Genomic DNA, 72089 nt, shown 5'->3' with positions numbered 1-72089 from the left:
GGTCTTATTGATCTAGTTTATGTCAGTACAGAGGATCAGGTAGCTGACATATTTACGAAGGCATTGGGCGCAGAGAAACTGCGCAAGTTCAGAGACCTGCTTGGTGTGCAGGAATTGGGATTGAGCTCAAGGGGGAGTGTTGAGATATCGAGCTCCACTCGCGATATGCCAGGGTGACCGTTGTGCATTTATGTCACCGACTTGTTAGCTGCAGATGCGGTTGGTACACCGCCCATGAATAATAGCTAGATGACAGCTATCCTTATCTACTCTAGTTCGTGGCTCAGTTAGTATGCCACCTTAGTTAGTTGAGTTTGGTTTGAGACCCATATATAGGGTTCTTCTATTTCTATGTACTAGAGTTCTTTTTGGCTTACACAACTAAGAAGAGAAAAACTGTTTTAAGCCTCCACCTTTGTGTGTATTCCCCCATTGTGCAAGTGAGAAAGCTACAAGTGAGACTCCTTCCTTCTCTCCCACAATCTTGACACAATTGGCATAAGGCTGTGAGTCAATGCAGGTACATGGTGTACATAATGTAAAACAAAAGACTGCCAGAAGGAAACTGTAGCCTAACATCTCCAATGCCCACAATGTCAAGAGAACTGTCATCACCAAGACGCACAGAACCAAACATGGTACGATAGATATGAAACCAATCTCGATAGGGTGTCACATGAAAGGACGCACCCGAATCCAAGAGCCAATACTGCGCATACATAGAATGTATCTCAGAAGCCGTAAGGCATCGCATGAAGAATGTGCAAGCATGTAATCATCATCCGAATCAGTGGCATGCATGACATTAATCTCTTTTATCTTCACACTGGACTTTGCAGATACAATACTGTGCTCATAAGACTTGTCTTGCACTTTTACTTTTCCCTTTTCCTTGCACTTATCATCACGCATTTTATGGCACTGCGGCCTAATATGTCCTGCTTTCCCACAATGATGACAGGTAAGATCAAACTTCCATCCACGGGACTTACTGCGACCACGTGACTTGGACCTGGACTTCTGAGAGTCCTTGCCCTTATGATCATTATCATGCCTGCCATTTCTGCCACCTCTAACGGTCAATGCATGTGAAGAGCGAGAAGCATCATTGTTTCTCCTGTTGATTTCCTCAGTCGATAAAGCACTCTCAACATCTTTGATTTTCAGCCCATCAAGCTTGTTTATGCATATGGCAGTACGGAAGACATCCCATGATTTAGGCAAGGTGCCAAGCAGAAACAACAGGTGCAAGTTGTCTTTGAACTCAATACCCTATGACAATAGACTTTTCATGATAGCATGAAACTAACTGAAATGAGATGAAAGGGAGGTCCCCTCCTTCATGTGAAGGTCCATTAACTGCTTTAGCCAATACATCTGTGACACAAGACTTTGCTGCGCATAGAGCTCATGAATCTTCTCCCATAAATCCCATGCACTCTGATTCACATCTTCAACAACATTATGATGGACCTCTTCTAAGAGTGACAAAATAATGGTAGACTTGCATAGCTCATCAACTTCCATCCAAACATCATCATCCATATCCTCAGGTTTGACACCCTTGAAACGCAAGGGTTTAATCTGCAACTTTTGCGCCAAAACCTGTCATATTTGGGACTTCCAATAACCATAGTTGGTACTATCCAACTTGGAAATGTTAAAGAGAGGTATGTCTTTCAAATGACCAACCATATTGTCCCAAATCAAAGCAAAAAAGTAAAATTGCAAGTTGCTGTAATTAGCAGAAAACGCACTAAAACCACTACTGAAACAAGCTGAAAGGGTGGATTTCACCAAGAGAAGCACCTACCACCAAATATGACCAAGACAACATCAAAAAGTAAGCATTAGCCTCATAGAAGTGCTCAAAATCTACAAATTTTAGCTTGCTATAATAAATGAGTAGTTTGTAAAACTATCCCAAAATGAAGCAATCATTGATACATATGTCACTGCAACTGCCAGCTAACAAGATACATCCAACAGTGAGTTTCTAGGGGCAAGAAGATACCAAGAACTGTCAAACCAATAACCTGTCATGCAAGAGATATCTCATAGGTCCAAAAGTCATGCATGTAATGGGTCTCAGGGTAAGAGAAGAGACCAAGCACAAGCACAACTGATAGAGCAAGAAGCTCAATACATAACCATCCAAGATGCATACAAAACTGACAAACCTGTGATAGAGATAGGTGCTTGCCTCAATAGTTGTATCAAATCAGCCCAATACAGACAAACTACAGACATAAAGCTCTCAGGAGAGTAAATGGATGTAACTGTCCCACAAGCTCAAGCTCATCTGTAAATAAGACTATGTGTACATCCGAATATACCAAGAGGCTCCCACAGAAAGTGAATTTAGATGCAAAGAGAGCAAGAAATGCTCTAATACATCAAATACATAGCATCAGATATGCCAAATCCCAGTAGGGTACATCCAGAGCATAAATCCCAAGCTATCTCAGACTTGTAAAGCATAAGCCTGAAAGCATTCAAAGAGCATGTAATTGACAACCAAATGTAATGCTCCCAGTAGATCCAAAATTCTCAAATACATCTGAAGATGAAGCTCCAAGTAACTGTCAAGCATGGGCAAACCAAGTGGCATCCATATCTGGCCAAAGCATAAATGCAAGAGGCCTAAATGTCAAGCAATGACAATAGGCATAGACCGGTCCAAAGCATGCCAACTGAAGCCAAATGCCAGTGAAGAACAACCAAGTTGGAGCTTAATAAAAGCTCTAAAGCATTCCAGAACCAAAGACAATCTCGATATCGTACCCCGAAGGTCAATACTTCATTGCATATCCTAAAGACATAGCCCAAAACCAATAGGCATAACCAAACATGAGATAATAGGCTTCAACCCATTGTGGTGCAACAATGATTTACTGTTCAAAATTGAGTATTTTTAGCAAGAAAATCAATCCAAAATGATGGCATAGCATGTGCCTTGCATCCCCCAAACAATCGGGCATCAATAGGTACCAAACCAGTTAAGTAGAAGTGCCCAAACAAGCATAGCATTAGATGCCAATGTTACTTCTGCATAACATGACTGTGGGACTGCTATAAACACTCCTGTGAATGTACAGATCAGACCCAAAACTGATGCCAATGATCAAGGGGGCTTCAACTGAAGTTAGAGACCATTGCCAAGTGCATTACCAAGCCCGAAGAAGCATAACATAGCCATCAATGAGGAGTAGGTGAGTTGCTATAGTGTGCTGTCCAGAATAGCCAAAAAAATGGCGCAAATTTGCTGATCCCTTCTTCTACTCCTGTGCATCCATGTGGCCTCAATGGTAGTGGTTGCAGGCTCTGGGGGGGTGCCCAGGGAGGCCCACAACAAGCCTCAAGTGCCCAAGTGCAAGAGGGAGCAAGATCCAAGCTCCAAGGGTTTGATCTATGGCTACCCTATTTGACTCACCTTGAGAACTCAAGAAAAACACTAAAAGAACACTTCAATACCTCTGTAGCAATGCCCTAAGGGTGCGTCAATAGGCCGGAAAGGTGTTCGAGAAGGTGGGGAGTGACGGGAGCTCGAGAAGGTCGGCTATGGCTGCAAGAAAGGAGACCCAATGCTGTATGTATTTGAATGGAAGCTAAGAATGCCACGAACCAAGCTCGGGAAGCCTCGCTTTGATACCAATTGAAAGGTGAGAAGGATCGAAGCTTGCTTGGAAATGAGCTATGGTGGAGAGCAAGAGCAGGAAGAGAGAGAGACACAAATGGGAACTCCAACAACCACAATGTGTAGCCGGGCCTTCCTGTATTCAAACTGTCACTAAAAGAATAAAGAATAAGTGACTGTGGCAGGTGCCCGCCACCTGCAATGTGCAGTGGTGGGTACTATCAGTGTAGTAATATACGAGCGGCTAGGCGGAGGCGCCTTTACCCCCAACACCATGTAAAATTTGAGGATGACCACCCGTGGGAAGTAGGGCATGTATATAAACTTGAAAAGTGAATGAGAAACTCATTCTTGTGTGTAGCAAAAAGCTTCTTCTTTTTCTTTTCTTCTTCTTCTTCTCTTCTTCTTGCCTTCTTGCTTGTGCTTGAGAGAGGGAGTGAGTGAGTGTGTGAGAGTGAGGGACTGAGGAGAAGAAGCTCCCCATCTCCTCTCTTCATCTTCTTCTCTTCTCTACTCTTCTCTTGTCTCGCGCGGCTATGGAGGATGGAGCTTATTAGAGAGGGATTGAGGTTGCTTGAGCTTGCCTCAAGGATCATGGAGCTATTGGCGTGCACGTGAGAGAAGGGTACTCGATCAGGCATCAAGGTAAGCTCACTACACCCCATAGGTAGGGAGGGCACGTCGGCTATGTGAGAGGTAGCCATGGTCGCTTGGCTTGAAACGCTTGACCAATAAGTGGTCCGTAGGTCTCAAGGTTGAGCTTGTAGCTCCCTTGACAAGCTTGGATTCAAACAAGAAAAAACTAGTCTCAATTGTTTTACTTTTTAAGTCAATATCTCCTACCAAATCAGCCTTGAACTACATGTAAATTCTGATAGTAATAAGAAGTGAGGTTGTTGAATGTATAGATGTCTCCCTTGCTAGCATAAGACAAGGAAAGTTCATAAGGACATGGAATATCATTATGTACCCTGTCAATCTATACTAGGCACGGCCATCATGCTTAGACAACCTAACATTCTATGGGTACCATAAAAACTACAATATCACCAAACATACGTCTACATCTTATCTCACAGACAATCTATGAGACGCTTATGGAAACATCATCTAGCATCACAAAAAACTAGTATGATTCATTGATTTCCATTTGCACCACCAAATTGAAGGTTTTTTCTTCAACACTTTACTATAGTGAGTAATATTTAAATATGAGAAAAGCGAAAAAAATACAACACAATCATACTAGTAGAGTGCCAACTCCATAATCTCATTGTGAATGAGAAATAGCTTCTTCAAAACTCGCAATATATTTTATCCAAAACAAAAAGACCATTCCTAACAATACTAACATCCCTTGCAGAAGATCAAAATCCATCAAACCAACAAGAATCCAAGTCCTAGCAGTGCGAGAACACCGACCTTAGCTACTATGAATGCTGCTACCAGCTCAAGCACAACTCCAAGTAACATATATTAGCCAATCCAAGTGCTAGTAGCACCAGAGCACCAACCTTAGCTACTACAAATGTTGCTACCAACTCAAGCATGACTCCAAACAACACCTACCAGCCAATCCAAAAGCGACAATATAGAGAAACAAGATCAAGCACTTCATTTGCAACATCGGATACAAATAAAATGGAAAGGCCTACGTAGCCCACACAACATACATTGGAAAAAGATTCCAACAACACAAAAAGAAAACTTGTCAAAAAAATGAAAAAAGACATTCAAATCTACCAACCATTTGAAGAAAATTTTGAGGTAACATTGAGATGATAGCCCATAGTATAGAGAAGGCTAGGAACTTGGAGCAGGACATGATTTTGAAAAAGAATGCAACTACTACAAGCTACAACAACCTATATGAACCCTTAACGAGATGTAAAAAATATCACTTTTTGAAGAGAAGAAACTTGATTTAGCATAGTAATATATTATACAGATTTATTCCATGCTTCTCAACATTGAATAAATAAGTATAATTATCCCACTTTTTACACGATCCACGTTTTTTTTAAAACTTATTTTCAAGTAGCTTACTACTATATTATTTTAGCTATAGGTTCGGAAAGCCCAAAACCTCCAAAGGGCTTCCCGAACCTACCCCATTTTCCAAACCTCCCTTTTTCAATCAAAACCCCCTCCCCTCCTCTCTTTCTCACGTGCAATATCTCATTTTCTCTTCCCCTTCCCTTTTTTCATTAAAGCCTTCTCCCCCCCCCCCCCAACCTCCCTTTTTAAAATTAAAACCCCTTCCCCTTTCTCACGTATAATCTCTTTCTTTCTTTTCCCCATCCATTTTGAAAATATTGCAAGGCCTAGGTTTTCTCTCTCTCTCTCATATGTAGGGCCTAGGTTCTCTCTCTCTCTCTCTCTCTCTCTCTCTCTCTCTCTCTCTCTCTCTCTCTCTCTCTCTCTCTCCTATAATTAAATCAAAAGTTTCTCTCTCTCTCTCTCTCTCTCAGAGTTAGATTAAACTTTTTAATTTAAACTTTTCTTTAATTGAATATTTTAAAAGCTTTATTTAATTTAAAGTTTTTCTAACATAGTTTTTCACACACTTTGAGAAGGAGATAGAATAAGAGAGAGAGAGAGAGAGAGAGAGAGAGAGATAGAAGAAGAAGAAGGATAAAAGGAATAAGACGGAGAGAGAAGGGCGAGAAAGAAGAACGACAATAGTTTTTTTTTAATTGAACATTTTTCTTCTCCCCCTCCCCCCTCTCTCTCATGCGTAGGGCTCAGGTATTCTCTCTCTCTCTCTCTGTTAGATTAAACTTTTTAATATAGATATTTTGTTTAATTAAAATAAGAAGAGAGAGAGAGAGAGCACAAAAAAAGAAGAGGAGAGGGAGGGAGGGAGAGAGAGGGGAAACAGAGAAAGAGAATTATAGAGAGAAGAAATATAAAATTTAAGAGAGAGAGAGAGAGAGAGGAAAAGAAAAAATAAAAAGAGAGAAGAGAGGGGGAGAGAGACAGAGAGAAGAAAATGAGAGAGAAAATAAGAAGAAGAAGAAGAGAAAGAATTTGAACACAGTAAGAGAATTATAGAGAGAGGAAAGATAAAATTTAAAAGAAAGAAAGACAATTATAGAGAGAGAAAATATAAAATTTAAGAGAGAGAGAGAGAGAGAGAAGAAAGAAAAAAGAAAAAGAGAGGAAAGAGACAGAGAAGGAAATGAGATAGAGAAAATAAGAAGAATTATAGAGAAAGAATTTGAACACAGTGAGAGAATTATAGAGAAAGGAAAGATAAAATTTATTCTTTTTAATTAAAATAAGGAGAGAGAGAGAAATATACAAAGAGCAAAAAAGAAAGAAGAGGAGAGGGAGGGAGAGAGAGGGGGAGTAGAGAGAAAGAAAATTTCTCTTCCCCTTCCCTTTTTTCACTAAAGCCTTCCCCCCCCCCCCCCCACCTCCCTTTTTTAAATTAAAACCCCTTCCCCTCCCTCTCACTTATAATCTCTCTCTTTCTTTTCCCCATCCCCTTTGAAAATATTGCAGGGCGTAGGTTTTCTCTCTCTCTCTCTCTCTCATGTGTAGGGCCTATGTTCTCTCTCTCTCTTTCTCTCTCTCTCTCTCTCTATATATATATATATATATATATATGTTAGATTAAACTTTTTAATTTAAACTTTTCTTTAATTAAATATTTTAAAATTCTCTCTCTTTCTCTTTTATTCTATCTCCTTCTCAAAGTGTGTGAAAAACTATGTTCGAAAAACTTTAAATTAAAAAAAACTTTTAAAATGTTTAATTAAAGAAAAGTTTAAATTAAAAAGTTTAATCTAACTGAGAGAGAAAGAGAGAGAAGAAGAAGAAGAAGGATAAAAATAAGAAGATGGAGAGAGAAGGGGAAGAAAGAGAAAAGAGAATAGTTTTTTTAATTAAACATTTTTCTTCTCCCCCTCCCCCCTCTCTCTCTCTCATGTGTAGAGCCTAGGTTAGATTAAACTTTTTAATGTAAACATTTTGTTTAATTAAAATAAGGAGAGAGAGAGAGAGCAAAAAAAGAGGAGAGGGAGGGAGAGAGAGAGAGGGGGAACAGAAAGAAAGATAATTATAGAAAGAGAAAATATAAAATTTACAAGAGAGAGAGAGAGAAAAAAAAAGAAAAAGAGAGGAGAGAGAGAGAGATACAGAGAGAAGAAAATGAGAGAGAGAAAATAAGAAGAAGAAGAGAAAGAATTTGAACACGGTAAGAGAATTCACTACAAGATATAGGCCTTATACTGACGTTAAAAGCGACAAAAATGTAAATAAAGAAATTTGCCCCCATCGTCGCAAAAAGCGTCGTTATTGGCGATGCCATAGAACAGTCGGTATTAGCGTTATTACCAACGTCGCTATTTGCATCGGTATCAATATCGCTACGCTTTGCGATGCTAATAATGACGCCAATAATGACACATGCAATATATTTGCGACGCTAATAGTGATGGTAACAGGGAAAAAAAATTTTGTGGCTGTGGGTCATACAAAATAGTTTTTGCACTATGTATAATGCTCCTGTAAATAAAGACAAAGTGTACTTAAATCATAAAACTGATACATAAAATAAATACATGATCGCATAATGAAAGCGACTGGTACAATCATGGCAAGATATCATTACTACATAGAAAATGTCTACACAGATCACGTGACTAAAAAAGAAGGGTGTGTGAGCTCTAGGGATCCAAGGGCAAGCTATAGATCATCACCATCCGAAAGCTCATCCCGCTGCAAAGGAGCATCGAACGGACTCTGCAAAAAAAGAAACAACTATACATCAGTCTACCATACAATAATGCATTCTAATTAAACATGGTAACTATGGACAAGAAAGATGAGTGCCTTACAGGGCCGTCGAGTCTAAACAATTAGTCGATCAATGCAGTGAGACCGTGTCTCTCTGCATATCGAGTCTCAAGTCCAGTCGGATCGCGATTTGTAATGGAGTGCTGCAAAGGAAACAAAATACTAATTGTTAGAAACACGATTGTCAGTACAAATGATACTGCAAAAAAATAAGCAAGCAAAATAAAAGAAAAACTTACAAAGTCCTCCAGATATGTCCTGTGGCCGCCACTCCCAAGATGATGGACCACTCCGGCCTCTAGTCGTGCCCTCGCTGCCTCACGCTACTGTCTCCAACGTCTTGGAGAATCTATAGCCTCCTCCCTCAGTCAGCGCCAGTCGTCCGCATCTAGCCACTCGAGCTTTGTGGCTCCACTCTTGAGTGCCTTGCGTGCATTCGATCGTTTGTGTGATATATATGCATGCATGCACTCCATCATCTAGCCCATAAAAAACCTATCTGCTTACTGCTGGTACTGGAAACTCCTCTTACAAGGATGCCACTATGTAATCCTTGCTTTCCGCCGGTATGTTTTTCCAATGATCCAAGACGTTGTGCCAAAAAACTTGTTGGCACAACTCTATCATGTGAGCCATCACCCTCCTTCCCTCATCATTTATGATAATGGCTCATGACCTATCATTTACAAGGTAGACATACCCCTCTGGGATATGCCTAAGATGGGTCCTCTCCCACGTGCAACCACGCTCCTGGGCATATCCAGGAGACCCCTCTACATCTGGTATATCGACTAGGGTAGTATCTATCGGAGTAGCACCCATAGGGGTGCCACCTACGGACAACTGAGAAAAAGCTGAAGTGACTGGAGTAGACGTCCCCACAGGTGTAACAAATCCCAGAGGTGACACAACTCCAGTAGAACGACGAGACGGAGACATCGCGTCCGTGCCTCGACAGCAACCACCTGAGCCACGCTCTCTAGAACCGCCACGAGAGCGAGGAGTAGCACTTGTATCCCGAGCCGACCACGGGCTCACTGCATCCGTATCTCTGCAGCATCCCCCTGACCCTAAAGTACTCCCTCCATCTGGCCCAAGTCTAGAGCGTCGACCTCGTCTGCTCGAAGCTGAAGCATTTGATCGCACTGAAGTAGATCTAATAGAGTGGCTTGACGATGTCCGAGGCAGCTCCTGGTCCGCCATGTCTCTGAATCTTGCCATCTGATTTGGAGACATGCACGTGAATATATCCTGCAACTCCTCATCGCTCATCCCTCGACTCATCCTGATGATCTAAGTATCCACAAAGGTCACCTGCACAGACAAAAAATGATGTTAGCATAATTAATTTAAATCATACAAAGCACGGTAATATAAATCTTTTAAAAATGATCTTACTTAAAATGCATATCTTATGTACCCTTATAAGCGATTAGTCAACGAATTGAGTAAGTGGATGCTCCAAGTATGAAGTATCCTATGGTCCCATGTCAATCTCCTAATACAACTCGGCATAAACTGGAAGGTCGATAGACATGTCACCTCAAAAGGATGAGTCCACCTTGTTCTCAAAGAATTCTTGGACTCCTATATTTCCATTATTGTTATCCGATGTTGGCTCCTCTACATGCTCCAAGCTTTCGGTGGCCTCCACCCCTTGCAATATCGACCCCTCTATTTGCATATTGTCCTCATCTATACTCGGAACATCGCTTTGATCATATACTCTCGCACTTCGGGAAGCTGAAGGTATAACATACCACCATTGAGATTGTCGCGGGTTTGGATAGAAGATTACTTGTTCACAAACATGTACAATAGAGATTTGACTATTGTGACATGTACCATATCACAATACAATTAACAAACACAAAGGTGTCACGCAAATCCGTCCATTTTTTATTGGAATCTATTTCAATAAATCCAGATGGACCTCGTCGAACTGTTACTCCAGCTCCTTCAAGTATCACTTTGAACCACTGCACATCGAATAGTATCATGGAGAAGCTATGGTAATCCACCGTAACAATACTTTGCAAGTTCCTAAAATACTCCATCTCATCTATAACCGTGTTTGGATCCGTTGCTCATCGTCGGCTCTCTTGCTCAAACCTTGCCATGATACCACAGTCTCTTGTGGAGCGAATTTTGTCAATATGCTCCATGCGAAAATGCCGTCTGCGCGACCATGCTGCATTATATATTTTGTATTGTACATTGAAACACTCGATTAGTTATCGCATATAAAATATAGATACAATAAACCCTAAACACGTCATCACCTTTGGACTACATCCCCTCGAGAATTCCCACTCCTTGGTTGAGACCTCCACTCCTTCGCGAGACGCTGCGGTCAAAGCTCCATGCAACCATCATGTTGACATAAACCGTGGTATCTCCTCCATGCCCTCGGGATATCGAATTGGTCGATGACGCGTACTATGTCGAAATTCAGATTGCCCTTCCTCTCGATCTTGCCTAGCTTGCTGGTACCTGGTGAGCCACATCTCCATAAAGGCATAGTGCAACATACAAAAGTGATTCACTTTCTCCTCTATTGCAGCATCCATTCTTTTTTCTACCCCATTTTCAACCACCATATCAATCTATCATCGTCCTTCAGCGATGACCATAGCATACTACTGTCTGGATCCACCATTGATAGCCATTGTGAAATATGCACTAGTGCCTCAGACACCAATAAATCTTCAGCCATGCTACCTTCTGGCCGAGCTCATTGTCGAACAAAGCCTTTCAGGGTTTTCATGAAGCGCTCCAAGAAGAACATCCATTGCGTATGGATAGGTCCAGCAATCTCCACTTCATCTACAAGATGCACAAGAAGGTGGATTTGTATCGTGAGCATGCTGGTAGGCAGGTATTTCTCAAAGAGATAGACCGTCTCCACTACTCCCTGCCTCGCAGATTCAATAGAGGACGTCTTAATCTTCTTTTGTGAGATCCATTGCACTAAAGTTGACAACCTATAAATAGCCACGCGTATTTCTAGAGTAAGGCATCCTACGATCGTGATCAGTAGTACAAACTGTCATAAATGAGAAAGCATTATGAACAATGATTACACTTCAAATAGCAAAATACATAGGCCACTTATTACAATCCATTCGTGGTACAAACCTGACATATCTTATGCAAATCATGGGATTTTAGCATTGATAATTGGTCGTATTTAGAAAATGCAGACCTAAGAGAACGCATCATATCCGTTGGAGTGCGGATAGACTTGACTATTTGCTTCACAATGCACTCTTATTTAGTGGACAAAACCCAAGGAGCGCGAGGTAGCTGCACATGACTATCAGTACTCGACTGCGGCCATGGCCAAAGTGCCTCCATCTTGCCTACCTCCTTCAAATCCATTCGTGCTCCTATAGTGTCTCTCTTTCCTGTGATGTGGTCCCATAGCAAGCTACCCACGTTCTTGAAAATATGCATGGGATTCGACAAGTGGTTGATCTGTAAGTGGGTCCAATATGGCAACTCGTAGAAAACTGAGAACCGTTGCATTCCGTTTGGATGTGACTCCACGTGGACCATTTTTAGCTCGTACCAGCTTTGGACATTCATACGTGTTGGAGGTTTTCCAAGAAAACCTTCCCTGAGTTCATGACCCTCTGGCAAGAAAGCGGTGTGTCCTTGATATACCATCCTCTTCATGGTTCGTGACCTTCGGGAGTCTAACTATGGCCTGCACAAAGGACATGCATGATAACCTAAGGTAACCAGACCTGTCCCAACACCTCTATCCAGTGAATACAAACTTGAACGAGCTATGATAGATATTACCAACGAGAATGGAAGCCTATTTACCTGAGCACTCTCCGAATCCCGGAAAGTCATATATCGTCCACATGAGAATGGCTCGAATATTGGCAGATCGTCGATCATCGAGCTTGCTCATATCTTGCACGGTGACCCCCTCCTCCCACAAAATCTTAAGCTCATTGACTAATGGACAAAGATACAAGTCCATATTTTTGACTTTGTAGCGGCCGGGGACGAGTAAGCTAAGGATGAGATGTCCTTTCTTCGTAGAAAGCCATGGAGGGATATTTTGGTTAACAAGGACTATAGGCCACACATTGTAATAAGTTGAGCGCATACCAAATGGGTTCACACCATCCATTGCAAGACTGAGTCGAAGATTCCTTGGCTCTCGAGCAAAGCTTGGGAAGATAGAGTAAATGTGGCTCCATGTGCGTAAATCCGCTGATATTCATTGAACTCCATTTGTGGACCTATTCTGCGCATGCCACGTTGTCAAGCTTCCCATGCCGGGCGTATGAAACATGTGGTTTATGCGGGGAATAAGCGAAAAGTGTCTAAGAACTTTTTGAGGGATGGTTTGTCCTTGCAAGTCCTGTCGATACCTGTGAGAACCATACTTTGGACATGTCTCCATAGTCTCGTATTCTCCTCGAAACAGTATGCAATCATTGATACGTGCATGGATGCTGTTGTAGTCCATACCAAGCTTTCGTAAAACATGTCGTGCATCATCACGAGACTCAGACATGGTATTTGCAAGTGGTAATATATGATACTTCAGTAACCTGAAAAAAATCATAAAACAAGTTGAAAAAGCACAAATGTTTTTAATGATAGTGCGAAAATAAATCAACGAAGCGTACGTACAAGGTACCTGATCAACTCGGTCACACTCGCATTGCTCCACCTGTATTTTGCTTGCACACTTAGGAGTGCAAGCAGTGTCTTCAAGCGAGTGTAACATCCCCGCGTGTCCCCCTCCCCCCCCGGGTGCCTTTCCCCATAAGAACCCCCCTCCCCCCCGAAAGGTTTTTTAATTTAAGGCAATTTTTTTTTACTCTCCCTCTCTCTCTCCCTGCCGTGTGCATGGCACAGAGAGAGAGAGAGAGAGAGAGAGAGAGAGAGAGTAGTTAGAAATAAGGGGGGGCATGCAGCCCCCCAGGTGGGGGGGTGGGGCCATTAGACGGCCGTCTCTCCCCCCCCATACCACCTCCTCCCTCTATAAAGCCCCCCCGGGCTACAATTGCAATGGCCCCCTCCATCAACGTCAATTCGGAGAAGCTTCCCCCCCTCCGTCTGGACACAATGCCCCTCTGATTGCAACGCCCCCCCTCGTGATAACAGCGCCCTTCCCCTGGCATCCTGGTCGGCACCCCCCCCCCCCCCCCCCCCCCCCCGTGTGATCATCGTGGAGGAAGAAAAATGAGAAGAAGAGGGAAGAGAGAGAGTATGAGAGAGAGAAGAAGGAGGAGGAGAAAAAGAGGGAGAGGGAGAGAGAGGAGAAGAAGAAGAAGGAGAAGAGGGAGAGAGAAAAGAAGAAGAAGGAGAAGAAGAGGGAGAGAGAGGAGAAAAAGAAGGAGAAGAAGAGGAAAGAGAGAGTGAGTGAGAGAGAGAAGAAGGAGGAGAAGAAGAAGAGGAAGAGGGAGAGAGAGGAGAAGAAGAAGGAGAAGAAGAGGGAGAGAGGGAAGGAGAAGAAGAGGGAGAGAGAGGGGAAGAAGAAGAAGAAGAAGAAGAAGAATAATAATAATAATAAGGAGAAGAAGAGGGAGAGAGAGGACAAGAAGAAGAAGAAGGTGAGAAAGAAGAGAACTTGAAGAGAAATCAGAAGGCCAAACACGAAGACTCGTTCGTGACCATCAAGAAATCATGGACACTCAGGGTTACACGAATGCATGAGACCAGAAGTCCGTGGATAGCTCGTGACACCTAGCAAGACGACATTGACCACCCCCTCGAAAATGGTGTCTTCTAACCCTCCCACTATTCTTATTGCTTATTGTTCATGGGTTTTTCTTCCATACTTAAAGTGCATGATTATGAAAAGTCAAGTGCATGAGTTGCATGAAATATTGACTAGCCTAGTACATGAAATATTATTGCACGAAATATTGCAAATACGGGATGATTGCATGGGAGTCAAGTGGACAAATAGAATGGATTTTACATGGATTGAAGCACATGAAATGATAAGGTTTTCATAATTTTTTATATAAAATGATAGACCTTCGCGTAGAGCAAAGCTTAAATTAACCAATAAAATCATGATTTGCATCTGCATAAAAATTAAACACATGAAATGTTAGTTTCCATTCATAGGATGCAATTGCACCGATGGATAGAAACCTAGACTTTCATATATGCAAGTCACATGAGAGTTGGTGCATTAGGAATAAGTATTTGTTGTCAGGTACAAAGAGAGTTAAAGGTCGTTTAGAATGTATCAATATATTAAACGCACCATGTGCATGATGGGTAAGTTTGATTGGAAAATTCTGCATAGTACCGCACTAAGAGAGATGGATGGGACGCATGCATCTAGACTGTATCCTGAAGGCCTAGGTGAAAAGTCTTGCGTTGCCAAGTGTGTTAACTTTACTTGGTTAGAGAGAGATGAGTAAAGAACTGGAAGAATAAAAGGCTCTTGGATGGGTTGCGAATAAGGCTTGTCCGTTGCCTGGGTTGACCAGTCAATACTTTGAGTTAGGACTAAGTTACCACAAGGAAACGCCCAAGGGGAAGAGAGCTTCAAAAGAAGTTAAGAGATCAAGTATAATTGCCTGCGAATTGTTTTATCGATCTTGCTGTAGACTATTGCAAATGGATACGCTCCTAGCTTAATAGAAGCTGATGACCTAACCCTAAATGGATTGTTGACCCAAGTTATGTTTGGTTGTTTGAAAATGTTGAAAATTCCTTGAGCAAGTGTTTTGATACATCCAAGTTAAATTCTGGTTGTGCATGCAATGGGATTGCGATGCCTTGAAGCAAGAGGTTGTACATTCAACTATTTGTTAATGTGGTTTTGGATGTTAATCCAAGTGGAGTGTGATTGATGATTTCATGGCTGGGTCTGTGATGACTGATTGCCATGGGAACAAAAAGGATATTTTCCTAGTTAAAGGATGTTAGGCTGGTTGTTTCAGCTTGATTGTTCCCAAAAGGATACTTAAGGATTGGTTGTGGTTTTGGCCAAGTGATTATATTTTCACGGCGGGAACAAAAGGGATGTTTTCCCTAGTAAATGTTATTAGGCTGGTTGCTTCAGCTGTGGATGATTTCCTAAAGGGATAATTAAGGAAGGATGGCGCTAGCTACCCTCGCGAACCACCAAACCCTAACCAAGGGGGTTATGAATTTGCGCCGAGAATGTGGACCGAACCCGTCGCAAGAGGTCTCTCCGTAGAAATTACTTGGCGTAGGAGGACGCTTGGGTACCAGGGGGGCTTTGGCCGTAAATCCTAATGCCTCCGAACCCTACATAAGTGTTCTACGTGACTCGAGATGGGATCTCGAGGCCTTGATACTAGTTACAAGGCAGAATCTTAGTAGGATAAACCTTCGGGTTTTTATTACCAGGAGAGGGAAGGATTTTTCTGCAAAGGCAGAAAGGGATACTCAATTCTCCTGTATGGGCAGGAGACAAACATTAATCTAAAGATAAGTTAAGGAAGTGTTTGATCTTGTTTTATCTTGTCTTCGTGTCTATGCCCTAAATTACGTAAAGGAACTTGTGATTAACGGGTTAATTAAGGAAGCTGCTTTTATGTGTCAAACATAATGTGGTAGGTAATTAGATAACTAAAACAACCCCCGAGGGAAGCGTGGTGGATGTGACCGTCGGGTCCATCCTTGTAAATTAAAAACCTAATTCATACATTTTTAGGGGACCGGAATGGGACTATGCCCTATGGGCAGAGAGGTCGAGTGATGCATCCCTCTCGTTTCCCATTCTCTTTGAACCACGTGCGGTATGAGTCTGCTTTGGCCCAGTTGTGTTTGCACAAAGTGAAGCAGTTGTAGACCGATGCTAGAAGGCTGTTAGGAAAACCCGATTACAAGGAACCCGAACTTCAGGTCGATCCTAGTGGGAACGGTTGGATAAGTTTCGTTGCGGTGTAGACTCGAGAGACCCTAGTTGGCAAAGCCCGTGTCATTCCTTGGGAGTGCCGGGCGGCATCTTCTAGATACATCTCTCAATGGACTGCTAAGACATGTCCCGTGATTCGAGGAGCGGATACGTTACAGCAAGACACTTGGCACCCATCATATAATGGTATGGATGCTTCCTCTCTAAGCGGATCAGAAGTCTCGACATCCATGGGAATCAATGCATCGGTCATTGCCTCCATCTCAGGCTCCAAGATTGTAGGTAAGTCTCGAAGGCTGTCTGTCTCCTCTGGTATTGACGATATAAATTGGGTAGTACATTCCAAGTGGTGGATTGGCTCAGGCACTCCATTCATCACACGTCCACGAACTCTTCTAATTGGCCGCAAAGGCTGCACTCCTCCTTGGGACGAGACGTCACCTCCCTGGATAGAAAATTTGCCAGCTATACCCAATCTTTTTGTATATGGTATTCAATTAGCTTGCGAGTACAATGCATGATTGATATCAACTTTTCTTACCGTTTATTGAAAATCCAAGATCGCTTGATCAATGATCTCAGATTGAAATTCGCTGAAGAGTTGTACATGTTCTATAGACAATCGACGTTTTTTTCTAATTGCCAACTTACATTGAGAACAAGGACATGGGACACGCTGATTAAGATACGCCTCGCAATCTTGAACATCAAGACCTTCATCATTTTCCATTTTATCTACGTTGCGAGACAAACAATTTGTTTTTGTTATCATTCTTTTTGTCTTTCTTAAATTGTTTGAGAATGGATTTCTTCTCTTGTAACTCAGCAAAAATTAACGTATGTAAAATCTCCATCCACCCACCCACAAGTTAACGTATGTTAGAGTGTTTTCTGTCTCGGGGTATTGTACCGGACCTCACCACCACTCTCTCTTTGTTTTTTATCCATTCATTATCTTCTCTCATTCCATCTCTCTCTCTCTTTCTCTTTCTTTATTATGCTGTATGTTTACTCCATCTCTCTCGTTCCTTCTTTTTTCTCTTCCTCCCCTTCTCTCATTTTCTTTAACAAAGCATATATCTCTCTCTACTACAACAATAACAACAACAACAACAACTACTACTACTACTACAACAAACAAGAAAAGAAAAGAAAAAACTACTATTACTACCACTACTACAACAACAACAACAAATAAGAAAACTAGACAACAAAAAACAAGAAAACAAAAAAAACCATTACTACAACAACAACAACAACAAAAAACAAGAAAACCATCACTACTACTACAACCACGACTACGGCTGCAACCACGACCACGACCATGACTACGACTACAACTACAACTACGACTACGACCACAACCATGACCACGACTACGACCACGACCACGACCATGACTACGAATACGAATACGACTACCACTACCACTATAATAAACAAGAAAAGAAGAAAATACTACTATTACAAAAAAAACAAGAAAACTAAACAACAATAAACAAGAAAAGAAAAACTACTACTACTACTATAAACAAGAAAACAACAACCTCTCCCTCCTTCTCTCTCTTCCTTTTCCTCTCTTTCTCTCTTTCCCTATTATGTTTAATGTTTTCTCCCTCTCTCTCTCTCGTTCTTTCTTTCCTTTTCTCTCTTTCTCTCCATCCCTCACCTTCCTTTTCTCTCTCGTTCTTTCTTTCTTTTTCTCTCTTCCTCTCCCTCCCTCACCTTCTCCCTCTCTTTCTCTCTTTCCCTATTATGTTTAATGTTTTTTCTCTTATCTCCTCTCCCTCTCTCATTTTCTTTTCTCTCTTCCTCTCCCTCTCTCCTTCCCTCACCCTTTCCCTCTCTTTCTCTCTTTCCCTATTATGTTTAATGATTTTTCTCTCTCCTCTCCCTCTCTCATTTCCTTTTCTCTCTTCCTCTCCCTCCCTCACCCTCACCCTCTCTTTCTCTTTTTCCCTATTATGTTTAATGTTTTTTCTCTCTTCCTCTCCCTCTCTCTTTCCCTATTATGTTTAATGTTTCCCTCTCTTTCCTCTCGCTCCCTCTCTCATTTCCTCTCCCTCTCTTTCTCTCTTTCTCTAAACCGGTTTAATGTTTTTTTTCTCTTCTCTCCCTCTCTCATTTCCTTTTCTCTCTTCCTCACCCTCCCTCACCCTCACCCTCTCTTTCTCTCTTTCCCTATTAGGTTTAATGATTTTTCTCTCTCCTCTCCCTCTCTCTTTCCCTATTATGTTTAATGTTTCCCTCTCTTTCCTCTCCCTCTCTCATTTCCTCTCCTTCCCTCACCCTCTCCCTATCTTTCTCTCTTTCCCTATTATGTTTAGTTTTTTCTCTCTCCTCTCCCTCTCTCATTTTCTTTTCTCTCTTTCTCTCCCTCCCTCTCCCTCTCTCATTCCCTCTCCCTCCCTCACCCTCACCCTCCTCTCTCTTTCCCTATTATGTTTAATGTTTTTTCTCTCTCCTCTCCCTCTCTCATTTCCTTTTCCCTCTCTCTCTCTCTCTTTCTCTCTTTCCCTATTATGTTTAATGTTTTTTCTCTCTTCCTCTCCCTCCCTTTTTCCCTATTATGTTTAATGTTTCCCTCTCTTTCCTCTCCCTCCCTCTTCCTCTTCCTCTCCCTCTCTCATTTCCTTTTCCTCCCTCACCCTCACCCTCTCTTTCTCTCTTTCCTTATTATGTTTAATGTTTTTTCTCTCTTCCTCTCATTCTCTCTTTCCCTATTATGTTTAATGTTTCCCTCTCTTCCTCTCCGTCTCTCATTTCCTCTCCCTCCCTTTCCATCTCTTTCCTCTCCCTCCCTCTCTCATTTCCTCTCCCTCTCTTTCTCTTTTTCTCTTTCCCTATTATGTTTAATGTTTCCCTCTCTTTCCTCTCCCTCCCTCTCCCTCTCTCAATACACATGAATTTTAACAAAAACAAGTAAAAGAGAAAGAGAAAACACAAAAACAAAGCAAGAATAAATAATACAAGGCTCGAAGAAGGGTTCGGTGGCTCCTCTTCGCGATGGCGGCTCCTCTTCGCCCTTCGTACACTTCCTCCTCTTCTTCGTGAATGGCGGCGGCGGCGGTGACAAGCTTTTCTTCTCCATCTTTCTCTCTTTCTCTTCCTCTCCCTCTCAAATGCAAGATGTTCGTTCTCTCTTTCGTGTATGTGCGCAAAATAATGCGCTCGAGTTTCGGCCCGCGTTTTTTCGTCTGAGTACTATCGCTATTTGCGTTCCGCTATTTTGCGTCGGAAAGCACCGTCGCTATACCTCCATATCCTTATAGTGATTATAAAGAGATGAAATATAAAATTTAAAAGAAAGAAAGAGAATTATAGAGATAGAAAATATAAAATTTAAGAGAGAGAGAGAGAGAGAGAGAGAGAGAGAGAGAGAGAGAGAGAGGAAAGAAAAAACGAAAAGAGAGAAGAGAGGGGGAGAGAGACATAGAAGAAATAAGAAGAATTATAGAGAAAAGAAAGATAAAATTTAAAAGAAAGAGAAAAGAAAAAAAGAGAAACTTTCTTTTTGATTGAAATAAGGAGAGAGAGAAAAATATACAAAGAGCAAAAAAGAAAGAAGAGAAGAAAGAGGGAGAGAGAGAGGGAACAGAGAGAAAGAAAATTATAGAGAGAGAAAATATAAAATTTAAGAGAGAGAGAGAAAAGAAAAAAGAAAAAGAGAGGAGAGAGGGGGGACAGAGACAGAGAGAAGAAAATGAGAGAGAAAAGAAAAGGAAGAGAGAGAATTTGAACATAGAGAGAATTATAGAGAGAGAATATAAAATTTAAAAGAAAGAGAAAAGAAAAAAATTTAAAGAGTAAAAAAAAGAAAAAAAGAGAAGAGAGAAGGAAAGGAGAGGAGAGGGAAGTGAGAGAGAGATAGAAGAATAATAAGAAGAAGAAAGAGGAAAAGAGGAAGATAGATGGGGAAAAAAGAGAAAAGAGAAAATTCTTTTTAAAATTTAAATATTTTTTGAGAGAGGAAGGGAGAGAGAAGGAGAGAGGGGGGAAGAGAGAGAGAGAAGATAAAATTTAAAAAAGAAAGAAGAGAAGAAAAAGATAAAATTTAAAAGGGAGAGAGGGAGAGAAGAAAAAAAGGAAAATTAGGAGAAAGGGGAGAAGAAGAAAAGGGGGAGAGAGAGGAGAAGAAGAGAGAGAATATAAACATAAAGAGATAATTGTATATAGGGAAAAGATAAAATTTACATACTTTAAGAGAGACTGGAGGGGGGGAAAGAAAGTGAAAGAAGAAAAAGAGAGAGAACATGTAGAGAGAATTATAGAGAGAGAAAAGATAAAATTTAGAAAGAGAGAGAATAAAAAATAAAGGAGAGAGAGAGAGAGAAAAGAAAAAATTTAAAAAGAGAATGAAAAGAGAGAGAGAGGAAGAAGAAAAAAAGGAAAAAAGAGGAGAGGGAGAGAGAAAGAAAAGAGAGGAGAGAGGGGGGATAATAAAAGGAGAGAGAGAGAAAAACGGGGAGAGATAAAAGAGAGAGAGAGAGAACTGGGAGAAAAGAAAAAATAAACTAAAATAAAAGGCAAAGAAAGAGAGAGAGAGAGAGAGAAAAAAAAATAGACATAGGGAATTTGGGAGAGAGAGAAAGAGAGTATTCAATAACCTTCGAAAAAATTGCTAGCTTTTCAATATCTATAAATAAAATACATTACCTTAGTTTGATGTTATTCTTTATAGAACATTCACAATTCAAAAATGATTTATTTATGTTCACCTTTAGTTTCTTAGCAACGAAATATTAAGCATTCTTCTCCAAACCATTCAAAATTGATCACGTGATTTCAAGGGGAAAAGAATACCACGACACTACCACTAAGGTCCAACGTGAGGAAAACGAAGGAGATATAATAAACTTGTGATTACGTGCAAGGCCTTGCCCCTCCTCTCTCCCCTCTCCCCTCCCCCCCTCTCTCTCTCTCTCTCTCTCTCTCTCTCTCTCTCTCTCTCGCAACAGCCCAAAAAAAAATGGCGTTTGGTGGAAATCTGGCCTCTTCCTCCTCCGCCTCCTCGATTGTACTGTCCAACGAGTCTTCTGATCACTTCGTACATCGTGTCTCTTCCAGACCACCTTCTCTCTTTCAGTCAATCTTCTCAAAGCGCAGCCGCTCCAACAGCAATAAATGGAGTGTCCTGTGCAGCTCCGAGCATGTAATTATGTCTGTCATTGCCTTTTTTTAACGTTCATTCCGCATAATTGTAGCATCAGTGTCTCTGTTTTTTTGATTCTGGAACGGAGACAGTAAGATAACTGGCTGTTGTTGAATTTGAGAACACCCACAGTGCATGATCGGCACCTAAACCTGATATATAACGCTCAATCTGTACGTTTAAGCTCGCCTCGTACATATGTTTATCGAATACCTTCACATCTTCACTTTAGATGGATGGCATTTGTGATCCCTTGCTCACATGTGCAATAGTTATTTCCATACCAGTCGCTCGATGAATTGTGTAACTACTTTAGCTGCTATATCTAAATGAAAAAGGCTACATTTTGATGCCATGTACTTTGCACAGATGCTATTTATAATGCTTTGCTCATATGTACAATATCAATTTCAATGCCAACCTTTAGATGAAATTGTATAATTACATTTAACTGCTACATTTGTATGGAAAAGCTGCATTTTGATGCTATTTTTGGTTCTTCACAATTGGTAAGACATTGAAAAACCTAGTTTTCTTCCGACGGATGTGTCACAGAAAGAAGTCAGAGAGGAGACGCTGATGTCATCTTCTAAGTCATCATTGCCTCTGAGCAATTCCCTTACTACTCCTCCAGAGTGGAAGGAGTGGCAGGAACAGAAAAGGGAGGAAGAACTGCGTGCCAAACAGGGAATCACCATCCGCAGGCGGCCTCCTACTGGCCCACCACAGCATTATGTTGGATCCTTTGAGTTCAGGTTACAGAATGAAGGAAACACTCCTAGGAACATTTTGGAAGAAATCATATGGAACAAGGAGTCTGAAGTGAGCCAGGTACTCCCTCTTAAGTTCGCAACTGGTTTGTCTTTAAGTATACTTAGGTGTTTTGTGCTTCCCCTACCCATCCCCCCTTCTCCCTAAAAGACAGAAAAGAAGACGTTAAGCCCATAACATCTTGAGATGGCTTCTGTATATGCTACAATAATCTACATGTTGTGCATGTAAGAGTTGCAGACTCCTTCATATGAAATCATGCTGTCATGTCTCAAAGTTAACACTCAAATGTGTTGTTCCTATTGTGAGTTTAAGGATTTGATTTCCAGAAGGCAGCTACTATGCTTTTGTAATACCATTATTATTTCTTTGTTCATGTTGTGCTGCTGATCAATGGATTGACAGATGAAAGAAAAGATGCCTCTCAAATCTGTACTTCAAGCTCTTCCAGCAGTGCCTTGTGCTAGAGATTTCATCGGAGCTTTGACAAGAAGAGCCAAGGAGACAGGCCTTCCAGCTCTTATTGCAGAAGTGAAGAAAGCTTCACCAAGTCGAGGGGTTATTCAGCCTGATTTTGATCCGGTATCATATGTGAAGTGATAGTTGTATTGGGATTCTGCTTGCCTTCTGCTCATCTTAACATGGTGCATAGTGTTGCATAAAGGGGCCTATAGATGTTTGAGATTTTGCAATGTGCTTTTGTGTTACAGGTAAGCATTGCACGATCCTATGAGCAAGGTGGGGCTGCTTGTCTTAGTATATTGACAGACTCAAAATATTTTCAGGTAATCAATTGGCAGTTCTCAGTTTCTGTTTGCTCACAGTTATGAAGAGTTTACTATTAGAATACTTGATGGATAATTTGCATATTGAATGTGCTTGTTCACCAGGGAGATTTTGCTTACCTGAAAGCTGTTAGAAACGCTGGAGTGCAGGTATTCTTACAAGTCAGATTGGGTTTATTACCAGTCAAAATTTTAAATCTATCATGTAAGTTGTATTAACACAAGCTCACATGATTTTTTTTGTTGCAGTGTCCTCTGTTATGCAAAGAGTTCATTATTGATGCTTGGCAACTCTACTATGCAAGGTTACATGGAGCAGATGCTGTTCTTCTCATAGCTGCAGTTCTACCAGATCAAGATATTCGATACATGACAAAAATATGTGGAAAGTTGGGAATGACAACTCTCGTTGAGGTATGTAGCATGCCGAACCATGCTAATGAATTGGTAAATGCTGATTTTATTTGTGTTTCTGTTTTGGCTGTGCCATGCTCAACTTTCCCCATTGTCTCCTATATCACCTGCTCCCTCTCTTCTTTTTCCCCTTATACATGTTTTTGCCATCTTCATTAGATAGATTTCCAATATTACAGGCCTTTAACATCTGTTGTGACTTTTAGTCTTATAGTGATATGCTTGTCTTTAGTATTGTGTTACATTTTGGAGTCAACTGCTGTCTGTTAGTTGAGTGGGAATGTATGATTTTTTCAGTATGTTATCCTTTATCATTCTATTGCATCCATGAATGTTAAGGAGCCAGGACCATAAGCTACATCCATTTGCACCCATTTTTACAAATCTCTGGGTTAGGTTTTTTTGGTTGTGAAGCTTTGACTAGGTTTTTGAAGATCATAGGCTAATTTGGTGAGGCATATTTTTCAAGTTTTTGTTTGATGTTTTGGCAGGTCCACAATATGCGGGAGTTGAGTCGCGTCTTGCGTATTGAAGGAGTAGAGTTGATTGGAATCAACAATCGGGATCTTGGTAAGCTTATTGCTGTTACATTTTTTAAAGTTGAAGTTGGCACAATTGGATGCTTTGATCCTATTTGAGAGACCAGCTCTGATACCATGACAAGATGAGAAGCACGCACCTTTAAAAGAATATGAGAGGTTAAAACACATCAATGACCTTGATGGAACAGTCACTGAATCTTGAACACTCAATGATTTTACTGTACATACACTCTACTAGTATTGTCGTTGTCGTCGTCGTCATCATCATCATCATCATCATCAGCATCATAGTACTTTATATGTTTGGTGGTGAAACCACAAAGAGGGCTGTAAATCAACAGACAATTATGACTTTCCAATGGCCCAAACTGTTTTGGTCTATTTTAGTACACCTTTTCATGTCATTGGAAATCCTTAATACATTTATCATAATCTTTATAAGTCTATCGTAACCTTCATTGTATGTATTGTTACTAAAGCTATTTGTAACTGGTATCTGTTGTAACTAAAGCTATTTGTAACTGCATAGCATTCCAACTAAAGCTATTTGTTATTTACTTATAATGTAATTATGGCTGTCAAGTAGTCCTAGAGTATTATTATTCATTGTCAAGCCTTACTACACACACATTTTGTTGAGATATCTTTAATAAACTATCCTAATGTACACAATAGGTCATGTTCAGTGTGAACACAGCCCATATCAAAAAATTGGAGAAAGAAAGGGTACTGATCTTGGAGTCTAACCTCCAAAGGTGAGTGGGCAGATCAAGTTGACAAAGAAGGAACTCCTTGAATAACAAATGGATGCTCATACTCTATAGGATGAAAGAAATGTACAATGAAGATGGAAATGAAGTACCGGTACAATGAATCTCTACTATAAGTGTAGAATGAGATACAATAGTATGTAGGAGCAGTGGTGTATGTGCCAATAGTTGTAGAAGCATGAATAGGGTGAAGGCTCAAAGTAGAGGGCAGTAGTAGGATCACATAGGTGTTAGGAACCATAGTGACATGGGATGGCTAGCTTCTTGTCTGAGTCCTATTCCATCTGCATATTCCCTTAGTATTGTCCCATGTTAGAGGCTATAGCCCCCTTTGATGGTGATAGGTGATGGCATTTCTTGCCCCATTTGTGTCCCTGCCCCATGCCACTATGTTAGGGATGCTTGAAGAGGTGGTTCGGGCTATGTGCTGCTGAGCGAGTCAAATAATGCTGCGAATAGTAGGGTTGGAGTGTATTGTTAAGCTATGAAAAACAGGTCAAAAGTTGGTTATTGGCCAATTTATGTGGCTCTCATACAGTGCCAAAAAGGCAAAACTCAAAGAATTTCTCATTGAGCAATCATACCGCCCAACTTAGAAAAAGTTATCATTTTGTGTTCATACCACTCAAATTTGTTTGAAGAGAGCCACTTTTATCTCATGAACTATTCCCAAACTTTGTACTTCTATTGCCATCTTTGGGAAGAGCCATCATGGTCATTATTTCAGCCTGTCTTACTATCTTGGCTGGTGCTGAAACCAATCTTCCTTCTTACCACTTGGAGAGGTGGTAATGACTTGATTAATCAACAATTACAACAAGTATTTAATTACATAAAATTGAAATGCACAATTTACCACTTAATCTTGGACATGGACAGTTGGTTGGCCCCAAAACTAATGCCCCTTGCAGTGTTTCCTTAACTTGTATTGCAATCTAGATGGAATACATTGAGATTCCTTGAATCTCCTTCACTCTCCAATTGCCTCTTGTTGTTAAGCATGACCAACAAGCCTTCAAATTAATTTGTCTATTGGTTTGCTTGGGGATTGGCCTTTAACTATACTCCTTAGGCAACAAATTCAGCCCAAAAACTTGAATCTCTTGAAATTGCCTGAATTTCAATGATAGGAATTTAAGTTTCTAGGCCTTCATTTTTGAGTATGCTTCTTGAGGTAGCAACAAACCCTAATTTGCATTGTAAATTAGGGTTGACAATAGAGATTACTCAATATATCCACTCCAATGGTTGGTTTCGCTGGAAATTGCTGACCAAGGATGAAAATAGGCTGGAGGATAAGAGAGAATGCCGAGGAGAGAAAATTTTGATTTCTTATCGTGAGAAATTGAAGAAAATAAACTGCTGCTCCGTTTAGACAGCCATGAAGCTGTTACGGATTCCTAGGACCTCATAAAATTGCTTTTGCCTAGAGTGCAAAGCTATCGCATGTATCCATAGGGCCTTGGGCTGCAGCAATCTCGTCTAGAAGCTTCCCTTGATGGCTACAAATGCCCCCTAACTCCTACATTGATTCTCCACCTTTAAAATGGTTTCTCTGTGTGTGTGTGTGTGTGTGTCTCAGTGCCTCCAAAAACGTTTTTCCCACTTGCATGGGAAGTTTTGCCAAGTGGTAGCCTTTTAAAACAATTTTCAGCATTATCTAGCTTTATTAAATTAATTTCCAGAATAGTAATTCCAAAAATTATTTTGATGACTATTTATGGCTTAGAAAAAATTATTTGATTGGCCGACAACCAAATTGGCTAGGCTAATTTAGCTCCCAAGTGATCATCAACACTCATTAGCTTGGACCTAGCACTAATTAATTAATCAATGACAATTCTTTAGTGTCACCACTATTGACACTCAGGGCTAATTAAATGGTCTAGGCTTGAATTTGACACCATGTACCACCTAGTATTTGTCAAGTATAACTTGTTATAACTTTTGCCTTTGGCTCCGACTGATATCTCACGGTTGAAGGTCCCACATGCACATTTGATTAACTTTTAATCAAATGCTAAGCTAAGCATTAGAATTTTGCATTCTCCTGATAGACCGCGAAAATTAATTCAATCACATACTTCCTATAATAGAAATATAGTCCTAAGAAATTGTGGATCTTGTTCACATTCTTCAAATACATTGTGCCCCAAAAAGTGAAACTCATGCAAGAAAAACTCACTCTTCTTGTCATTTATAACTAGCTTGTGCTTACGTAACTTATTGACACAATGTCCAATTGCTGCCTATGCTTTGTCTCATTCTTTGAATAGATAACCATGTCATCAAAGAAAGTGCCCACAAATCCACTACGTGGCCTAAAGATGTGATCCATCATTTGATTAAATGTGGCGAGAGCATTTATAAGTCCAAATGGCATGACAAGAAGCTCATACAGCCCAAAAGATGTCTTGAAAGCTGTCTTAGGAACTTATGGTCTAATACGAATCTAATGATATCCACTTTTTAAATCAATATGGTTGATTATGGCAGCCCCCTGCAATCTATCCATAATATCATCAGTTCAAGGGATCGAAAATTGGTTTTTTATTGTCATTTTATTTAAAGCGTTGATTGTCAATGCACATACACCATGATACATTTTTTTTTTGAACCAAAAGCATTGGAGAACAAAAGGGAGATGAGCTAGGTGTTGGAACTCAGCTGGAGTGAGCAGCAGTTCAAGAAGTGAGAGTGACAGAGAGAGAGATTGTAAGTACGATTCAACTTGGGTGTACCAACAATGTGTTGGTACACAGAATAAAATGTATTTATACTTAGGGCATGTAAGGGTGCATTCACATGTACAACTAATTAATGTATATATACTATACATGGAGGTGAAAAAGGGCCTTTATCCCAACAGTCCCCCACTTAAAGGTTCGAAATGAAACTTTAACCAACTCCCACTAGTCATATGCAATGCTAATGCTGAGCTTTGCTGAGACTTTTAGTGAGAACATCTGCAGGGTTATCCTGTGTTTTGATCTTGGTCAATGTGATTAGACCATCTTTCAGAATCTGTCGGATAAAGTGATATTGCACATCTATATGCTTTGTGCGTGAATGATACATGGCATTCTTAGCCAGATACATAGCACTCTGGCTATCACATCCCAACACTGTAGTATGCTGAGATTCTCTGCAAGTCTGCTTAACAATATAGCTGCCTTAGAAGCTTCAATAGCTTATATATATTCATCTTCAGTAGTACTGAGTGCTACGATGTTCTCCAACCTAGAACACCAAGAAACGACTCCACTAGCGACTGTAAAGACATACTTGCTAGTGGACCTACGAGTGTCTAAGTCACTTGCCATGTCAGCATCATAGTAACCCTGCAAACTAAGTGCACCTTGCCCATAGCAAATATACTTTCTTTGTGTACCCTTTAGGTATCGAAGAATATACTTGACAACCTCCCAATGTGTTTTGCCAGGATTTGACATAAACCTGCTAACAACTCCCACTGCATGAGCAATTCTGGACGAGTAGCAACCATAGCATACATAAGAGAGCCACAAGCTGATGCATAAGGGACTCCCTTCATAGCATTTTCTTCCACGTCATCTTTTGGGCTATTGGCTTTACTAAGCTTAAGGTATGGAGGTAAGGGCACCCCAAAAGACTTAGCTTCAGCCATGTTAAATCTGTCCAGTATCTTTTCAATGTTACTTTTCTTGAGATAAAAACAACAATTTCTGCGTTCTATCCTTGCGAATCCTCATGCCCAATATATGCTCTGCATTCCCCAAATCTTTCATGGAGAAAGCTGATTTCAGCTGATTTTTGAGAGTGTCCAAGCTAGTTTTTCTTTTGCCAGCTAGCAACATATCATCCACATACAAAACAAGTATGTTGGGGCTGCCATCTGTATCCATTTTCATGTACAAACAATGATCTGCATGGCTGCGTATAAATTCATGAGAGAGCATAAAAGTGTCAAACTTTTTGTACCATTGCCATGGTGCTTGCTTCAGCCCATACAAGTTACGTTTTAGTTTACACACCATCTGCTCTTTTCCAGGGACTACAAAGCCCTCACGTTGTTTCATGTAGATTTCCTCATCAATGTCACTATCCAAAAAAGCTGTTTTTACATCCATTTGGTACAGCTCTAAGTCCAATACAGCAGTGAGAGCAAAAAGCACACATAGAGTGGTCATCTTCACAATAGGTGAGAAGACCTCTTGGAAGTCAATCCTTCCTTTTGTGCATACCTTTGGCAACCAATCTTGTTAGAGATCATCCCCTGACCGAGACTGCACAGTCCAGTCAGACTGTACAGTCGGACTGCCACGTGGCAGTCCGACTGCCTGCAGTCCAGTCGGTTGCATTTAATGCAGCCGACTTGCCGTGTTTTTCGCCCAGATTCTGGCTATAAATAGCCGAGTTCTTCAGCAGTCTCACACACTTCTCTGCTCGCAGATTACAGACTGGTGGCACGCGTAGATTCCGTCTCTGTTCGCAGATTTCAGACAGGAGACAGTGCAGACTGCAGCGGACTTCGAGGTGAACAGCAGGTTGCATCATCGAGGTGGAGACACGCAGTCGAGCGCACTGCGCCCGTGTACATATCTGCATATCTTTGTATACAGCACACTTTATACAGCAGATCTTCATCTTCCACTGTCTTTCTCTCTCTTCTCTCTCTGTGTTCTCTCTCTCTCTCAGTCCTACGCTTCCGCACCGTTGCACTCTGACATGGTATCAGAGCAGTGTTAAAGGGCTGACTGAGCGCAGAACCAACCTGAAGAGGAGTTTCTATCGCGACACAAAGTTGCGTTTTCAGCGTTTGAGGGCAGGCAGGAGGGCTGTGCCTCGGAACAAGGCTGAAGCGAGCGTGGGCGCGCAGGAAAGGAGTCTAGGTGGTGGATTTGCTGCTGTATACTGCTGTTTGATGAGGAGGAAGTTTGAGTTTTCAGCTTTCAAGTGCAGGTTTTGCTTTTTCATCGCCTCCGGCGGGTGAAGAAGATTAAGGACGCGGAAGAGCCCTAGCAGGCTGAGTTTTCACAGTCAGAGGGGGCTGCTTTTGCGTTTGTGAAGGCATTACAGGTAAAGATGTCTACAGAGATGGACTTGGAGTTCCATACGATTATGGACCGGAAGGTGCCTGTCTTACCGGCTCTTCCCGCAGATCAGAAGCTCGATGGCGACAACTACCGCATCTGGTGCGTCATGATGTTGGCCATCCTTGAGTCCTATGATTTGGCGGAGCTTGTACAGGAGATCGACCGGCCCTCGGTAAGAGATGAGTCCAAACTCTCTTCCGAGGCTCGTGCGGGGTTGGCCAAGGCTCAATCTCACTGGGACAAACTGAATATATCCCATAGACACACAATTGCTTCCATTATCTGTCACCACTTGCACCACATTTTGGACTCCTACGTCCATGATGACCTGTCTTATGTGCTTCCAAATGAAAGCTCCTGTGATGATAAGACCTAAGGCAGAGGCATCGATGGCCTTAATGAACATAGTTCCTTTACATGAAGACACCAAAACATTGTAAAGATTCATTCGGCGCATATCTGATCATCCATCGCATAATATTCTGCATCCATATTTCACCCATGTCACCTTCAAGGGATCCAATTGAGCCTCTATGGATGCTTTCTCCTTTCGAAGCTCCCGTCTGCATAATGCATCTGTGGATGGGCCTTCCCACTCACACCCTATGCGGCTTACTGCCCTGATTGTCTTCTTCCATTGATGTGTAGTGGCCACATTGAAAGGGATAGCACACCGAATAAATAAGCGAGTGAGTTCCCTAGTTGCCTCCACAATTGCCTGCCTCTGAAGTCTTGCATGGACACTTGTACCATGCAAGGAGCCTTTTTTTTCACCACTACTAGAAGATGGCAACGAGGTTCTTTTTGCACTTGGACCTGATACGGATATGGATGCACTTCTTTTTGATGGGCCACTAGCATCTCCAATTTGGCTAGCGCCACTAGGCCCACTAGCCTCTCTTTGCCCCATTTGTGCTTCATTAGCCCGATGTGGTGTTGGATAAGAGGATTCATCATCTTCTAGCTCAATACCCATACGCTCATGCGTGTTACGCTCCCCGATTTCTCCAATCCACAATAGTTGCACCACCACTTCTTTGATCCGCCGGAGCCCTCGTATCCCTTGATTGGAATGATGTGCCTCCAATATGGATTTGGTGCCATGATATGATGATTAGCCTTTAGGCAATGGATTATGGGAAGAAGAAGAAGAAAAGAGGAGGAGGAGGAGGAGGAGGTGGTGGTGGTGGATTATGGGAAGAAGAAGAAGAAGAAGAAGAAGAAGAAGAAGAAGAAGAAGAGGAGGAGGAAGAGGAAGACTCAGGAGGAGGCGGGAGCTGGAGGTTCGAGGAGGAGGAGGCGGGAGCTAGAGTGTGCCGTGGGAGTCGAGAGCTAGAGTGAACGCGATGCTGTCTGTGTGCTAGATAACCAGCATCTAAACGGGTCCTAGGATCACGAAATGGCGGTCTTTCGTTTCTGTTTTAGTCCGAAATGGCCGGTCTGTTTCGGAGCTGCCAAAATGGCATTTCGGGATACTATGCCTTCTTCATCTGTCAGAGGCGTTGAAAAGGTAAAATCTGCACTTGAAGGCCAAAAACACAGCCTTCTTCCTTCTCTAACAGCAAAAACAGCAGTAGCTTCAGCAAATCTTCTCTTTTCTTGCATGCTCATGCTCACCTCAGCCTTGTTCTGATGCGCAGCCCACCTGCTCGCACTTGAATGCTGAAAACACAGCCTTGTGTTGCACTAAAAACTCCTCTTCAGATAGGTCTAGACCCTAGGTCAGTCCTTCAATGCTCTGATACCATGTCAGAGTGAAGCAATGCGGAAGCGAACGACCGAGACAAAGAGTGAACCAGAGAGAGAAGAGAGAGAGTGAAAGAGACAGTGAAACACAGAAAATCTGCAATGAAGAATGCTGTATAAGGATGCAGAATTATACACGGATGCAGAGAGAATATCTGCGTATGTCTTCACCTCGAGGATGTCGATCTCCGTCGGCCTTGAGAGCAATCTCCGCAGTCTACAGGCTGAAATCTGTGAGACAAAATTGCCTCAGACTGCTGAAAACACAGCCTATTTATAGGCTGAAAATAATGCCTAAAAATGATCAGGTCGGCTGCATTTAATGCAGCTGACCGTTTAATGCAGTCGACTGATGCAGTCGGACTGCTGCCACATGGCAGCCTGCCACGTGGCACCTGCTTGCATGGCACTGCATGCCAGTCTAGGGAATGACTCTAACACAATTATCCATAAAAGACCCTTGGTTGGGTTGCGAATAAGGCATGTCCGTTGCCTTGGTTGACCAGTTAATGCTTGAGTTAGGGTTAAGATACCATAAGGTAAAACCCAAAGGGGAAGAACAAGTCAAAATAAGTTAACTTACCAAGAACATGTGCTTACACATTCTTGTTTGAGATTATTGGGATCTCACCAAGTCGCGAACGATCCAGGATCTAATGCTGGGAGCATCCGGGAAAAAGAAATCACACCTTAGCAGTTGGTCGTACAAACGGCCTTCGAAATGTTCGTGATTACAAGTGTCTAGTTGGCTGATCATAGAAATACCTATATGGAATCTAAAAGATCTCCAAATAGCCTCTAGATACGTGAGCACATTTGTATTAAAGAAGTAGAAGCACCACCCCCCTCTTGAGTATCATGCAATGCTCCAAATCTATGCTCTGTTGAGCCTGACTGAGCCCGAATCAGGCTCCATTTGAAAAGCATCAAGGTAAAGTTGTAACAAACGACGTGATTCTATGAAATCCTCCTCCTCCATCCATTTTGCATTAAGAGGTGCATAGTTTTGAAACTTCACCAAATAGTGATGGGAGGCTTTGCCCTTGACCTTACTTTCCATGTTTGCCAATATTTGCTCAGGAACCAAGATTTCATCAAGTTCCTCAACCTTTGGCTGCATCTCATCATTGATGTCATCAGGCACATCACCATGGAAAGGCCTAAGAAGACTCACATGAAAAGCATTGTGAAGCTTCAACCTGTAAATTACCTCATTGATCCTTTGCAACACTTGGAAAGGCCCATAGTACCTCACTTTGAGTTTAGGGAAAAGACGCTCTTTATCCTTCATTTTCTTAAACTTGGCCTTTTCAAAGCATAACAAGATACAATCACCCTTTGTAAATGCCAAAGCTCTGTGGTGATGATCAACTACTTTCTTTTGTTTTGCTTGAGTCCTTTGGAGAGCTATTTTTACTTTAGCATAAGCTTCATCCAAACTCTTGACATACTTGTTAGCCTCAAAGACCTTATCTTTTGTATGCAAAATGGGTGGGACTTTCTTCCCCCCTTCCACAATCTCAAACGGTGCCTGGAACTATGCATTGTGTTGTTCTAAGCATATTCCACAAGAGGCAAAAACTGTTTCCATTTTGTTTTATGCTCAGACACAAAGCATCTCAAAAGATCTAAAACAACAACATTTGGTTCTTCAGATGCCCATCTGTTTGTGAATGAAAAGAAGATGAGAACTTTAGGGTGGTACCCATATTCTCGAAAATGCCTCTCCAAAAGAGACTTGCCATATAAGGGTCACGCACAATAGATTGTGGCATGCCATGATATTTAAAGTTGTTTTGTGTGAACAATCTTGCCACTTGCCATGTGATCCGTGGTTATCTTTTTTCTCACCAAAAGGAAATAAGCGTGTTTGATAAACTTGCAAATAATGGCCATATGCCATTATTCCTTGTAGGAGTCCTAGGAAGATCAAAGATAAAATCCATAGCTATGTTGTCCCACGGTCTACCACAAGGGGTGTAACAAACCCGATGCCTTCTGTTGGCCAAACTTTTCCTATTGTTGGCCAGTGGGTAGAGATCTTTAATCCACCCTTGAAGCTAGGGCTGAATAGTACCCATAAGATATGATGGGCTGCTATGGGGCTTAACCTTTGGCAGGTAACTAAATAGTTTTCATATTCATTCTTTAGAGACTTGTAGCAACATTTCTCCAAGAGTATGGTGCTGCTGGTGTCAAATCGAGGGTGTTTTTCCCACACTTTCCACAAGCTCTCTAATAACACAGGCTTCTTCCAATGTTGCTCATGAACATGAAGGATCTGGCGAAAACTCTTTCGCCACACTTCATAATCTTCATGAGAGAATACATCTGCTCATACAGAAAGAGGAATGTAAGACTTAATCAATAGGAAAACTATAGGAGGACACAAAAATACCGACGGCCTCCCAGTAGCTTTACATGTAAAAATTTTATTGTTTGCCAGTGTGTAGGGGAAGCACGCAAACAAAATCTGCATTAGCTTTGGCTTGCTGCAACAGCTCCAAACCATGATACTTGCTTTGGCCCCCAATGATAGCAGGAACTGTTTGGCTCTAGGCCTCACCATAGAGTAACAAGCCTCACTAACGCGGACTGGTTTGGACCCCTCCAACAGCTAGTCCTATTTAAAAGGTTCTTTTGATTCCTTCTAGAGTACCGCATTGAAATCAATGATTATCAATCTACCCTTGGTTGTAGGAACATCACTTGGAATCTTACTTTCCATGGCAGACTCCTCTTTGAGCCACCAGGTTCTTAGGGCTACAGAATAAGTTAACAAATTAGGTGTGTGCAAGAGACTAAACAAATAGTTGAACTCAAAAGTGCTCTTTAGAGGAGAGGAACCGTAGCAGGCTCCTCTCCTTCCAACTTCCCCTTCTGCTTTTCACAAACAACAGGCTCAGTGGATATTTCCACATGCATTTCTGCATCAGCCCGGTTACGCCATATTAGCCCCACAATCTACAAAGTTCAACAAGATGACCCATAGAAAAAAAGGAAAAGAATAAGGCATACAACATGAGAAAGAAGCAAATAGTTACTTACTTTCCTAAATATATCCCTTGTGCTTCCAACTCTTGGCCACTTTCGGGATTTGATGATTGCATCTAGCTTTCACACAAGTGTCGTTTGTCATGAGAGTGGTAGCAAAACACCAAGAGGTGGTATTGGTGCTTGTAGGCTAGTATGAAAGAACCCACCACATAGGTAGAGTCTAAAGACTCCCAACAAGCAGCACAAGTCCCCAAAACACATGGATTGTGTTGTCTTTATCCACAACTTGGGGTTTGGGAAAACCTTCTGCCTTCCTCTAGTTCTGCAATTAGCATTTTAAGAAAATCACTCTAGGTGTGAGCCTCTTGACTCTCACATTCCATTTGCAGGAGGACAAACATGAAAATGTCGTCAATAGAGTACCAAATAGTACCAATATTATCAAAAAGCACAAAAAGGTAAATCACAATGTACCAAAATACACAATAAAATATACCAAAATGTTTTGGAAGGTTTCAAAATGCACAAATAGTTGGGTGCAAAATGCATTCTAATGTGTGCAATAAAAGTGTGCAAAAAGTACCAAATAGTACAATGGAGTACTGAACAATATTTGATATTCAAAAATAAAAAGGACCAAACAATACCAAAAATTCCAGAAACTACCAAGCAATGGGAGTCCTCCGATAAAGCTCACATGAGGGTCACCACCAAGCGATGGGGGACTCTTCGGCAAGTGATGGGGAGTACCAAACAATATTTTATATTCAAAAATAAAACATACCAAATAGCACAAAAAATATTGTTAAGGTACCAAGTGATGGGTGGTTCTCCAAGCGATGGGGAATTCTCTCAAAAAGTTCTCATGAGGGTCACCACCAAGCGATGGGGGCCCTCCACCAATGGAGGGGGGGGGGGGGGGGGGTTCATTAAGCGATGGGGAGTACCAAACAATATTTTATATTAAAAAATAATAAGTACCAAACAACACCAAAAATACCTCAAATGTACCAAGTGATGGGGGGTCATCCAAGCGATGGGGGGTTCTCCAAAAAAGCTCACATGAGGGTGACCACCAGCGATGCGGGGACCATTCGTCGCAGTGAGGGCACCCCATCGCTTGAGCCTTGGTGGTGACCCGTAGGGAGTTCGGTGCACATGATGGTCACCACCAAGCAATGTGGATGCCTTCTGCTGCAGCGAAGGCCCCCCCTCGCTTGGTGATGACCCATAAGGCGTTTAGTGCACATGAGGTCAACCCCAAGCCTAATGTACCAAGATCTTGTGAGAGTGCGCAACGGAAGAACACGAACACAGAGGAGGAGAGAGAGAAAGCAAGGAATGAAGGAAGAAAATCTGCACTGACTGAAATGAAATGCTGAATACACCAAAGTGGACTGATCAGTCCTTGCACGCAGCCCGGAGCGTCAGTGAGGGCACCAGAACAGACTGAAAGCAATGGCAGCACCAATGCCGGAGTGGGAGAGGAGGGAGAGTGTGCTGAACCTGCAGAAGAATGTGCTGAGAATGACTGGGGGGCTGCTATAAATAGCCCCAGGCCAGAAAAACTGGCCGACCTGCCAAAACTGGCCGACCTGGCCAAATCTGGCCGACCTGGCCAAATCTGGCCGACATGCCCAAATATGGGCCGATTGCACACCAAAAGGCCCATTTTGGGCTGTGTGACACCCGAAAAGGGAATGCAGACACAAACAGCAGATACAAAGCTGACAGAGCTCCTCTGTCTCCTGCCAGACTCTGACAGGAGCTCACAACCAGGAGATGACAGACTGAGAATGAAAATAGAGCAGGCTAACACCCCCTCTCAGATCCTGGGAGGGTCTGAAGACCTAATAACCACATGTGATGAAGCAAAGAAGCCTGAGGCAAAGGCTTCGTGAAGAGATCAGCCGCATTGGCCGCCGTGGGACAATAGGTCACCACCAGCTCCGAATCCACGATCCGCTCTCGAACATAGTGATACTGAACCTCAATGTGCTTCGTGCGAGCATGAAACACCGGGTTCTTTGCCAGAGCAAGAGCACTCTGGTTGTCCATGCGCAGCTCCGTAGGTCCGGTCTGGGAAAAGCCAGTCTCCGCCAGCAAGCGACGGAGCCAAACTGCCTCCATAGCGGTCGAACAGAGGGCCCGATACTCAACCTCGGTAGAAGAAAGTGCCATAGTAGGCTGCTTCTTGCTGCTCCAAGAGACAGCACCGGATCCAAGGGTGAAAGCATAACGTGTAGTGGATCGTCTTGAATCCACATCACCTGCCCAATCAGAATCACTCCATCCAGAAAGGGTGATCCCATCTCCATACATGATCCCATAGGATCGAGTCCCTTGTAAATACCGAAGAACACGCAAGGCTGCCTTCCAGTGATCCTGTGTAGGAGTCTTCATAAAAGAAGACAACAAAGCCACCACAAAAGAGATATCCGGCCGAGTGTGAAGCAGCCAGATGAGAGAGCCTACAAGGCACCTGTAACGAGTGGCATCTGTAAGGGGGACTCCATATGCCAAAAGCTTGAACTCAGGGTCCATGGGGCAAGAAATAGGCTGACACGCGACCATACCAAGCTCCGAAAGAAGCTCGGAGATGTACCTGTGCTGTGAGATAAAGATGCCCTGTGCCATCTGAAAGATCTCCAGTCCTAGAAAGAAGTGAAGGATCCCTAGATCCGTCATGTCAAACTCCTGCTGAAGAATGGACCGAGTATGCTCCACCTGCTGAGCGTCGCTCCCTGTACACAAAGAGAATCCACAACCCGTAAGTAGAGGTTGGGATCATGAGCGGAGCGCTGAAAACCACTCTGTAGAAAGAAGCGGTCAATCCTCTGGTACCAAGCACGAGGAGCCTGCTTCAGGCCATAAAGAGCCTTCTGCAGCCTGTAGACATGATCCTCCTTCCCTTGCACAAGAAAACCAGGAGGCTGTGAAACATAAATCTCCTCCTCAAGGACGCCATTCAGAAAGGCTGACTTGACGTCCATCTGAAAAATAGGCCAACGGTGGTGAGCTGCAAGAGGAGCCAAAATAACTCGAATGGTAGACATCCGAGCTGTAGGAGCAAAAGTCTCGAAGTAGTCCAATCTTGCGCGCTGGGCAAAACCCTTGGCAACAAGCTTGGCCTTATACTTGTCCAAGGAGCCATTTGCAAGATACTTGGTCTTAAAGACCCATTTCACACCTATCACCTTCCGTTTCTTGGGACGCGGTAAGTATGGTTTCGCTCGATGGAATCGAGCTTGGCCTGCATAGCCTGTCTCCAAATATCCTGTGCAAGAGCCTCCTCCATAGTGGAAGGCTCGGAATCCTGAAGAATCTGAGACATAAGAGCATAGTTCACACATAGTGAACTATCCCGCTGGGCCTGTAAGCGGGCTGATCTGCATGGACCTGTAGAAGAAGCAGGAAAGTGAGTAACACCTGAATCCTGCATGAGCCGGCGATACCATAAGGGAATCCTAAGAGACTCCTCTTTCTGTGAGGGAGACCGAGTAGTCTCCGGAACCTGTAAAGCATCCATGTCGGAGAGGAACTCCCCCTCACCAAATGAAGGTAGATCCTCCTCACCTGAAGAAGGCTGTGTATCCCGAGAAGACTCCTGAGGGGAGTCGGAAGGGGTGGAAGAACTCGTAGAAGAAGGAGTCACATCCGCCAAAGGGGGAAGGGAAGCTATAGTAGGAGGAGGAATGAGAGGGGTGCTAAGGGGTAACCTGGAAGGAAGAGAAGGTGGGGGGGGGGGGGGGGGGGTCCGGCGATGTCGAAGAAGCACCTGTAATAGAACCATCAATCGGATCCTCAGAGGCCTTAGCCTCATCAAAGATCACATCCCTGCTCACCTCAATCTTCCGTGTCGTCGGGTCGTAGAGCCGATATCCCTTCGTGGTCGTGCTATAGCCCACGAAGATAAGCTTTCTCGACTTAGAGTCGAGCTTCGTCTGCCTCTTCTTCTTGTCCACATGGACAAAAGCATCGCACCCAAAGATGCGAAAGTGGGACACGGAAGGCTTCTTCCCAAAGAAAGCCTCATAAGGAGTCATGTCCTGTAAAGCCGAAGTCGGAGAGCGGTTGCGAATATGCACCGCTGTAGCCACCGCCTCACCGCAAAGGAAATGAGGAAGACTCCTATGCTCCAGCATAGATCGGGCCATCTCCACCATGGTCCGATTCGCACACTCCACCACACCATTCTCCGATGGTGTGTTCGGATGGGAATACTCCACCCGAATGCCATGATCCCTGCAAAACTGAGAGAAAAGGTGAGAAGTGAACTCGCCACCGTGATCAGCTCGAATGCCACGAACTTTGGAAGTTGTTTGTGTCTCCACAAACACCTGCCACTCGCAGAAACGGAAGAATGCCTCGCTCTTGTACTCCAAGAAATAAGGCCACACATAACGACTGAAGTCGTCCACAATCAGCATCAAATACTTGGCCTTTCCAAGGGAGGCTGTGCCAATAGGTCCGCAAAGGTCGGTGTGAACCAACTCAAGCAGAAAAGTAGCCCTCCTAGAGGCAACCTGAGGGTGAGGCTGCCTATGCTGCTTGCCCCTCAAGCAGCTAGGGCACAAAGTATGAAGAGGAGGGAAATCTGGAAGTCCCTCCACCATCTTCCTCCGAGAAGCCCGCCGAATAGAATCGAGGTTCAAATGACCATACCGAGCATGCCAAAGCAGCCCAAGCTCATGGGAAGTCCTCGCAGCCAAGGCTGTGAGCGTATAAAGCCCACCCTCCTGTGTACCCGTCCAAAGAGCATCACCTGTAGAAGCATCCTCCACTGTGACTGCCTCCTGTGTAAAAATGACTTAGGTACCTAGCTGAGTAAGACCATGCATAGACAATAGGTTAAAGCCCAAATCAGGTACATAGAGAACTTTGGCGGAAGAAGACCGCCTGTCAGAAAACATAGGTAGAGTCCCCACGCCTCGAACAGGAACTGTAGAATTGTCACCAATGGTGACAGTGCCCCCTTTGGAACGAAGATCCTGAAGCCAATCCTGTCGGAAGGTCATATGTGAAGATGCTCCACTGTCTACGAGCCAAGGCTTCTCCTGAGTGGTAGAGGCTAGGGCTATATCCTCCTCAACAAAGACATGCACAAACGCAGACTCTGTCGTGGCTGGGGCCGCCTTGGAGTCCTTCTCCTTGGGCTTCAAATGGGGGTACTTCTGCCAACACTTCTCCTCGGGATGAGTACCCTTCCCACAGTGGGGACATTTGGGCTTCTTCTCCTTCGCATCCTTCTTGTCCTCCTCCTTCTTGTCCTTGGCCTTCTCCTCCTGTTGTTTCTTCTTCTTGCCGCCATCTGTACCTGCAGTAAAAGCCTTGGTGGAGCCACTGGCACCCACCTCTTTGAGTCGCTCGTCATGCTCCAAGACAAGCGGGGAAAGTTCCTCCCAAAGGAGTTTCTCACGGGTCCTCGAGGTGATGAGGCTGGTGTAGAAGACATCATAGCGGGGTGATGGTAGCTCAGTCAACAGAATCATCGCCATATCCTCGGACGATATCACACGACCAAGAGAGGCTAACTCGCCTCGCATGTCCTCCATCTTCGTAATGTGCTCCTTCATAGAAGAAGAATCATCAAGACTGAGCATCCGCAACTTCTTCTCCAAGGAAATCTTGTGGGCAAACGTCTTGTGTTGATACAAAGACGCAAGCTTCTTCCACACTTCCGCCGAGGTCTGTAACCTATGAACATGTACAAGAACGGAATCATGTAAACTCATAAAAAGAAAGGAACGGGCTCGAGAGTTGAGCCTATCCCACAAGGCTGCACGGTCCATAGAGGTGCCATCTGACGAATCCACGGGGGGACGGTCAATGGGCGAAGAAACAAGCTCCCATAGGTCGAATGTATCGAGGATGCACTCCACCTTGCACGAACAGAGGGAGTAGTTGGAACCATCCAACTTATCTTCCTTCGGAAAGGAAGGGAGAATCGGCACCTGAATAGAGGGAATCAAGGAAGGCATCCGCACATCTGAAGCAGTCTTCACGGAAGGCACATTCACGATAGATGGAACCCTCTGAGATGCATGGATTGAAGAGGGACGAGTGCGAGGAGGCTCCTCCCGACGTCGAAACTCCTGATAATCCCGCCTCCGCTCAGAGGAATGATGAGAAAAGAGCTCATCCTCTGAGTTGTCAAAGCCTGAAAACTGGTAAGACATCTTCCAATCTGGAAAATACCAAACACCAAAGAAAAATTGTGCCGAAGCCGAAGTATGACCAGCAGTATGGTCACCAACCACCAAGACGTAGGCTGTGATAGCCTACAAACACCTGGATCTGCAAAACGCAAAGGTAGCTGATGAAAATCACCAGAACAGAAGCCGCCAGCACCAAAACGCAGCCTGACAGTGGGTCGCCAGCAGGAGATGAGCCGCGTGGAGTGGAAACGACCATCAGATCTGCAAAACGCAGCCTGATGATGTGTCGCCCAGCTGAAGGAGGAGCCGCTTGATGGAAAACGCAAGCAGAAGGGGTCGATGGATGACGTGGCAGCCTCTGGCGGAGTCGTTTGCAGCAAACGCAAGAAGAATGGCCACCTGGAGGGGCCGCCTGGGCAGTTGGAGATGAGGCGACAGCAGCAGAAGAGGGGTGAGGTATCTCTCCACAAGGTTAGGTCCTCCGTGCTCTCAGTCAGGCGATGATACCATGTGAGAGTGCGCAACGGAAGAAGAACACGAACACAGAGGAGGAGAGAGAGAAAGCAGGAATGAAGGAAGAAAATCTGCACTGACTGAAATGAAATGCTGAATACACCGAAGTGGACTGATCAGTCCCTGCACGCAGCCCGGAGCGTCAGTGAGGGCACCAGAACAGACTGAAAGCAATGGCAGCACCAATGCCGGAGTGGGAGAGGAGGGAGAGTGTGCTGAACCTGCAGAAGAATGTGCTGAGAATGACTGGGGGGCTGCTATAAATAGCCCCAGGCCAGAAAAACTGGCCGACCTGGCCAAATCTGGCCGACCTGCCCAAATATGGGCCGATTGCACACCAAAAGGCCCATTTTGGGCTGTGTGACACCCGAAAAGGGAATGCAGACACAAACAGCAGATACAAAGCTGACAGAGCTCCTTTGTCTCCTGCCAGACTCTGACAGGAGCTCACAACCAGGAGATGACAGACTGAGAATGAAAATAGAGCAGGCTAACAGATCTACCATTGGGTTTAAAAATGTGTAAAACTGTCTCGGCGAAAATGTGCGAAAAGGTTCAAAATTTCTAAAATGATCCAAAATTTTCTAAAGACGCCAAAACTAATACAACACTAGGCCAATGGAGTATAGTAGCTACCAAAAGAAAAGGATGATGTCAAAAGGTAAGGCAAAAGTACTTGTTGATCTTCCATCTCTTGGGCAAGAAGCTGTGAATCCTTAGTCATTCAAAGTCGATAGAGCATATACTTCAACGCATTTAAATTGGCCTCTACTTCATTTAGCTCTTTGGTATCAGGCGGCCCTTGTCAGTGTAGCTCTTTCAGACATTGCTCAAATATAGTAATGTCGTTCTTAATTCTCTTACCCTCAACCCTCCATATAAGCTCTCCTTCTTTTGTTGGAGAGATTCCCTTAGCTCATGTAACCTGCTCTACTTCTACGTGTAGCTTGTCAGAATCCTCTCAGCAATGCCCCCCCAAATTGGAAATGTAATCTACTTCAGAAGGTCATGACTTGAAAACGTTATCCTCTTTAGTGCACATGTTGCTTGCATCCTCCATGCAGTTGGTCTTTTTGTTCAAAGATCGTTTGTCCGAATATCAAGTACTATGATACGGTATTGTGTATGGTTCAAGCCTGCAATACCCTATCGAGTACATGAACACATACTTACAAGAATATATTGTTGGGTTGGAGGATTCTGATGAGGAATGGGTGCCATGCAATCTCTTGAAGTACATCAATGGGGCACAGAGGAATTTCGAAAACGACTAGGTCGTTTTTGTGCAAATCTCACCCTTGGGCCTTGCCTACTTCAAGCACCTCACTCCTTGGTAAGCTAAGAAATATGGCTTTGATCAGCATGGCACTGACTACCTCTCATGGACTGCCACTTTCGTTTTGTTACTCAATGAAGGTGAGGACCCACCTGCAGTCATAGTGGATGTTGAAGAGCATGTGGGAGACTTACTGAAGGATGTCCTTGATCCAAAGCCTTTAGCAACAGACAATGCTAGAGAGGAAGCAGAGGCTGCAGAAGAGGCAAAAGCTCTAGACCTTATGGTCGATAGAGCTACAATTGCTGTGGATAACACCTTAGGCGATGGCTCAAGTGAGTAGGAGGCTGTCCTGTCTGCAGTTGATACAGATTGTTGCATAGATAGCAAGAGCGAAGTCTTCATTGATGACAAAGAATGACTTCCCCCTCGTGTCTGATGATTTGCCTATGGAGTAAAGCAACTTGAAGCTAGAAGACATAGACGGCACACTCTTAGCTCTTGGAGATGTCGTGGACTTGGCGGAGCACACTATGGTTGGTACCCAAGAGTTTGAGGTAGTGCAAGCTAGCTTGGTGGCAGGATAGGTGCCCTTGGAAGAGTAGCAAGCGCTCGCTCCCCGCCCCCCCAATTGACCCCGATCGATGAGTCCAAGTCAAGTGTGGACTTGACCAAACCCTCCAAGATTAGTGCTGATGCCGAGCAAGAAGTAAGTGTATCAATAGTCTATCTAGAGACTTTATTTTACCATGTATACCATTTTGAGATAATTTCATGTCAATGTAGGCCATGCTCGACATCGATGATTTTGCAAGTTGCTGTTGGAAGGATGCCTCCATAGGGCACTATATTGGGAGGATTCCTATTTCTAACATAGCCATTCTCCATGCCACCTACACCCTAGACAGACGAGCTCAGCTCTCTATCCTCAAGGCCCTATCAAAAGTGCTATGTGCATCCACCATCACCTTGAATGTGCACAAGATCATTCTTGTTAAGGAGTTGGTGAAGCATGTATTTGGTACACGCCTGCGTGGAAGGATACTGCAGGCCATGGGGGTTGCTGCTAGAGGCCAAGAAGAGACGAAAGCAGGCCCATGAGAAAATCAAGTGCTTGACGATGGTCTGAAACTTGAATTGAGCTCTAGGATTCTAAGCATAGTTTTGTAAAAGAAAAGCCCTTTGTACTTTGTGCTATAATACAAATATATTTTTATTGCAATCTATCTCTTGATTATATTGTCTATTTTTTAGCATTCAATTTTATAAGATTGAAGGATTTTACGAACCGATGTTACGTGATACCAATGTGTATATTATCAGAGTATGACAGATGTGCAAAGTACAATTAAAAATTTATCGGTCAAAAATTTATGGTTTGATAGGCCAATCAGCTTAGTTTGTGGCCCAAAATGCCCAAAAATGGCATAAAAAATTTGATATGAGCTGTCGAGAAGCCTTGAAAGGTACGGAGCATGATGCGGTCCTACCCATTCACGCTCCGTACCATCTAGTGCTTCCTGGACAGCTTAGATCAAAATTCTGATGCCATTCTACCCATTCACGCTCCGTACCATGTAGTAGGGCTTCGTGGACAGCTTAGATCAAAATTCTGATGCCATTTTTGGGCATTTTGGGCCAAAACTAAGCTGATTGGCTTGTCAAATCACAAAATTTCAAAAAATTACCTATATTTCGTTGCTTGTAATAAGATGTATGCTAACTTATCATTCGGCAAAGTAGAAAGGTTAACTAGACCGTTGGCTCAATAATCGATTTCTCGTTCTACTTAATTGTTGAGTTTTCAATTGATGTTGCAAATTTAATCATTACACCGTTATACACAAATACATTATGAGACATTCGAGGTATAATAAAAAGGAAAGGTTTTTGATTACATGTTGGAGTTCACAAAGTACATTGCATTGCAGTGTGTTACAAAAATTGTAGGCCCTTGGTATCTCTAATCTCTCTCCCCTCTTATCCGTCTAGCTAACTGCATGTCTCTCTGCATGATGGTCACCTGCTTAGCATGAATTGCACCGAGATATGTGTCCTCAAAAAGGGTGACAAGGTATGCTTCTGCACCTTCGTAGATAGCCTCCATTGCAATCCCTTGCATGCGAAGTTGATATCCATAAGATTGAAGGATTTCCTTCACTAAGTGTGCAAAGGGCACTTTCTTGATTAGTAGGTCCGTGCTCTTCTAGTACTTGCGGATCTCCCTAAGATTTGCTAGGTGATAGTTCTTTCTTCGCTTTAGCCTTTGCCCTAGGACTCGTCTCGCCGGGCCTCGCCATGGTTGATGTCCTTATGCTTGTTGGGCTTGGGGTTGGGGCCCGGGTGGGGGTTGCTCAGTAGGGGTTGGTTCTTGAGTTGGGAGGAGGGGTACTAGAGGAGGAGGAGGAGGAAGTTATCTAGCTTGCTTTGTTTTTAGCTTGGGGCGTCGCATGGGGTCCTTACCACTTGTTGAGTGCCCCTCGGTTGCATCTGCACTAGCCTCTGGCCATTCTATCCTTTTCTAGGGCCTATTGATGTTGTCGTCAATGTTGCCCTCATCATCATTGTTTCCACCTTTCTCATTCGTAGAGGTGTCACCCTCAATGTTCTCTGGCTTGTTGTTGTCAGCTTTCACATCCTCGCTTGCTTCTTCCTCTTTGGAAGAATCTTCTTGCTCGTGAGCTCTTTTCAAAGACTCCAAGGCCAATTGAGGGAGGGTCTTCCAGCCTTTGGATGAATTTGGGGGGAGGGGGGGAGGGACATGGAGACAACGAGGTTGCGTTGCTATTGGAGTCATCCCATCGGGTGAAATTGGGGATTTCTTTGCCTTGCCATGGTGGAAAAGTGAAAACTTGTCCTTGGCCTTGGCCTGGTAGTGGATGTCATCGCACAGTTTGCTTGGTGTGGGCCATGAGGTGGATTAGAAGAGAAGAAGTACAACAAAATCAGTCCTTGGCAGATAGTGTTTCCAAGTGGAAAGAGCATGAATTACAACAAGCAACTCTTTCTCATAAACCTTCAAATTTATCTCCGTACCCTATAAAATTCTGCTCTCATATGCCACAACATGACCTTCTTGCATTAGATTTGCACCAATGCTGTTCCCATATGCATCACATTGAACAATGAAAGCTTTTTAGAGATCTGGCAAGATCAACACTGGATCCGAAGTAAGCTTTTATTTTAGCTTATTAAATGTTGCAATTTCCTTATCAGCCCATGTAAATGGAACTCCCTTCTTCTACAATGCATGAAGGGGTGAAGCAATTTTAGCAAAGTGGCGTATGAACCTTCTATAGTAAGAACATAGCCCCAAAAAGTTGCGTACATCATGCAAGGTTCTCAAATGAGGCTAGCTGCGTATTGCTTCCACTTTTATAGGATCCATTCTAACACCATCTTTTGAGTCAATATGCCCTAAGAAGTGAATCTTTGATATGAAGGATTCACTCTTTTTTGCATTAATAACGAGCTTGTGTTTTCCAAGTTCCTTAAACAAAGTAGTCAAATGCATTCGATATTCTTTCTCATTCTTTGAAAAGACTATGATGTCATCAATGAATATGCCAATGAAAGACCTTAGGGTTGAAAAATTCGATTCATCATGTGATTAAACGTCACAGGTGCATTTGTAAGATCAAATGGTATGAATAAGAACTCATTCGATTCAAAAGTGATTCTAGAAGCTGTCCTGTGCACATCTTCTGGCCTTATACGTATTTGATGATACCCACTTTTAAGGCCTATTATACTAAAGATTGCACTTTTCTCTTACCAATCAAGGATATCATTAATCCTCAATATAGTGAATCTATTTTTAATGGTGTATTTGTTCAAGGCACAATAATCAATACACATTTGCCATGAATCATCCTTTTTCTGCACAAGGAGTACAAGTAAGCAAAAGGGTGATGAATTGGGCTGAATCAACCCCTTTTGCAATAGCTCATTAACCCGACTCATTATTTCTTGTTGTTGGGTAGCACTCACTCTATAGGATGGCCTGTTTGGAGGTGTTGTACGAGGCACAAGGTCAATAGAATGATCCTCTAGCCTTTCAAGTGGTTATTCTCCAAGTAGGGAGTCATAAAAACAATCTTGGAATTCTTTTAAGAATTTTGTCTGCTCATTATTCAGCATTGAAACACTAGACTTAGCATCATCTTTACTAACATCTTTTGCAAAAACTACGTACATAGAAAGATGGATTTTTATCATAGAAGAAATTGCTGAAGCAGACACGAGGAATAGACTCTTCCTTCAACTTTATATCAAGAACATGTTGGCTTCTTTTATGCATGCACACTCTGACACCATGGAATACCCAATAAGACATAGCAGGCCTCCAATGGCATAGTGAAAATCCTCACTATCCACATATGACTGCAAATGAATTTGGAGTTTTCCAATGATATGGGTGATTGGCTTTGCATGTCCAAGACAAGCCAACAAACTAGCCTTACCCATGGGACCCATTTCCTCATCTCTAATTTCCAACTTGGTTGCCAATTCTGGGAAAATGAAGTTGGCACGAGCTTTTGCATCAAGAAAACTACAGCATGCTGATCCCTCACATTGGCCTATGCATGGTATAGCTCTGAAGTATTCGTGTTTGGTTGCTCACCAACAAAGATCGGATATCAATCCAGCAGAAGTTTTGTGCTTCTTGCCTTTCTGATCCTTATTGTCATCTACGTGGTTTTTAGACTTACATTTTGGGCATTCATGTATGCCCCTCTTGTTCATAAACATAGCATTTGTTTCCATCATACAATGCCTTTCTTTTAGTAGTTTTCTTACCGCTAGCACATGACCTTTTGCCTTGTTTGCCTTTTTGAAAGAACGACTTTGACTAATTTTCAGCACGTTGATCCTTTTTTGAGGATTTAAAATTGTTGCCCAAAAATCCAGTCTTGCTGCCCTTATTTTCAGCATTGTCCTTTGAAGCATCTTTGCTGCCCTTAAATCCTGTGACATTTCCTTTCATCAATGCATAAGCTGTATTTGCATTTTCAGTCAATTGTGCTATGTTGGTCACTTTTGTCTTGGTGCAATAGTCATGGATTTCTTTGGGTAGACCACAATAGTAGGTCTCTATTTGGTTAGCCATTGTGACCTCATGAAGAGTTAACCGACAACAAAGTTGCCCATAATTTGTTTGTGTACTCTTCTAAATTGGCACAATTTGTGCCAAGCTGTTCAAATGTTGTCACATCCACTTCAAAAGTGTTTGTGAGCTATTGAGAAGAGAAAACCTATTTGAATTGCACCCAAGTTGCTGGTGATTTTCCTTGTATCAAAAGGGTTGTCCACCACTAAAGTGTATTTCCTTTTAAAAAAGTGGCTGCATTGCGCACTTTTGAAGGCTTGGAAAAATTGATCCCAGAGTAGGCCGCACCAAATTGTCGAATTTAGTCCATTCTACGTACCACTAAAGATTTCGAATTTGACTGTTGCTCCACCTTCTTTGTAGTCTTTAACTTTATCCAAAGGAGTCAAGTTGTCATACACGGGCGGCTGCAAAAATGGTGGTTCTAGTGATGCTGTTGCTGCATTTGCATTTGAGATCTGCCTAGTAGTGCCTCCCAAGTAACCAAACATTCTAGTTTGCAATGGTTGAATTTATGGTGGTTGAGATGATTGATTGAGGTGGTGGTTGAGCTTGATTGAGAAGGCGATGGTTAAGTGTTGAAGCTTGAGAGGATTGTTGGAATAAAGGGTCACCATGCCTTTTACGGTGTTCGGGTGTGCACGCACTCTTACACATGTACTATATATATATATATATATATATATATATAATCAAAAATCTAAAGTGGTACTTTGAGATTGTATCCACATAGAGTATTGTGCTCTCTCTCTCACTCTCTACTCTGCACTCACTCTCCCTCACTGTGCGAACCAGAGCATCGCGTGTCTCAATCCTGGTGCACTCTGTTGACAAATTGGTATCAGAGCTTACGTTGCTGGAGCCGCATCAGGACAGTCGTCAGTGGACTGCACTAGGACAGTTTGTCAGGCTGTGTCAGACAATCCATCAGACTGTGCTGCAACAGGACAGCCGTCAGAGCTGCATCAAGACTGTGTCAGGACAGTCATCAGGATTGCATTAGGACAGTCCGTCAGGCTGCACCAGACAGTCCGTTAGACTGCATTAGTCCGTCGGACTGTGTCAGACAGTCTGTCAGACTGCGTCAGTCTGCTAGACAGCTCAGACTGCAGGTGGCAGTCCAATCAAGGTAACAGGACAGATTTTTCATTATTTTTCAGAATTTCAAAGGTTTTCTGAATTAAACCTTTGGTTCAGTGATTGGTGTTGGCATGCGTAAGCAGGGTGTGAAATATTGAGCTGAAAAATTGGGGCCTTTCTTGGATTTGGGGATTTTGATGCATAACAAGACAATTTGATTCAGAAATTGCAAATTTGGTGCAAATTTGCTTGGAAAATTTGGGGCTTTTCACATTTTAGCGAAATTCTGTCAATTTCATTGAAATTTGTTCACATCGGTCCTAAGAAAATTTTGTTTTTTTTGCATAATTTCATTAAATTGTGCAAGAATTGCTTGGTATATGCACTTGGGTACATGTATTGATGCAATTTGGGCGGATTTCCCTTTGAAAATTTGGGGCTTTTGATTGCAATTGTCAAATTTGTGCCCGGGAATGCATTTGGAACATAAATTGTAGTAGAATTTTGGGGATTTCACATGCAATTGGTGCATTGGCCTATAAATCTGGCTGTAATTTATTGTGGTGTGCAGTAGCAAACATTCTCTGTTTCTGGAAATCAATTTGCAGATCTGAAATTTCTGCAATTTCTTGATTTTCACTGCTGGTTGGTACTTGTAGCATACCATGGTCATTTATGTGACATTGCTGACGCTTGAGTCAATTTAGTGCTGCAAATCATGGCTGGAAATAGTGACAGCAGCAAAAACAGTGCTACAATGTCTTGGAGTAGAAGAAATAGGTGAAGCCTATCAAAGCGAAGGGAATAAGACTAGCAAGTATGGAACAAGAAGAGTGGGATGATTTAGATGAGCTTGCATGCTCTACCATAAAGCTCTCAGTGTTAGACAACTTGCTCTTTAACATTGAGAAGTTGAATTCAACATATGCTGTTGAGTGTGCGGCTAGCGGAAGCGTGAAGATTTTCTGTAGGAGAAGTGTGTAGGTGAGCGAGAGTGAGAGTGATAGAGAGAGTACAAGCTGATTTTGGGTGTACCAACAATGTGTAGGTACACAAAAAATAAAATGTATTTATAATTAGGGCCTGTAAGGGTGCATTCACATGTACAACATAATAATACACGTGTACAATACATGGAGGTGAATAAAGGACCTTTATATCCCAACAACCTTCCACTTAAAGGTCCGAACTGAACCTTTAACCAACTCCCACTAGTCGTATGCAATGCTCATTCTGCCCTTGCTTAAACTTTTAGTGAGAACATCTTCAGGGTTGTCCTGCGTTTTGATATTGGTCAATGTGATTAGACCATCTTCTAGAATATATCTGATAAAGTGATATTGCACATCTATATTCCTTGTGCGTGAATGATACATGGCATTCTTAGTCAGATACATAGCACTTTGGCTATCACATCCCAACATTGGAGTACTCATAGACATGCCGAGATCCTCTGCAAGTCTACTCAACCATATAGCTTCCTTAGAAGCTTTAAGAGCTGATATGTATTCAGCTTCAGTAGTACTGAGTGCTACAATGTTTTGCAACTTGGAGCACCAAGAGACGGCCCCGCCCACAACTGTAAAGACATAACCGCTGGTGGACCTACGAGTGTCCAAGTCACCTGCCACGTTTGCATCACAATAACCCTGCAGACTAACTGCACCGTCCCCATAGCAAATACACTTTCTTTGTGTACCCTTTAGATATCTAAGGATACACTTGACAGCCTCCCAATGTGGTTTGCCAAGATTTGACATAAACCTATTGACAACTCCCACTGCATGAGCAATGTATGGATGAGTAGCGACCATAGCATATATAAGAGAGCCACAAGCTGATGCATAAGGGACTCCTTTCATAACATTGGCTTCCATGTCATTTTTTGGGCTGTTGGCTTTACTAAGCTTAAGATATGGAGATAAGGGCATGCCAAGAGGCTTAGCTTCAGCCATGTTAAATCTGTTCAGTACCTTTTCAATGTACTTCTCTTGAGATAAGAACAACAATTTCTGCATTCTATCCCTGCGAATCCTCATGCCCAATATATTCTCTGCATTCCCCAAATCTTTCATGGAGAAAGCTGATTTCAGCTGATTTTTGAGAGTGTCCAAGCTAGTCTTTCTTTTGCCAACTAGCAACCTATCATCCACATACAAAACAAGTATAATTGGGCTGCCATCTGTATCCTTTTTCATGTACAAACAATAATCTGCATGGCTGCGTATAAATTCATGAGAGAGCATAAAAGTGCCAAACTTTTTGTACCACTGCCGTGGTGCTTGCTTCAGCCCATACAAGCTGTGTTTTAGTTTTACACATCATCTGCTCTTTTCCAGGGACTACAAAGCCCTCACATTGTTTCATGTAGATTTTCTCATTAATGTCACCATGTGGAAAAGCTATTTTTACATCCATTTGGTACAACTCTAAGTCCAATACAATAGTGAGAGCAAAAAGCACACGTAGAGTGGTCATCTTTACAACAGGTGAGAAGACCTCTTGGAAGTCAACCCCTTCCTTCTGTGCATACCTTTGGCAACCAATCTTGCCTTGTACTTGGGTTTTCCATCAACTGTCTTTACTTTGTAAACCCATTTGTTTGGAAGAGGCTTTCTTCCTTTGGGCAATGACACAAGCTCCCAAGTATCATTAGCATACAAAGATTTAATCTCTTTCTGCATAGCTAGCTCCCACTTACTACTAAATTTGCATGACTTGGCCTCTTTATATGTAAGAGGCTCACGCTCATTTGTAAGCATCACATAGTGCAAAGAAGGGTCATACCTATGTGGTTGCTTTCTTAAGCATGTAGACCTGCATACCCAATGATCTATATTCTTAGGAATCGGGTCTACATCTGGAGGCATGTTATTTTCAGCATTTATTGGTTGCTGTAAGCCATTTTCAGCATGCTGTTCATGCTGTACAACACCTTCATTTTCATTTCCAGCACTTGCATTTCATAATCAGTAATTCTATCTTGCTGTCCATGACCTCCTTGTGCTTCTATTTACTGTCCATCATCATCTGGCTCAAAAACAAGTGGCTGATTATCAATTTTAGCTTGTAGTACAGCATCATGAGGCTCATCATTTGAAGTAATAGATGGCTGCAAATTTTGAAATTTGACATTTTTCATGTCTTCATCAGAGGCTAAAGTACTTTTCAGCAACTTTGCCTCATTAAACACAACATTATGGCTGTGAACAGTTTTTTTTGAACTGTGGTAACCACACTCTATAGCCAAATTCACCCTCATCACCATAGCCCATGAAAATGCCTCTTGTGGATTTTGGGTCAAGTTTACTCTCTAGCACATCTCTAACATGCACAAAAGCATCACAACCGAATATCCGTAAATGGTTATATGAACCTGTTTGGAGAGCGGTTGCAAATGTGAACCGCGGTTTTGAGTGCCTCTCCCCAAAATTCATGAGGGCAATTAGTAGTGGACAACATGCACTGCACTCTCTCACATAAAGTCCTATTGTATCTTTCAGCCACACCATTTGAAGAAGGGCTGTAAGGAGCTATAAGCTCTCTCTTGATTCCATGCAAGTCACAAAAAGACTTAAACTCAGTAGATGTGAACTCACCCCTATTATCAGTTCTCAAGCTTTTCAACTTTCCATCTGTCTGAGTGGTCACAAATGCATGAAAAGTTTTAAAAACAGCAAACACTTCACTTTTCTTTTTCAACAGATAAACCCAAATCTTCGTAGAATAATCATCAATAAAAGAAACAAAATATGCAGCACCACCCAACGATTTCACGGGCATACTACATACATCAGAATGCACTAAGTTCAAGACATTGGACTTATGAGAGACACCAGAGTAAAAGGAACTTTTAATTTGCTTTCCAAACTGATAGTCATTACAAAAATCAAGTTTAGAGCCTTTTCCATTAACCCTCTTCAAAGAGGTAAGGACATCAAGTCCTTTCTGGCTCATATGGTCTAGTCTCTTATGCCACAACTCCAAATGACAACCAATTTCAACAATTGCAAGAAACTTGCCATTCAAAGTTTTACAGTGCAAACAATACAAACTGCCCTTCTTGGTTTCTTTTGCAATCAGCATTGAACCCTTTTTCACTTTCCACAAACCACCACCAAACAATGTAGTGTAACCATGTAGGTCAAGCTGACCAACAGATAGTAAACTCTTTTTGATGCCAGGCAAATATTTGACATCTTTCAACACAAGCTCTTGCTCATTATCTAAAGACAAGTGTATAGTGCCAATCCCATCAATGTTGCAAGCATGGTTATTTCCAAGATACACCTTTTCATAACTGACTGCATTGAACATAGCAAAACACTCCAAGTAAGCAGTTACATGGAAAGAGGCACCTGAGCCTACAATCCAAGTCTGAGTGACACCATCATCAACTGAGAAAAGTGTATCAATCACATCAGCCTTGGTAATCTGTATATCTTGCATGTGACATACAAGGGCATCATAATCTACTGCACATAGTTATTAGCCTTTGCATCCGAGAGCTCCTCTATGACTACACTGGAGGCCACATTGGCCTTTTCCTTGCCTTTGGCTACCTCAACTGCATCTGTCTTATCCTCTTTCTTCTTTTTGTCTCCTGCATTCTTTTTTCTCTCTTGTTCCTTCTTGTAGTATGTGCAATCATGCTTCTTATGGCCCTTCCGACCACACTGATAGCAAGTAACATCACTCTTTTCCTTTCCTTTGCTCTTGCTTCTGCGTCTTTGTCTATCATTTGCATTTTTCTTTTCAGCCTTGCCTCTAATATTATAAGTTGAGTTGCTGTCTTCTCCACTAGACTTACATCTAATTTTTTCATTCAAAATTGAACCCCTCACACCATTATATGAGAGATTGGGGTTATTACAAAGAGAAACTACCAAGGTCTCCTAGGAATCAGGCAATGTCATGATTAGAAAGATCACCCTCAACTTATCATCAAAATCCAAATTAGCATCCTTGAGCTAATTTAAATACCAGTAAATGCACTCAAGTGCTCAGCTACAGGCTTGGACTCATCCAGTCGCATATTCATCAACTTGCGCATTAAATGCACTTGTTCAACAGGTGTGGTGATTTCATAGGTAGTTTTCAATTTCTCTCATATTGCATGACCAGTATCTAAGCCCTTAATGTTTGTCAAAATGTCATCAGTGACACCCATCTTTATATAAGCCACAGTCTTTTTGTTGACTTTGGCCCAATCTGCATCAGACATTGTGTAGGTTTATCTTCTTGCAAAGCATCCTCACAATCCTTTTAAGAACAATATGCCTTGCATACGGTCTTTCCAAAGGTCAAAACTCTAACCATGAAACTGTTTGATTTCCATCAAACTCTTAATGTCAGAACTGGAAGATGTTGCAACAATTTTTATTACAAACACAAGTGTAAATGCATTGAACTGCAAGAGCACAAGCTAAACCAACAAGGTCACTGTTGTTCTTGCCCAACCATCAATAAACCTCTGCTGTTTTTACATAAACCAGCCACCACATGGGCAATTACTGCAGAAATTTACTAGAATCTGCACAAAATTCCAAATTTCCAGGTCTAACGGTGCGTATATGTCAGCCAATCTGACCCAAGTGAGCAAAATTTTATCAATACATGAAAAACCCCAAAATTTCTAGGTCCAATGTCAAGAAATTTTACTTGGATGAGCAAAATTTCAACAAGTTTGGCAAAATCCCTAATTTAATTGAGGTCAGCATGCACAATGTCTGCAATTTTTGACACAAATGTCACTGTTAAGCATAAACAACATGAAATCTGGGAAAAGCCCCAAATTTCGAGAAGCAGATTTGCACAGATTTGTGTTTTGTGCTTATATGCGCGAACACCCGAAAGAGCAGGAAATAAGAAAGATTGAAAAATTTCTGATTCATAAGAAAAAGGGGGGGGGGGGGGGGGAGGGGTGTTGACCTGTCCGTTTGATGGGCGTTAGTCTGTGCAGCCCCGTGTGACGCGTGACCAGAAATGGTTGCCCGCTGGTCCTTGCCCCACGACACGTGACGCGCACTAGTCTTCTGCTCGGCTGCTCGCTAGTGCCGCTGGTCTTCTACACGACTGCTCGTTGGTCTTCTACACGATTGCTCGCTGGTCTTTTGCACGACCTATGCTGCATAGGTCGTTTTTCTTCAAGTCAACTTGTGCTGGTCGTTTGTACGCAGCTTATTCTGCCTCAAGTATGGAGTGTTGTTTGTAGACTGTTGTCAGTCCTGTGACCTGACACTCTTGGGAAACGCGAACGCTGTAACCAACTCTCTGATACCAATTGTTGAGTGCGCGGCTAGCGGAACCGTGAAGATTTGCTGCAGGGGAAGTGTGCAGGTGAGTGAGAGTGAGAGTGAGAGTGACAGAGAGAATACGAGCTGATTTTGGGTGTACCAAAAATGTGTAGGTACATAAAGACCTTTACATCCCAACATATGAAATGTGGTGAAGACTTGAGGAATTGTATGCTCAGAAAAGTGCGGTCAACAAGGTTTATTGGCTGAAAAAGTTGATGGACCTTCACAACATGAAGGAAGGTATAGTCATGTTTATACATTTGAATGAGTTCAACTCAATTTTCAGTCAGTTGATTGCTTTGGATTTCCATTGATGATGATGAGTTCAAGGCTACTTTCTTGCTATGCACTTTGCCTGAAAGTTGGGATACTTTCAGGACAGCTTTGAGTAACCCAAATGCTCATCTGTTATATTTTGATGTGGAGAGTTCTTTGCTGATGGAAGAACTCATCATGCAAAATAATTCAGCAAACAAGTCTTCTAATGCATTGCACCTTAGGGGCAGATTTCAGCAAAAGGGAAATTTTGAAAATAGAGTATGCAACAAGTCTCGTGGCAAAAATGTGGAGTGTTATCATTGTGGCAAGAAAGAGCACTACAAAGGGGATTGTTTTCAATTGAAGAAAGAGAAAGGCAAAAGAAAAACATTGAAGACAACAAGGTTGAGAAAAAAGATAGCCAACCTGCAAAGAAAAGCAGTGTGAAGATAGAGGAGATAAATGTAGTCACTCATGAGAATGACAGTGACGGTGATGTACTTCTTGCTTCTTCTTTGAGTTCCCATGCATTGATTGTAGTTTTTGATGATTACATGCACACTTGGGTACTTAACTTAGGTGCGTCTTTTCATGTCACACCACATTATAAGTGGTTTTTTGACTACAATGGTGGTGCATGTGGTGTTGTCCACTTGGGAGATAACTATGCATGTCAAATTGCAAGTATTGGCAGTGTGGAATTGGAATTTCAGCATGGCTCCGTGCTTGTTTTGCATAATGTGAGGCATGTACCTCAACTCAAGAAGAGCTTGATAAGCATAGGGTAGCTAGACGATGAATGCTATTATTGTTAGAGATTCATCGCCTGACCAGGTGCAGTCGGACAGTTACTGTCCATGTGCAGTCGGACTGCACAGTCGGACTGCCATGTGGCAGTCCGACCTGTCCTGACAGTCGGCTGCATTTAATGCAGCCGACAGGTTCTTTCTGGCGCCCTGTTTTTTTGGCTATAAATACCTGAGGTTTTCAGCAGTCTCCCACACTTCTCTGCTCGCAGATTATAGACTGGTGGCACGCGCAAATTCCGTCTCTGTTCGCAGATTTCAGACAGGAGACAGTGCAGACTGCAGCGGACTTCGAGGTGAAGAGTAGGTTGCATCGTCGAGGTGGAGACACGCAGTCCAGCGCACTGCGCCCGTGTATATATCTGCATATCTTTGTATTCAACACACTTTATACAGCAGATCTTCATCTTCCACTGTCTCTTTCTCTCTCTTCTCTCTCTGCGTTCTCTCTCTCTCAGTTTTACGCTTCCGCACCGCTGCACTCTGACAATTATATCATCTTTGGGGATAGCAAATGGAAAATTTGTAAGGGCTATCACATTGTTGCCAAGGGCTCTAAAGGTGATACTTTGTATCCTTTATATGTATGTAGCGTGCATGACCATGTAGTCACCATAATCAAGCAACCAAGTGTTTCTTTGTGGAATAGCCAGTCAGGACACATGAGTCAAATTGGAATGAAAGTGCTTTCTCGTTTGGGTTATTTGCTGTATTTGAGGTATGCTGATTTTGAACAATGTGATCATTGTATTTATGGTAAGCATGCTCAAACGTCACATAAAAAATCTCTTTCTCTAAAGTATTCACTCTTAGAGTTGGTACATTCAGATGTATGTCAGATGCTAGGGTTATCTCTAGGGGGAAAAAAGTATTTCATTACTTTTGTTGATGATGCTACACACAAAGTATGGGTTTATCTAATCTGTCGAAAAGACGAGTCCTTGGATAAATTAAAAAAATTCATGGTACTTGCTGAAAATTAGACCAACAAGACATTAAAGTGTCTTCACTTTGACAATGGTGAGGAATATGTGTCCAAAGCCTTTTAGGACTTTTGTAACAAGAAAGGGATTAAAAGGGAGCTCATCACCTCTCACAATCTACCCCAAAATGGTGTTGCAGAGGGTATGAATAGGACCATTCAAGATAAGAGTCCTTACAATGCTATCACATGCTGCTTTACCTCATGGATTTTAGGCAGAGGTTGTTATGATAGCCGTACACTTGATTAATCGGTTACCAAATAGGACTTGCGGGGGGGGGGGGGGAGTCCCGCAAGAAGCGTGGTTGGGCAAGCCACCTTCGTATGCTCACTTGAGAGTGTTTGGTTGTTGCGAGGCATTTGTGCACATTCGCAAGGAAGAACGCAGCAGACTTGAGCCAAAGTCTTGTGAATGTATTTTTCTTGATCATTGGGTTTGTATGTTGACTAGAATGCAAAGATAGCCAGATAGGTTTTTTCCTAGTGTCAATTATGTGGTTGATTATGTCACGTTGACAGATTGTGGTGAGCCATCATGCTTTAAGGAAACAATGGACAGAAAAGACAACAATAAATGACATAAGGCTATGTTGTCTGAGATGGAGTCTCTTATGAAAAATGACACTTGGGATTTGGTGCTTTTTCCTAAAGGAAAAAAATTGCTACTATGCCAATGGGTTTACAAAATGAAAGTCACTTTTGGTCCTTTGCCAAGGTACAAAGTACGATTGGTTACTAAAGGGTATAAGCAAGAACATGGAATTGATTTTGATGAAATTTTTTCTCCTGTAGTCAAAATGACTACTTCGTGAACCATTTTGGGCTTGGTTGCATTTGAAGATATGGAACTCATACAAATAGATGTAAAAATAACTTTCTTACATGGTGATCTACATGAGGAGATCTATATACAACAACCTGAGGGTTTTGTTACAAAGGGGAAAGAGCACATGCTATGTAAACTCAACAAGAGTTTGTATGGGCTGAAACAAGCACCACGAGAATGGTATCATAAATTTGATACATTTATGCAATCTTAGGGATTCCATAGATCTCAAGTTGATCATTGCTTATACACCAAGAAGGCAATAGATAGCAGTCTTATTCTCTTGGCTTTGTATGTGGATAACATGTTGATTGCTAGGCAGGGATGTTCATGCTTTGGACTCCTTGAAACAAAGCCTACACAGTAGCTTTGATACGAAGGATCTCGGTGAGACCAATTATATTCTTGACATACGTATGCTTAGGGACAGATTGAAGGGTCTTCTCTCTTTGTCACAGTATAAGTATGTTACTAAGGTTTTGCAGTGTTTCAATATGGAGAGGGGAAAGCCATTGGTGTACCGTTGCCTTTATATGTGAAACTTAGTGTAAATGACAGCCCTATATGTGATGATGGAAAAGTTGAGATGACCAAATTCTTTAGGCCAAACACACATGAAACCTTTTCAAGCATGATAATGTTCTCATCTATTTCAATAATGGAAATCTGTCCAATGTCTCGTAATGCACACAAAATATTATTAGCCCCTATAACTGATCCCTAGTTTTGCACATTTTCATATAACACAAACAAGTTACAAAAGGATGTTATGTGCTTGAAGGCACCGTTGTCAAAAATGTTGTTTTCAACCACCGATAAGCCATGTGCATGAGAAGAAGGATTATAGGAACAATGCACAACAAATGTCAGGGCATGTAGCAACCATAGCATACATAAAGCTACTTACAGCTAAAGCACAAGGAATCCTTGTTTTCAGTTACAACCATCGCATGAGCTAGTCTTGTGGTCAAATTCCACATGGATCAATGCAGTGTCTATGCGTGCAAAACTAGGGATTAGCTATAGGGGCTAATAATGATTCGTATGCAATATGAGACATTGGACAGATTTCCATTGTTGGAATAGATGGAAACATTATCATGCTTGAAAAGGTTTCATGTGGTTAGTAGATACACGGCATATTTTGGCAAGAGGCATTGGGAAGTAGTGAAGGGTATCATGAGATACCTTAAGGGCACAAAGGACTTGTGCATCTGCTTTGGAAAGCAGAAGTCATCTGTTGGCTTCATGGATGCAGACTACGCTAGTCATCCTGATTGCAGGAAGTCTACTTTAGGATATGTGTTCATGTTCACAGGGGGAGCAGTCTCTTGAATACCCAGGCTGCAGAAGTGTGTTGCATTGTCTACTATAAAGGTAAAGTATGTGGTTGCCATTGAGGCATGCAAGGAGGCTTTATGGCTTTCACGTCTAGTGAGAGAGTTTGGTATTATAGAGGTTTCTATCCTCCACTGTGATAGTCAGAGTGCTATCATGCTAGCATGGAATCTTGCCTTTTATGTAAAGACAAACCACATATAGATGAAGTATCATTTTATTAGGAATGTACTTGATAGCAAGAGCATTGAGCTTGTCAAGGTATATACCAATGATAACCTTGCAAACCTTCTCATGAAGGGTCTTCTAGTAGAGTGGTTTGCTCATTGCTGCTAGATGATGGGGGTAGGATAATATGTGTGTATTTCAGCTTTGTACATACTTAGATTGAGCTGATTCTTTTCTCTACCTTCAAGCACGTTGCCTTTAGGTGGGAGGTTGTCGGGAATAAAGGGTCACCGTGCCTTTTATGGTGTTTGGGTGTGCAAGCACCCTTACACATGTACTATATGTGTATATTATCAAAAGCCTAAAGTGGTACTTTGAGATTGCATCCACATTGAGTCTTGTGCTCTCTCTCTCTCTCTCTCTCTCTCTCTCTCTCTCTCTTTACTCTACACTCACTCTCTCTCATTGTGCGAACCACAACATCGTGTGTCTTGATTCTCACGCAGTCCGCTTACAAGGATGATCGAGTTGATGAGGTGATTGATGGCTCTAAGGGTCTCTTTATATAGTATTTAGGAAGGGGGGGAGGGTATGTTGATACGTGATAGGGGGTATGCTTTTTTGTTAATGCAAAAGCAAAGTGTTAGTACAAAACGCTAAAAGCATGAGTTAGAGTGTTAAGGCTTTTTAATTAGCCTATTCTCTTTTGCATCGGTGCTTTGCCTTACTCAACACTTTTCTTGTGTTTTTACTCGCGGTGATAGTTATGACATTGATCTGGGTCAGCAGCTTTGAAGACTACGTCTCATCATTGATGTTGATGGTGGCTGTGTTGGGGGTACTTGCGCTGAAGTCGGTGTTCTTTTACTAGTAGTGGAGTTTGATGGTGATGTTGAAGAGGTGGCCGTTGACTAGACAACATCAATGTTCTTTTACCTTTGTTTATGTTCTTTTCTATTATAAGCCTTATAACTTAAGGTCCTTAAATATTCAATTAAGAACTAGTTCATGCGCTGATTATTTGACACTAAATGTTCGATGCTTGGGGGAGATTTGTGTGTGGTTAAAAAATGGGGTATCAGTGTCATTTATATCTGGTAAATGGGGACAGTACATCCATGCACCACCTGAATCTATCTCTTCATGCTTGGCATCATACTTCAATATCATGGGTACAAGCTCTTCCCATATGATGGTATCCTAAACCCTGAAGTTGAGTAGATTAGTGTAGAATGCGTCATACTTGTGAAATGGGAGATGTGATGGCAAGGTCACAGCCTTATCCTCTGATGGGACCATTCCTAGGGATGCAAGCTCATCCCGTATCTCCTCCATCTTGTTGATATGGTCTTTCATGGTCTGTGAGTTGGCAACTGAAAGCTGTCGAAGTCACATCTCAAGGGTCATGCGATGTGCGGAAGTTTGAAATTGGTAGAGAGAAGCTAACTGAGTCTAGACATCTGCTATGGAACAGATCCCTGAACAATTGTGGCTTATAAAGAGGAATGACTGGGTCCTAGAGTTAAGTTGGTCCCCAAGATCTGCCTAATCAGCAGTTGATCCTATGCAAGGATTGCCAGTGGGGCAGGTGATGGGGAGGGTAACAAACTCCCATAAATCAAAGGTATCTAGGATGCACCCTACCTTACATGACCACAAGGCATAGTTGGAGCCATCCAACTTCTCTCGTGCAAGTGTGGGGAAACTTGCAATTGAATAGAGGGTGCCATCATGTCATGATTGCAAGACAAGGGTGCTTGGTGCCATAGAGGGTAGAAACCTAAAGGGATGGTTGGGAGGAGGGCCAGTCATGGTGTACACCATGGTCCGTGCTATGATCTTGTCAGTCTTGATCCTCAGTCTTCACAATTGTGATGGTCGGCGGTCTTCGCATTGGTCCTCTTGATCTCGGTGGTGGTTAACATCGGACTTAACAAACACGGTCATCACTGTTGCGGACTTTGAATGGTCCTCACAGTTTCTTTCAAATTGATGTTTCACCTGCTCTTGCAAATCATAGTGGTCTGCCATGGATGTCCCTCAAAACCTGTAAAGAACACAAGAAAATGCGGTGTTTTAGTGTTGAGGGCTCCACAATGGTCAAAGGCTTGCCACAATAGCTGTGTTTTGAGGGCAGCCTGCTGCAGTAGTAGTCTTCGGGACCGGAGGAGATGACATGAACTCTCCAGCACATAAGATTCACCCAGCAATAATATGCTTTGCTAGGCTGAAAATGCTGCAATTCAGAGTGATTTACAGCAATTTTGATGAAGTCCCCAATTCCTCTCCTTTCTCGATGATACCGTGTGAGAGTGCACAAAGTGAAAGAAGGGAAAACTGAACCAATCTCAGGCTGAATACAAGGCTGCTACAGGCAATCCCTGCAGGTGCTTGACTGTGTCAGTGAGGGCTCCAGAATGTGGCAGAGAATGCGGGCGATGAGAGAGGAGGTGGCTGTAAAGTGGCAATGAATTGCAGCAATGATGGCGATGCCATAAATAAGCACACATTGCAAAACTGGCCAACCTGCTTATGGTAAAGTGAAAAAAGCTGATCAGTTTGACCTGCTGCAACAAATGTGAAAATACTGGCCACCCAGGCTGCCATGTGGCCTGCAAATGTGCCTTGATCTGGGCAGGCTGATGACCATGAATGGCTGGAGAGTGACCAAGAACGGATTAGCAGGACAAATGCACACACGAACAACACGAACAGAGTGCTAGAGCTCCTCTGTCTTCGTTGGAGCTCACAACCAGGAGATGATACACATGATACACAGAATTCTAACAGTTTGGCATTTAAAGTGTTCCTGGGCAACAAAACATTCACGTGCATACAATATTGATATCTGATGATGAAAGTTGTGTGCCTGCTACTTGCTTTTTTTTGGGAGGGGGTAGGCATGGATTTAATCTCATGTTATGTTTATTCTGAAGCATTTTATTTGAGGCCTAGACTGTTTCTTATTAACTGAATGCCAATTTTATGGCAAACAAGGCTGTAAGGCTATTGCTAGTTCTATGGATGCACTTTTGTGTACTCCTGTTTGTGGGTTGGTTTGTTGAAACAAGACTCAATAGACTGGTAAGTAACATGATTATTTTTGTGCACTTTTGTTTATTGGGTGCTTTTTCAAGAAAACAATTCAATGAGCTGATTTTGTATGTTGCAGAGACCTTCAAGGTGGATATAAATAACACAGTGCAACTTCTTCAAGGGGAGAGTGGGAAGACCATACGTGAAAGAAATATACTGGTCTGCATGTTGTTCCTTTTCTTCTTTCTATTGCAACTGTATATGATACACATCATTGACATATTTTTTTGTTCAACTGTTCCTTCATTCATATCTTCTGGGTGGTTAAAACCCTGCAATAAGAAAGCACTCTGCCTCTGAGAAAGGCCCACATGCTTTATGGTGATTGTCTGTGCTCAGGTTGTCGGTGAGTCGGGCCTTTATACTCCTGATGACATTGCTTTGCTTCAAAGTGCTGGGGTGAATGCAGTAAGTAAATTCACTTTTTTACACTTGCTTGGTCTGAACTTGTGCTCTGTTGATTTATTTCTAAGCAAGTCACTGGTTCAGATATCACTTTAGGTTTCTCATTCTAATTGAATCTGGTAGCAGGTTCTGGTAGGCGAATCCTTGGTGAAGCAGAATGATCCAGCAGCTGGAATAAAAGGGCTTTTTGGAAAGGATATTTCAGTAAACTTTGAAGAACAGCTTCAGGTTGCAGCTTGATAATTAAAATACAATTCTTAATAGTTTCAGATGGAACAATACTTTCTGGAGTAGGGAGGTCTACTCTTCTGTTGAGGTTCCAGGTATATATGCTTACACTATTGACTTGTGTTACATCTAAGCAATTAAACTAACATAGCTGTCTCTGACTCTACAGTAATGCTGTACGGGTGACATCATTTATCTTTGATTTCAGACTGAAAGCAGAGGCTGCAGGGCGAAAGTTAACATCCCTTTACAAAATCATACTATACATTGTCACTTGACAGGCTGCTGGCTTTTCATGTGACTTGTATTTTAGGTGATTGTAATTTACGATGCAAAATCTCTACCTGGTAAACCAGTGGCGAGTCTGAAGTTGTAATCATATGAAAACAGGAATTTGATTTGTAATATGTTAGTTTCTGATCTTGTACTACGCATTCTCATTGTTTGACTGCCTGAATTTCTGATGCTAGGACTTGCATTACTAGCTGGGTGCTTTCCTATTTGAGGGTTTGCATTTACATACAATATTTTCTTTGAAGGTCCTGTTACCGGCTATTGAGTGAAAGGGGTGGGCACCTTTATATTGTTAACATGCACAACCGGGGTTCTCGGGCATGTCATACTTAAGTTGCCTAATGCTGGTTCAGAATTCAGAACTCAGTTTTTTGTATGTACTACTTATCAAACCAGTATGCTTGGTTGTTAATGTAGAGAAAGGATTCTTTGTTGAACCCATTGCACAAGCTAGTTCTGTTGAATTTTAGTGGAGTGCCACTAGCTGAATTTATTGATGGAATACCAAGGGTTTGATAGAAGAAAGGTCTGTTGTAAGATTGGCTTCTTCCTGTATCCATGCACCTTTGATAGAAGAGAGGTCTGTTGTAAGGTAGGCTTCTGTCTGTCTATGGAGCATAAGAGAAGCAGTAGCCAAAATCAATAGGCTCTATTTCATATGCAGCCTAGAGTTGAAGTAAACATGAATTGTGAGTTCCATGACTTTGAAAGGTGACCTGGGTGGTGCTCTTGATGTCTTCCAAATGTAGCAAAACAGTAGGGTAGAGGGGCTAGTCATGTTACATGTAAATTGCAACGCCATATTCTCCAACTGTGAGGCACCATGGTCCAGTAATGTTGACGAGCCTGGTTAGTCTAGTGGTTATTGCCAGTTCATTCAATAGCATTTTGATTGGCTGTCATAACACTCATCCTTCCTTTTCGAATATGAAGGTGCTGAAGTGCGATGAATTGAAGGCCTTGCAATTCCAGATTTCTTTATTGGATTCATTCAAGAATTATCAGTGCAATATCTCATCATAAAATTCTTATTTTTTTCCAAAATTGAGGGAGATTGATCCACCTTTTCTTAGCAATACTAGTTGAGCATATGCTATTGCAATGGTTTGATAGAAAGGTGGTTCTTTCTTGAAAGATTTACCTGCAGTAAACGTAGTGGCTGGCTTTTTGGAAAGATATAGTCAAGAGGGGGTGTAAAGTAGATTTACATATACATTGCATCTACTTAGCTGGAGTTAAGAGTAGGTCTTGCTTTTCAGGGCTTGCAATTGATCAAAAGGGAGAAAGATGATGTATGGAAGATGGGAGCTTTGATGAGACCAACTTAGCTTTGCATGCAAAGTCAATTTAAGATGATCAATGATGATTCAACGAGAGATGGTGGCTACATTTTCTTTCTTGTCTAGATTGTTTGTATTGGTTACGGCAATTACAGCAAGTCCATCTCCAAGTCTTCATTTCAACCTTAGTGGTAGTAATATTTATATATGTAGTTCACAAGTTTGATACTCTTCATATTTCCCATGATGTTGGAAGCTTGCTTGTCTTGATTTGCTTTCTTTTTTGATGTTAAATAGATTTGATGACTTTTCAACAATATAGTAGCTTGGCATAATGATGGCAAAGAGCAAAGAATTTGAAGTGTGATATGTATTCTAAATATGGAGCTTTCTTAAAATCCTAGCTATGGTATCTTTCATAGGCTGAGTAATTTAGTTCTAGAGAGCAAAAGAGAATTTTGAGAGGGCTCTTAGGTGGGGATAGCCAACTATAAGGGATACCAAAGCCCCAAGGTAGCCCAGTGGTTAAATCTAATGCTACCTTCTTTGGCAAGTCATCCTCTTCACTTGGATTGATAATGGCTTATAGATGATAGGGCCTCTTGCTTTTATGATGCCCTTCTTTGCTTGGCAATGAAAGTAATTCAACATAAAAAAGCAACCTTATGCAAAAACCAGAAAGCACACTTAAGGAGACTACTCACCATTCTACTCACACTTACGGAGACAAATCTCTTATATTGCAACCTTAGAAATTGATTCCATGTCCTTTGTCTCAATAACGAAACTCAAATGTTGGCCTAAATGCCCAACAATTGGGACATTGAATGGAACTTTTATTATTTCAAGAGCTTCAACCTCCTTGGACCAACTATCTTTCACTTAGTTGTCTTACACTTTGATTCCAAACCTATAGTGTATCCTTTCTCTTTACCTTAAGAAACCAAAGAATAGAAGACAAACTTCAAGGTGTAGTGGACTCACCAACTTACCTTTCCATGTTATAGTCAAAAGCTTGTAGGTTCGAAAAATATGGTTTTCACAAGCAAACACCTCAACTCCTTTTTATCCACATCGAGTACCCCTATTGTTAAAACAAGAAAATAGAGAATAAGAAGGAGAAGGAGAATCATGAATCTTCATCCTGCGGAGTCCCCCATTGTCTTACAAACCCTTTCTCATACAAGACCTTAAATTAAACCTCTTACCCAGACAAGGGAAGCAAGAGGTGGTACATCGCTTTGCTTTGAGTCCCTCACTCGTGTGCACACTCACTTACTCTCCCCCTCTCTCCCAAGCAATGGTTGTTCAAGATGGAAGAGTTAAACTGAGAAGAATAGTTGTTCAAAGTTTGCATGCACATGAATAGCGTGCTTGATTCACTTTTTTTTTTTTGGCCTTTTCTACATGAAAATAAACATTAGGGTTTGGAGAAGTACTCCTATTGCAAAACACATTGATTATATTTCTAATGCTTTGGAATCCTACAATACTTTCAGGATGATTATATGCTTGATAAATTTGATAGGGCTAGATTTTTTGGATTAATATATGATAACTTTAGTATCCAAGAGTTAGCCGCTTCCTCTTTAATAATTTTGAGAAACTCCTTAATATGAACATGATGTATTCAAACCTTATCTTGCCTTATGAACTATTATGCTTGAAGTTTGTAATTTAACTATTTTTTTCGGGACTATATGCTAATTGTAATAGATGTGATATTCTATGTATAGACAGATGCATAATAGTAATACTTTGGGATAATTAATGGCTCCCCCTTATTGTTGAAAACCCTAGCCGACAATGACAGCTCTTTCTTGTGAAAATGGTATGCTCTCCGACTTCAATGGGAATAAGAGGGGCGCCAAATCATGACCAATGCTGAGCAGAGACTTGCAATCAAAACCTTTGAGTATGATCCAATTTATGTAGCTCCTACCTTCTATAGGATATTGGCCATTACTCAAACCGACCTTTAGAAGAGCATGTCATGACTCACCCCTATCTAGATCGCAACCTCGCTAAGGAAGAGCTACACATTGCCAACAGAATTAACTCCAGTGACTTCCTAACATATGTCCTCACCTACATTACTCAAGTAGGCATCCGACCTTTCGACATGGACCGCTATGCTAACTTGGAGTACAACCCGCACTTCTATGCTTGGCTCATGCGAAAGGAAACACCCTGAGCATGTGTTGAATGCCCTTAACCCTTCAACCTATAATCCTCGGAAGGATTCACATCATTTTGGGGGGGGGGGGGGGGGAGGGGATAAGATGGAAATCAATTGAAAATCAAAACACCAAAAAACAAACAAAACAAGTTCGGAAAGGAACCTAAACAATAAGAAAACCTCAAAATTGAAAAGTGATTTTATACTTTAAAAAGAATAAGGAGGAAATGTTTGCTTGGAATAAATGAATTCCTTGAACAGAAAATTGTGTTGCAAGTCCTTTCTCTTCTTGTGGAGAAGACAATCTTGCAAATAAACTAATGGAAGCTTATTGTGCTACATTAGAAGCTAGAAATGGCAGGACATCAAGATTGTGCCCATAGACTTTCATTCATGGAGGAAGAGAGAAGATGATATGGCATCGCCCTCAATAACCGAGCCTACAATCAGCCGAAGTTCATGACCATCCATGATGTTGACAAGGTGGTGGCCGAGGAGGAAGTAGCCAGAAGAATCATAGAACAATGCAACCTCACAAAGTATGTTGAGAAGTTTGGGCAAAAGGCCCCGACTACAATCAGTGTGTAGAGTTCTTGAGAACCTATGACTCTTATAGAGCATGTGGCATCGTGACAGTGGTGGGCAGAGGTGAAGAGGCCAAAAAGGTGTAGGTAGAGTTGAAAAAGGCCTTGGTGGAAAAGGCACTGGGGTCAGCGCCCAAGGTGGAGAGGAGACCAAAAAGAGATATCTATGCCATGCTCAACATGAACAAGGACCAAGTCCTAACAAACGATGGCATCATCTAGGATATCCCTGATCCTAAAGTGAGACACTAGGCCAAGGTCATCCATACGCTGTTTTCAAGCTAGAGGTACAACTCGCTCATGCACAGGATTGGAGAGCCTGGCAGTCCATTCGCCCGACGAGGTTGGCTGGAATGGCTATGTGCATAAGACAATCAACCAATCTACTAGAGAAGTAGCCTTAGGGAGCAGGCCAACCGATGGAGAACCCCTAGCATCAAAAGTTGGAACAGAAAGAAAGAAACCTACCTCAAAAGCTTCATTCATAGGGTTTGGTTGAGTACTAACAACCCTCATCTAGGAGGCAATGGGAGAGGTGGTAGGTGAAGAAGAAGTAGGACATACACTTGAGAGGACATCGCCTCAAGAACAAGAACAATCCAACAAGAGAACAATAAGTGAGAAGGAAGAATATGAGACATAATCCAGACAAGGAGGGCTTAAAAAGCCAAAGAACAAGACTTCCGAGAAGAGACATCAAGAAGTTGGGGAGAGAACGACAAAAAAAGAGAAGGTTGACTTGCGAAAGGCACAAAAAGAGGCAGAGAAGGCGAAGAAGAGAGAGAGAGGAAAGACGAAACCTAATTGCGAAGGATCCAAGAGGAGTCTAAGAGAGTCGAAGAGGAATGAAAGAGGAGAGTAGAAGAAGAGGTAGACGAGCTACGAAGAAAGGAAGATGGAGACATGGCTCTAGCAATACACATGCCAATAGAGTAGCCCTCTAGACAGGAGGAGTTGGTTGCCATGAGTCCGTGAGGAGAAGAAGGCGTGAGCACTAGCGTAAGAAGTAGCCCCAAATTCAAGTGAGCAGCCCTGACAACTGGGACAAAAAGACCAGCAACTGTGTAGATGCGGAGTCAAGACAAGACCCAAAGAAGCTAAAAGTAGAGGCATCCACAATGTCCATTCCTACAACAGTGCTGCCATCAGTGGGCTACAATGAGTACCTTAAAGAGAGCTCCTCTCTCAGCTAGAGAGGGCTAAGGAAGAAAAGGAAACAAAAGTGGCTGAATTGGAAGCAGAAAGAGAGACATTAGGGGCAACCTTTCAACTGGAGAAGACTTGCCAAGTGGCTAGCTATCAAAAAGAGATTTGAGAGAGCTGAAGGCAGCCAAAGAAAGAGATGAAGCTAGGTGTCAAGAAAGGTTCACAAAAGAAGCAGAGGAGCTAATTGGCTTACAATGACAATACAAGCTACTTATCGTGCAACACGAGGACCTGTCTCGGCAGATGAGAAGGGTTCAAGAAGCCATGGATCATAGAGAGAGCTCAGGCAGAAGAAGAGCATCAAAAAGAGGTGGAGAAAATCAGGTACAAACTGCTAATGGAGATAGAGGAGCAAGGAAGGCTAGAAATAGAGATCGAGTACTTGGAGGAGGAGAAGGAAAAAGTGACCTAGAAATGGAGAGACCAAGAGCCAACGATACCAGCCTTAGCCCAAAGGCAGATTTAGAACTTAGAGGAGATGAAATACAAGGCCAAAGCATGGGTGACCCAGAGTGAATGAAGAGTAAAAGACCTAGCAAGCCATCTAGCTTGTGGTGTAGAAGGTGACATAGTATTAGGTGAAAGAAAGGCTGAGGCTGCAACCACAAGATTGAAAGTCCAACAATGCACCTTCCTCAGTACCATCTTGGACATCACATAGTCAGACGAGGAGGAGGCTATTGAAACTCAAAAAAGGAAGTTGGAGATTGCCCATAGAGCCATAAAGCATGGGGATTGTGTGTCCAACCACAATGAGTGGGAACCAACATGAGCCAACAAGAGCAACAAGAGTATCTATTGAGGACATGGCTGATGGTCCAAGAGGTGGAGCTATTATTCTTTAAGGAGGAACAATGAACGCAAGAGCCAATGAGAGAGGAAGACCAGTAGGTACCACCAAAAGAAGAGGGGCAAGATTTTGAAGTAACGCAACAAGATGAGGAATTGGTTCCACAATCGCCCTCTCCAAGACCGTAAGCCTAGTAGAAAGTACAATATGAGGATGCAATGGCTGAAAGAAAAGAGGAGGGGCCAGGAAAAGAAGAAAGAGGCTGCTAGAGTAAGCACGACAATTCATTAGGTGTAGTCATCCATTTTTGTCAATAGCTCCTCTGAATGTATGCATGAACCTAAAAGACTATATGTAAAGTAGGAACTTCCTTAATAAATTGCTTAAGCCCCTAGCCTCCTTCTCTCAGGATCTATAATTTGAGGATTAGCTCCTTGTGCACATTTAAAAAAAAAGAGAAAGAGAAGAAAAACAAACATAGAGAAAAAGCAAAAAAGAAAAAAGAACAAGGAAACACAAAAAAGAAAACAGAATGAAAGGAGGAAAAAGAAAAACAAGAGCAAGAAGAGAAAATAAGATAGCACTTGATGAGGGCCACAATCACTACATCTAGGGGTTCTCAAGTTAGGCACGGTCAGTGGCCTTGGTCAACTCACTCTTTGTCTAACCCCCTAGCCCCTTTGGTTCCCCACTTCATGCTTAGGGCATATCAAGGGTAGGACATACCTATGGGGGTCACACTCACCTATGGTTAGACCTATCTCCCTAAGCTACACTCATCGTACATCCCCTACTCACGAACTAGGTTCTCAAATGCGGGACAACACCCCAGGGTTACCTGCAATTTGACCCAGCTTCTAGCTCCACTAGCACGAACACAATGCACCACACAATAAGGTAGACACACCCCCTAGGCAGTGCACTTTTCTTTTCATTTTCAGGTAAATGCAGATGGGACTAACCACCACTGGTATCGGAGGCCCCCATCAACCACTCAAAGTACCCTCGGTCTCCACAACCTCAACCATTTTGACAAGCTTCTCTCCCACATCCAATCTCCACAAAATCCCCATCACTAATCCCCAAGGTAGCTCTCCAGCCATCCGAGCCCTTACCCACAAGTGCCATGGGACTGGCACTCGCCTAGGAGGAGGGTAATGTTACAGTCCATACAGCCCAAAAAGGAAGACAAAGGAAGCCCAAGTCGAAAATGGAAGATGGCCCATGCAAGAAAAGCAAAAAAGAAGGAAAGCTAAAAAAAAAAGTAGGAAGTGCACAACAATGAGTGCATCGAATATTCTAGTAAGGCGCACTAAATATTCTAGCAAGGTGCACCAAATATTCTAGCAAAGAAAGTGCAGGGTGCAATGTAATTTATTTTGTAAAAGGGTGCCAGGTTCCCTCCTATGCAAATTGTAAACTTAGAAGGGCAGAGGAAAAAGAATTGTGAAACGAGGAAAGGCATGAGGAAAGAAGGCCTTGGCTAAAATGGTTGGTCATGTAAAAAAGGGGATGGGTGCCCAAAGGGATAAGGGCATGTATAAAAGTCAAAAAGTGAATAGAGAAGCTTATTCCTAGTGTGTGGCTAAAGTGGCTCTCTTATTCTCTTATTCTATTTTTCTCTTCTCCTTGTGCTTCTGCTTGTGCTTGTGTTTGAGAGAGGGAGTGTGAGAGTGTGAGGGAGTAAGTGAGGGTGAGGGACTATGGTGGAGAAGCTCTCCATCTTCTCCTCTCTTTTTCTCTTATCTTGCATGCACGACTATGGAGGATGGAGCTTGCTTGAGCTCGCATCTCGGATCATGGAGCTACTGGAGTGCTTGAGGGAGGAGGCTACTCAATCGGGCGTCAAGGTAATCTTACTATACTTGTAGGATTGAGAGCGTGTATGGCTATGTGAGAGGTAGCCATAGCATTCGGCTTGAAACACTTGAAGCAATAAGCAATCCGTGGGTCTTGGTGGTTGAGCATAGGCTCCCACAAATATAATAAGTGATAAGTCAGTGGCTATGTGAGCATCATGATGACCACAGATGTGCTAAGTGTAGATGTGCATACCCATTTAGCCAGGCGATCATCAATGTCCACATGTGTTGAGCTTGCCATCTCAACGCTCCCCCTCAAGCTCAACTATATCTCTGCAACTCTAAGTAAGCTTCAAAACTTTTGAAGCTTCTCTACATCCAATGCGTTTGTGAAAATGTCAACTATCTGATCATGTGTGCTAACATATATCAAGTCAATCTCTTGTGCAAGTGCCTTCTCTCTCACAAAGTGGTAGTGCACCTCAATGTAGTTTTTCCTAACATGGAACATTGGGTTCCTAGCTAGTTGTATGCTGCTTATGTTGTCACAATGGATGATAACTACACCATTTACATACACATCCAAATCATCCAATACCTTTTGCAACCATACCACCTCACATGCTATCATAACAACAACTCTATACTTAGCCTTTGTACTAAAAAAAGAAATTTTAGGTTTCTTTTCGCTACTCCTTGTAACTGTTGTACTACCAAGGGAAAACATGAATCCACTAGTAGACCTTCTATCTAACATGCTTTCAGGCCCAATCTACATCTGTGTATCCATACACATGTACATCCTTACTTGCCTTATAAAAAATTCCGTAAATGTAAAGTGAA

The 72089-nt window shown here is 42.3% G+C and overlaps 1 protein-coding gene across 3 annotated transcripts; it reads left to right on the top strand.

Annotated features, from left to right (window-relative positions):
• Nucleotides 1-21232: 21232 nt before the first annotated feature.
• On the top strand, nt 21233-63545 carry LOC148020130 (uncharacterized). Of its 3 annotated transcripts, none has more exons than XR_015694989.1 (11): nt 21233-21468; nt 22024-22299; nt 22645-22821; nt 22950-23024; nt 23130-23174; nt 23274-23438; nt 23930-24008; nt 62555-62637; nt 62818-62886; nt 63010-63206; nt 63281-63545. XR_015694989.1 is itself a non-coding variant. In XM_087700910.1 (11 exons), the coding sequence occupies exons 1-11, from the start codon at nt 21286-21288 to the stop codon at nt 63281-63283; spliced, it is 1257 nt and encodes a 418-aa protein (XP_087557036.1). In that variant the 5' UTR covers nt 21237-21285; the 3' UTR covers nt 63284-63540. The 3 variants fall into 3 exon arrangements, 1 of the variants encoding a protein (XP_087557036.1); XR_015694988.1 differs by having other exon boundaries at nt 21234-21468; nt 63320-63543; XM_087700910.1 differs by having other exon boundaries at nt 21237-21468; nt 63010-63111; nt 63281-63540.
• Nucleotides 63546-72089: the final 8544 nt, after the last annotated feature.

The sequence above is a fragment of the Lygodium microphyllum genome, chromosome 19, assembly GCF_053477565.2.
Source record: "Lygodium microphyllum isolate KBCC chromosome 19, Lygodium_microphyllum_v1.1.10, whole genome shotgun sequence".
NCBI classification, from domain to species: Eukaryota; Viridiplantae; Streptophyta; class Polypodiopsida; order Schizaeales; family Lygodiaceae; genus Lygodium; species Lygodium microphyllum.
This window is presented reverse-complemented; position numbering and strand designations above follow the sequence as displayed.

What these genes read in the sequence shown, in the direction of transcription:
- LOC148020130 (XM_087700910.1), top strand. Translation starts at nt 21,286, where the DNA reads ATGGCGTTTGGTGGAAATCTGGCCTCTTCCTCCTCCGCCTCCTCGATT. An exon ending in TTCAGCCTGATTTTGATCCG is followed by an intron (nt 22,822 to 22,949) that starts GTATCATATGTG and finishes TTTGTGTTACAG; the next exon opens with GTAAGCATTGCACGATCCTA. An exon ending in TTAGAAACGCTGGAGTGCAG is followed by an intron (nt 23,175 to 23,273) that starts GTATTCTTACAA and finishes TTTTTGTTGCAG; the next exon opens with TGTCCTCTGTTATGCAAAGA.